This window comes from Apium graveolens, chromosome 2 (assembly GCF_009905375.1).
Source record: "Apium graveolens cultivar Ventura chromosome 2, ASM990537v1, whole genome shotgun sequence".
Taxonomy (NCBI): domain Eukaryota; kingdom Viridiplantae; phylum Streptophyta; class Magnoliopsida; order Apiales; family Apiaceae; genus Apium; species Apium graveolens.
Genome location: NC_133648.1, coordinates 18,685,090 through 18,746,037, shown reverse-complemented (window position 1 = coordinate 18,746,037; position 60,948 = coordinate 18,685,090). Strand labels below are relative to the sequence as shown.

Genomic DNA, 60,948 nt, shown 5'->3' with positions numbered 1-60,948 from the left:
AAAGGTATGAGTTTAGAATGAAGAATGGGTTTAAGGGGGTATGGGTTTGTGACATCATTCCATATTCCATGTGTTTGGTTAAATTTTAGAATGAAAATGATTCCCATACATAGTGTTTGGTTTACAAAATTTGGGAATCAAGAATCAAAATTATTTTTTTCAATCTTCCACCACTAGCTTCATTGTAGTACACATTGACTCTATCAATCTGAAGATCAGAATTTCCCACGTACACATTGTAGTTTACTTCGCAAGTGGGAAAACTAAATTAGTCATGATAACTATGGATAATGTTAATGCTGATTATACAAGTATGGATAGTCCTCCTCCTTGTGACGTGATGTTGATGATCAAAGGTTCACCAATGAGTTTCTGGGAAGGAAGTTCAGAGAGTTTTTTTATCTGAAGTAGGGTTTCCAAGTATCTCCTGGAATGATCAATATTAATCTTGATCAAAAGTGTAATCTAGAGCTAGGTGATAATTGAACTAGCTAGTTCTTGTAGTTCCAGGAGATCACCACACATGTCGGAACTCACAATAGACTATAATTTAATTTCACAATCAAGTACATAATTCTCTAACATTTGAGACTAGAACATGCCTGTGCGAGCACAGGCTCTATATAAAGCTAGTTAGAGTTCAATGGAAGACCAAATAAAAGATTAAAGAGCACTAAAACTCTTACAAACCTACACCTAACCTCTGCACAAACACATATGACCTGATTCTATACAAGTTAAAGCACCCAGTTCCTGCTGCTGTACACTCGCTCACTCCCCCAGTCACATCTCGATCATAAACTAAACATCAATGCACACACATTACGATAAAGCTCAATTAACCAGAAAAAGAAACACACCACCTCAAAATCAAATTAACTTGAACATAACAAGCAATAATTAATACTCACAAATTCAAGAAACTGGTTGTTAGCAGAAACGAAAACTCTTATATAAACAGAGCAATATAAACAGAGCAAGGCCACATGACCATCATCCTGAATTCCTGACATTACCAACTCTTATATAAACAGAACAATAGACTTAATACATAAATGCAAACAAGAAAACTCCGTGATGATATATGCAACAAAAAACAAAAACGAACATTAAAATAAACCTCCAAAATATCTTCCAAGATAGAAGTAATCAATCCTCAAATTAACATCCAGATTATTAATAAAATAAATTCAAATCTAATCCAATGTGGAAATAACGGACAAATACAGTTTATAAAACTGAAATTTAGGATACTTAATCGTCATTATCTAATGGTTTATCATTACGATGTAACAGATCAAGAACCACTTTTTTTTTCAGTCGTCATCAGGACTCGAGAAGAATACATCCATTTGACTTGGATTTGATGTAAATAAGCATGCAGCTCTGATTGCTTCAACTTTAGTCATACCTGGCAAACTAGCTATCTCGGAAAGTAACTTCTTCTTCTGTTGAGCAACCTCCGTTTCACAATTCTGTGTAGAACTCATGGCATTCGCAATGGTTTCTAAGTGATTACTCATACCCTTCATAAATCCTGTGAATTCAGTAGCCATGTTATTAGAAGTTAAATCTACAATTTGAGGAGATTTTTTCTTCTCACCGACTTTAGGACTCTTTTCCTTCTTTATTTTCTTAGCATTCGGAGGTTGTGGAACAGAATCATCTCGCTTTTATCATTATCAAGGTTCACAATCTCCTCGAGATTTTTGATAGAGTCCTCGGGCAACTCAGATGACATTCCATTAGCTCTATCAATACCAAATACATGATCTAGCTTGTCAAGATAAGGAAAGGGAGTCCTCAATAACCCTCCAGCTTTAGGATGATTCTGAAAAATTTATACACATTAGTAAAATAATTCAACTATAAATGCATAAAAAGATATTAAAAAACTTATTTACCTTGAGAAAATAATCAAAAGCTTGCTTCTCACATTGTATCATTTTTGTCTTATCATCCCACTGAAAACCTGATGTTTTATTTACCATTTCGGAAACAACAGCATACTTATCTTTGAACCATTTTACCTTTGAGTCAATATGGGGAAAAGCTTTTAGACCATAATTAGGAAATTTATTGTTTAACAATGCCTCCAAGTGATTCAAATAGCCATTTTTAAAACCGCCTTCACCCTTCCATTGACGATCAACACTCATTTCTAACAGACAATCAATTAAAGCTTCTTCTTCCTCTTTTTTCCAAAATCGTTTATTTTTTCCCCTTCCAAGAATAACAGTAGAGGTTTGACTATTTGTATCCATCCTGAAGAATAGTAATCAAGCATACATATCCAAATATCTTTTATCAAGAAACATTTTAATTAAACCAACAAAATAGCATTCACAACTAAAGTAAAGACCACGAATAAAAAAGTTTATAACATATTACAAAGATAAATCCAAAAAATTTATCTAGCTCTCCATGTATTAAATAAATTTTGTGCTAATTCATTTCTAAAAGTAGTCCATGCATTTGATGATTGAACAAAAGTTATGTATTCAACTTCATCATCATTTTGATCGTCATCACTATCGTCTTCATCTGAATTATCGTCAACCACAATATCAGTAGGCATGTATCTTCGAATGAGATTATGTAATAAAACACAAGCCGTTACTATACGTGTTTGTGTGCAGATTGGATAAAATGAAGGACTTCTCAGTATTCCCCACCTTCCCTTCAGCAAACCGAAAGTTCTCTCAATAACATTTCTTGCTTTAGAATGTTTCATATTGAAGAATTCTTCTGCACTTATGAGTTGATGATCTCCCCACTCGTTTAAGTGATAAAGATGCCCTCTAAAAGGTGCTAAAACCCCCTCACAATTAGTATAACCAGCATCTACCAAGTAGTAACAACCTATATTACAATAAAATGAATTAATAATTATTTAAATTAAGTTTATTTATTTTAAATAATTTTTAAATTACCTTGAGGCACCTTTAAACCATTCGGCCTAGAAAGTGCATCTCTCAAAACACGACCATAATGTGCAGAACCTTCCCAACCAGGCAATACAAATATAAATTCCATATTTGGGTTACATACACCTAAGACATTCATTGCAAGGTTGCCTTTTCTTGTTCGGTATCGTGCCCTCTCCTCATTTGTCACATGGACACTAACAAACATACCATCCAGAGCTCCTAAGCAATTCTAAAATATACAAATACAGATATTTATATACCTGGACGTGAACTAATAAAATAATTTAGTTACTTAGTTAAAAAAGGTGTACCTTGAAACAGTTCCATATATCGGACTCACACTCCTCTGTTATTGGAGTAGGCTTTTTCATTAAATAGGAATGTAACTTTAAAACAGCAAGAAGGCAACGATTGAATTGTCTGCTGACACTTTCTCCACTTCTAAGAAAATAAGTTCCCACCGTCCTATTCTTTTTATGATGAGCCAATGTATATAAGAACATAGTTACAATCTATTCATACGTAGTTCACTCTTACAAGCAGTATCACTTTCCATTATCAACGCATTTAAATTATCTAATCTACGATGTTTTTTATCTCTGATTTGGTGTATGTTATGCCTAGTCATAGCCATTAAACGTAACACCAGATACAATATATATATGGTATTAATAATAACCAATAAAGTTACGAGCAGTTCACTTTGATATCTTCTCTTCCTCCTTATCAATGACAACCTATTTTGCTCCATTCTGTACATGTTCATATAATAACAAATTTATAAATCAAACTTATACAAAATTTATATAAAGACAACACATTTTAAAATTAAAATAGGTTATTGTGGGTCATATAACAATGAAAAAAGACAATAAAACTTATATGGTTTGGTAACACTCTATGTGCATCTTAGACTTCTTCTACGAGTGGTTAAGTTTAATTTCATTTGGTTTAGCAACTACAATCTTCATTGAAATCCAATAAATTAACAAGCACAAAAAGAAAAAATAAATATTCCCACTTAATCATAACTGAAATAACATAAAAATAGTACCAGTTGAACTGATGCCTGAGGATGTAGTATAAAAGAGATTATCTTTAAGATACACAAGTAAGGACATAAAGCTTAAAACTTGAAAAAACAAATAATACCTGATAAACATCCATTTATGTTTTATCAATTTAGTCTAAATAGTACCAATTGAACAGATACCTGTGTATATTTTATGTATGTTTTGAAGTATGTATCATGGTTTGATAATTAAGTATATATTATATACATGGTATATGATCAGAAAGATGAAAATTAAGTAAGAATTAAGGAGCTAGGTTTGAGAAAAAAATTTACCTGTACTTTGGCGGCAGATGATCAACGACGAGGGTAGCAAGAAAGTACGCGGTTGTATTTATAATCTTATACCAGGATAAAAGAATTGGCCCATACCCACCTCCCCCTAGGGTATGAAAAACCTATATCTTGGGGGTATGGGGAATGGATATAAAATTTAAGAATACTTAACCAAACACAAAGTATGGGTTTGACCATTTTAGACCCATTCCTAATTTCAGATTTGTGTGAACCAAACGCCCCGTAACGGGTTGGAGACATACCAAACCCGCTGGGCCGTACCGGGTCATCCACTAGAACACGTATAAAACTCCAATCTTCTTGCAGGCTCTCCTTCATGTTCGAAAGCTAGGGTTTCATTCATTCAACTGTAAGTCATTTTCAATTATATTTTATCTAATTATACACATGCTTACATATCTTTGTATCTATCAATGTCAGATTACCTACCTCAAGAGCTTTTACATGAAATCCTCATTAAATTACCTGTCGAATCGCTTGTTCGTTTCACAGGTGTTAACAAATCTTGGTACTCTTTAATCACTCATCCTAAATTCATCATTAATCATCTAAATTATACTAATTTGGACCAAGATAAGAAACCCCTTTTGCTTAGATTTTATGATAGGGTTGCGAAGGAAGAGAATTATACGATTCGTTGCGATGATGTTACATTTTCGGGAAAATTTACGGGGGTTGAGTTTCCGTTTAAGAGCCCATTTGGGTATTTTAGAATAGTGGGGATTTGTAATGGGTTGGTTTGTTTGTTGGATGATTTGTTTGGGGATATGGAGAGGGTGGTTTTCTGGAACCCTGCGATTAGGAAGTCGGTTGATTTAGAAATGCCTGCTAGGCCAAAGTATCCGCATATGTTTGTTCTTGGTTTTGGATTTTGTCCCGTGATGAATGACTATAAAGTGGTGAGAGTTGTGTATGTTAAAGATTTGGTTAAAGATTCGATGTTTAAGTTTACGGTACCTCCTGAAGTTCAGATTTACTCATTAAGTGCTGGCTCTTGGAGGAATGTGAATGCTGGTGCTCCTTCGTGTTATATGGTTGAGTATACTTGGTCGCAGGTTTTTGTTTTCGGGTCTGTTCATTGGGTTGCGTTTCGTAAGCTAGGGGACAGTGGTTTTCGTAATTTGATAGTTTCGTTTCATATGGGTGATGAGGTTTTTCGTGAGGTGATGCTTCCAGATTCTTTAGCTAATGATACCGTGTATGACTTATCTGTTAGCGTCTTTGGGGATTCTCTTGCTGCACTTAAATACAGTAAGGTGATCGGACAAGAGTCCTGTTGTGTATGGGTTATGAGGGAGTATGGGGCTGCAGAGTCATGGACTAAGTTGTACACTATTAGTGTTCCAGGGTTAACAAGAACAATATGCTTTAGGAAGGATGGTGGAGTTATTTTGTCATTGAGTAATAACGAGCTAGTTTCTTATGATCCAGTAACTGGCAGGACAAAAGATCTAGGTATCCGTGGAAATATACGTTCGTTTTATGTTGGTACTTACGTGGAAAGCCTAATTATGCTGAAAAGACAAAGTAGCCTCGTAGAAGGTATCTCAAATATTTTTTCGGATTTTGCAACAGAATATGCAGTTATAGCAGAGCAGTAACATGTTAAAAGACAATGCTGAGAGGACTACATAGGAACAAGGTAGAATACTTCATGTGTTCATAATACCTGATAATGTGATGCTCTATGCTTCTGACCTACGTGTGTTTAGCCCCCACTCTGTACTTGAATCTTACAAGGCAAAAAACATTCTTTGCTGTACTGTTGTCCTGTCAAAATGAGAAGGCAATAAGCCTGAATTTGTTATTTCTGTTCTCTTTTCAAAACCACACCTTCCTCTCATACTATTGACCGTGGAAACTTTTTAAGGGTTATTGCTTTATGTGTTTAGTTATATTACTATTTTCAGAAAGCATGTATACATCAACAGAAACAGATAATGTGTGTTCTTTGGTGATTTTTTTTTATTTATATATTTCTTATTCGTCTCATTTTGTTCACTTACAGGGTTTGGTTCTTGGTACAGGATTATTGAATGGAATTTTTTTTATTCAAGTCTGATGGAGGTCGTGTGGAAGGCTACAGGCACAAATGGACGGTCTTTCTCTTTCTTTTTAAATTGTAGTACAACTATCATCTCATCTGTCATTTTTATCATGTATTGTTTTGATTTGTTGTTTCTTTAGCAGCATAACGTTTTTCTATGAAATGGAGAGATTGTACTGATATAATTTTTCAATTTGGATAATCTTTTAAGCAATTGCAAGTATGGCCAGTGGTTCATGATGAATTTTGGTAAGAGTTTGTCTAAATTATATGTACACATAGTTTGTAAACAGTTCAAGAGTTGTAGAGATGAATCATGCAATCAGAGATAATGATAACTCGCGTTTTCATAGAGACCAGTTGAGATAAAAAAAAAGTATAGGCAAATATCATAGTAAAATTAGTTTTTTGTTTTCATTTTCAAGAACTTACTTATCATGAAGTTGAGGTTATATTTGATTAGGTCAATGTTTTTCAGTTCATCGTTCTATGAGCACCATCCTCGTTCTAACAATTCCTTCAGCTGCACGGTGCTTAGAATTTTTTTTAAGGGAGCATGGTGCTTAGATCATTCATAACATAAATCAAAATTTTACAAAAACTTGACACAAATCAGAAGGCGTGGTGAAGAATTTCTGAATGTTATTTATAGTCGAAACATAATGGTTAGATTTCGGATTATATTGTCAAAATCACTACACTAATCATCGCATATCTGCAGTATAACCATAGCTTCCAGTTGCATATCTTTGTACTGCTTTTGTGCTTTTGTGAATGTTTTTCTATCATTGTTTGGCTTAAGCAAGCCGAACATCTTATATGATATTTCTTCAGTACGCACATCTAGAAAAGAATTTCGAATGGTTCCCAACTTCAAAGCTGATCCAAAAATCAAGGGGTTAACGGATATTCCAATTTCACTGTCTGTGTTAAGCACAGAGAAGTTCCAGCAATTTATTAACTTGAAGAAAAAAACAAATAACATAACCAGAAAAACTGGAGATGTTTTGAATAAGTTCTTCCCGGAATCTGCTTATTCCGAGCATCTCAAACTAAGCTTGGAGTGAAAATCAGTACTCCAAACTAGTAGTGAACAGAGTCAGAAATCGCATCCTTACAACCAGAAAGCTACAGGAGCAACTAAATGACTATTGATCATTCTCTCGAGTCACCAAGAAATGACTTGACTAAAAACAATAAGTTAACTGAATATCGAAATACAGAAGTTATCTTGCACATTGCCAGAACACAATTCATCTCAATATGCGGCATCAACTTTCATAATCTCAGTCAACATTGATGCAAAAATGTGCAACCCCCAGAATTTGAGATGTTCAGGATACACATGAACCCGGAACAGATAGTTTATACTCATCTTAAAAATAAATACCTGCTACAACTCTAGAAGTATTGATAGCTTATAAGCTTTCGAAATTTGTTGGCCTAATGTCAGAGAGTGATGTGAAATCCAAGTACAACCAAACGAGAAAATAAAAATTATTATCTCTCATTTTTCATTTCCTTTCCATTTAATGCAAGCTATGTAGTTTTCTTTTTAAAATAATTGTTACTTAGTTTCAGAAAATAATATCTTACAGCCTAATTTTTAAAAATTGAAAAACCATTAACACTCAATCAGCACCCTTACGCCGGGATTTGGACATCATTAAACTTGGTGCAAGAAAATGAGCTCCTACTCATCAAACTATCTTCGCCTACTATCACTTACAAAGCTCTTAACATCGCACGTCAACAATGCGCGTCACGAAGAAGCACTTTCACTCTTCCACAACATTCACTCCACTCTTTCTCTTGACCCATTTGTCTTTCCCCTTGCCCTTAAATCTTGCGCCGCCATTTATCGGCCTCGTCTCGGCACTTCCATTCACTCTCAACTCATCAAAACCTCCCATGTTACAAACAACCCCTATATTGCATGTGCACTTATTGATATGTATGGAAAATGTGTATCTGTTTCATATGCACGCCAAGTGTTTGATGAAATGCCTGAGAGAAATGTTGTTATGTGGAATGCGATGATTTCGATATATGCGCATTGTAGGGAGTATTTGTCAAAAGGGTTGGAGTTGTTTGAGGTTATGGATGTTTTGCCTAATCATTCTACGTTTAATTCGATTATTGCGGGGTTGAGTGAGGTGGAGGATGGGTCGTATAAGGCGATTGAGTTTTATAGACGAATGCGGGGTTTGGGGTTGAAGCCTAATTTGATTACCGTGCTTGCTTTGATGAATGCGTGTGTGGGAATGGGGGTTTTGAGTATGGTTAAGGAAGTTCATGGGTATTCGATTCGGAATGATATTGATTGGCACCCGCATTTTAGGAGTGGGTTGGTTGAGGCGTATGGGCGCTGTGGGTGTCTTGATAATGCATGTGTTGTGTTTCGGAGTTTGCAAGAGAGGGACGTGGTTGCGTGGAGTAGTTTGATTTCTGCGTACGCTTTTCATGGGGAGGCAAGAACTGCACTTAAAATCTTTGAAGAAATGGAAATGGCTAAAGTAAAGCCTGACGAGATTGCTTTTCTTGGAGTGTTAAAAGCTTGTAGTCATGCTGGATTGCCTGATGAAGCAAGAATGTATTTTTCTCGTATGCACGATGTGTATGGTGTGGAACCAAGAAGTGATCACTACGCGTGTTTAGTGGATGTTCTAGGTAGATCAGGGAGATTACATGAGGCTTATGAAGTCATTCGAGAAATGCCAGTGAAGGTGACTGCGAAAGCCTGGGGAGCTCTTTTAGCTGGTTGTCGAACTTATGGAGAAGTGGAACTGGCAGAGATTGCAGGGAGAGCATTGTTTGAATTAGAACCTGATAATGCTGCCAATTACGTAATATTGTCTAGAATATACGGAAATGTTGGGCGTCATGATGAAGCGCAGAGAATAAGAAGAATAATGGAGGAGAGGGGATTGAAGGTAGCACCTGGGAGTAGTTGGGTTTTTAATCAAGACTGATGCATAATCTACAAAAACATCCATTGCGCACATTGTACGTACTATACGATAGCTGGAAGGATCCTCCTGCTTAATGGTTCTTGAATACATGAATACCTTGCGGAACATCTAACATTTTTTTTCTTTGGTTGCTCTTCGAGTACAGAAATGCCCCGTTGACAGGAATAACTTGTCAAATTTGTGTTTTATCGAGTAAAATTATAAATCAGAACTTTGTGCAGATATAAAAATATAAATTATGATACAAACAAGTCCCAGTTCACCACATTCTTTCGTTTGGACGAAAAATTAAAATGCCCACCATTTGGGTGACAAATGTCCAAAATGTGGATTGACGGGATGTTCTGTCCAAAATATTTGCCGTTTATATTTTTTCCAGTATAATTTCTTTCATTTAACTTCTACCTGACAATAATTGGCTGGAAAAACGAGATGCACGAGATGTTAACTTGCCAACGACCCTTCGTGCCTTCTCTATAAAATAAAAAATGGATATTACGTGTTTTGTTTGTTATATCTGTAAAATATCTCAACAAACATCTTCCATCTGACAATAACACATGGATCTGTACATTCATAGATACAGAAAATTTCGTTGATAAAATTTATATTTTTTCGAAAGTAAGTTATCCATAAACAAATAAATATAATCTACTCGGCCAATAACTTTGTTTAGGTCGATGTATATATATGTAATAATGTAAGTATGCCCTTTGGTTTAATTCCAACTAGACCCGAAAGAATGGGATAGGCCATCAAATCTTGCCACTTGTTATGAAAGCAACCCATCATCATGTTTCTCACACACAAAAGCAATGAAACAAGACACACGCTGTCTGTTAAATCACACTAACCTTATACTCTGAGTTCTGTAAGGATAATGAGGGGCTTCTCTTACTTCATCAACCACTTTCATGGCTCCCCTTCCTCTTCTTCCAAGCTCTTGATCCTCCTCTCTCTCAGGTTTTCATTTCTTGCTTTCATCCTTTTTCATTTTATTCCATACCCTTTACATTTCTAGTGATTACTTGTTGAGATGATGTTATGGTTTGGACTTTTGATGTTGGAATATTACTGACATTTTGTATACATACATCAAATTAGTTTCTACTTTTTTCCCAATTTTAGTAATAAAAAGAAGTAGCATTTTATGATGTCATATTAATTGGATCATGATCTTGTGTAGTAAATTATAATGCGACCTGCTTAGGAGTTTCGGTTTCTGTTTCATTTACTGATTTGTGATTTTAACAGTTTTGCACTTGGATTAATGGATTTTTAGATGAGTTTAAGCACTATAGAACAGATTCTTTTTAAGTATAGTTGGTAATTCAAGATTGAGGACTTAATATCGCTCTACTAACTATATAGTGGAGACTAATGTCCCCGCCGGTATATATCAAATTTACTTTTAGCAGTTGCAGTTAAGAGCATCTCCAATAATCTCTTAACTTAGAATTTGAGGAAGATGATTTTTTTTCCTCCAACAGACTCTCATGGCTCGTAAGTCAAAATTTGAGGATTTTGACATGAAAATGATCTCCAACGATCTCCTAAGTTATCCTCAAAAATTTAGGATCTCTATATCCTTCCTCACTAGTGAGGAGCTCCTGACCTTTCCTCATTCAATTTATATTAATAAATAATGTGTTCATGCACTTGAATTTTGCCATGTAGCATTTTCATTCAATTAAAAGAATAAAAATATAAATAGAGAGTGAATTGAAGAGAGTTGTTGGAGAAAGAGTAAATTTCTCCCTCTTAAATAGTTAAGAGTCTATTAATTATAATATTTGTAGAGAAAAACTTAAGAGTCTCTTGGAGTTGCTCTTAACTGCTAAAGTGGCATATCATGAACTTGGAATGAGAAAGTGAGGCAGCATTTTATGTCTCTTATTTTTTGTTGCTAAATACGTTTATGTCTTTCTATGTGCTATTTTAGATCTAGTTTCCTGTTCCCCGGTGTTTGCCTGCTAAAAATGATCATCCTTGTTTATTACATGTTTCTGAAAATTTTTATGTTTTTTACTGTAGCGGTGCAGGCTTTGTAGCATATGCAGAGTCTCCAGTTAATAGTAGAAGCAACCACTCAAAATCCACAAATGTTGAACCAAAGAAAAAAAGGATTGTGGTGCTTGGGACTGGGTGGGCAGGTACCAGTTTCCTAAAGGACCTAGATATCTCATCATATGAGGTTCAGGTGGTTTCACCTCGAAATTATTTTGCATTTACTCCTTTGTTACCTAGTGTGACATGTGGGACAGTGGAGGCACGAAGCATTGTAGAGCCAGTCAGGAACATAATAAAAAAGGTTAAGCAATTGAAACTTGTACACCTTTATGATTACGCTTAAATAGAACTACATGCAAGACATGCAAGATATTAATGAAAATGCACTGTTTAATGATTATGATTATTCTGATAACTGCAATAAAGAATATATCTGCCTATTTTTAATTTCCCTAAATTTGTTATTTTCATTTTCTCTACTAACCTTGCAGAGAGTTGGAGAGATCAAATACTGGGAAGCTGAATGCCTCAAGATTGATCCGGAAAGCAAGAAAGTTTTCTGCAAAGCAAATCTAGATGAGGCCTTAGCTGGTAGCAATGATTTTTCACTGAATTATGACTATTTGGTTATAGCATTAGGAGCACGAGTAAATACTTTTAACACTCCTGGAGTTCTGGAGTACTGCCATTTTATAAAGGTAATGTCTTTAAAGTAGATAAAAATGCATAAAACAACTTGAATATCAATGTATATGTCCATTGAAAACACCGTAAAGTTCTTTAATAAAAATTCTACTGATATTGCACTTGAAATTACTCAAATTTCCCCTTTCTGAAAAAAACCATGACATGACATGCAGGAGGTTGAAGATGCCCAGAAGATTCGCATAGCTGTAATAGATAGGTTTGAGAAGGCAGTCCTGCCAGATCTGACTGAAGAAGAGCGAAGGCTTAACCTCCACTTTGTAGTAGTTGGAGGGGGTCCAACTGGTTGTGAGTTTGCAGCAGAACTACATGACTTTATCTATGAAGATTTGGTAAAACTATATCCCAGTGTTAAAGATCTGGTAAAAATAACACTGGTTCAGTCTGGAGATCATATCTTGAACACGTAAGGACACAAAGCTTGTCTTTCTTATTAATAATTTCTATAGTTTTCGTGGACAAGTGGTTTGGTCTCAGGCTGATGCAGTACTTTCTGTTGATTATGCCTTGTGGTTTGTCAGAAATTGGATCAGAAATACGTTTTTGGGACTGTATAAGATGTGCGGAGTGGTTTACGGTGATTTTACATTGTGATTACCTTAAATGCGGCGTGCCTCTGTTCTATGATAACTTAGGTTGAAACTAAGGAGTTAATGATCACATCTTTTATTGTTACATAGATTGTAGCTATGTACAATTGTAGTTATTACTGAAGAATTGAATTGGTAATTTAGAAGTCAGCCAAAGTATGATTAAGGCTGCAAGGTGAAAGCTTAAATAGAGAAGTACATGTGAAGCAACTTGGTACTTGGTAGTTCTCTTTGTCTATTAATTGTTTTTGGAATGAACAAAATAAATAGTTAAGGGATGGTGCGCTACATGAAATTCTTCGGTTAAAGGAAGATGATGGGGGGCCTAATGCTATTCAAGAAGATTCACTGTACGGGAAGGAGTACTCTTTGGTTCCATTTTTATATGAGCCTTTATTTTTCTTCAACTTTGTATTTCAAGTACTAACTAACTAGAGCTTTCCATTTCCGTCCTTTTCTTGCTCTCAATCTTTCAACAATATGTTTTTGAAAAAGAATCTGCCCTTCTATCATTGATCTCAGGTATTTTATACCTCTGACCTCTGCATATTTGCTTACAAGTTACAAGAGTGACTGTAAAGCACATACAATAAGACTACCTGGTGTGCACATTCTGCGTTATGATTGAAATTAGCAGTTACACATATTAATAATGTTCAGATGGTTTAGGTGTAGACCACTGTATGACAAGTTAAATTGTGGAGTAACATCCTTCGTCATCTAGTTAAATGTTGCATGCGCCTTAGTTAGCTTTCCGCTGCACTTACTGTTACTCAACACAGCCTTGTATGTCATTTTTCAATTGGAATTTTCTTAATAAAGGGTCTTACTAGTAGGATAAAATTATATACTAACACTTTCTTTGTTTGACATAATTTATCATAAACATGTATTAAGTTACGTTTCTGATCTGTGAGCTTTGTAGATGCAGATATGTGCTGATGTTGACCCACATTGGTATTAAGTTTAGAAGGTTTACACCCCAATTTCTAATTGTCTTGAGAATTCAACTAAAAGTTCTTCATGTTATGATGTAGGTTTGATGGCCGAATCAGCACGTTTGCTGAGCAGAAATTTTGCAGAGATGGGATTGAAGTTCTAACAGGATGCCGTGTTTTAAGTGTTACAGAAAATATAATCAACATGAGAAAAAAATCCACTGGGGAGCTAACCTCTTTATCTCACGGGATGGTTGTCTGGTCAACTGGTATTGGGACTCGACCAGTTGTAATGGACTTCATGGAAAAAATTGGCCAGGTGTGCTTAACATCCCTTTTACTTGGATTAACCAGGAACTTTTCGTTTGTCACTTGTTGCCTGGATTATAATTGTAGTTGGAATATTGCACATAGGCAGGCTTGCAATATCACATAACATGGTCTTTTTCTAGCTTACTGAAACATTTTTGAACCTGCAAGTAGTGTTGGCTCTGGCTGTAAGGTTAAGTTGTGTAATTTATGCAGACGGATAGACGGGCTTTAGCTACTGATGAATGGTTGCGGGTAAAAGGATGCGAAGATGTATACGCTATTGGTGATTGTGCCACCATTGATCAACGTAAAATTATGGTATGCAGAAAAGTAGCTTATTTAACCCATTCTTGTATTTGTAAATAAATGGTCCACTGAATATGTTACGCTTTTGCATCTCAAAAGCCGCAGGCTACTGCACTAGTCTTTTCTGTTCTGTCGGAGGCCATTTTTTTTTGCCCCAAGTAAAAGTTATTATAAACAAAACAGAATACTGAATTTGATGGCAATATAGAAGAGCAAGCACTTTGTGAAATTCGGGTCTAATCCCTAGCCTTAGTTTGAAATTCGGGTCTATCCAAAATCTGAAAACAAGATAAGCCCAGTATGCTAGCCCAACACAGGCCACCAGGAGATAATGATTTGTGCATTTGGTTGCCGTACTTAGGCAGCTAAGCTTATATTCTGAACTGATCGTCTTGATGTGAGACTGTGGTGTTACAAGCTCCATCTACTTGAAACCAAAAGTCTAACCTGAGCTAAGCTTAAGCTAATTTATTATAACTTCTAAAGCATTTTTCTCGTTCATTTGTAGTACCTTTTATCTGGAAGTCAGTTGTCTAATAAATTGACTTGTCACGTGGACAACAACAAAACTATGCTATAGGATTAGTGAATCTCTGTTGATACAATCATCTGTTCTAGAAAATTAGTTTAACACATAGAGGAATGCCCAGAGTTCTCTGGGCCACTGATATTTAATAAAATCTTTGAATATTTATTTTATTATAAATAATCCCAGTTTGAAGTTTCACACATATACATTGAAGGTATACAAGTAGCAATAGAACCCAATATGTAAAAGAAGTACCTTAATTATACCGACTGAAACTATTGTAGAAGGATATGCGTTATGTTGTTGATTTTGAAATTTAATATACATGGAGGGTAGGAGTTCGTCTTTCTTTGCCATGTAATTATAGTTCCAGACCAAGTTATGCCCAGTTGTCTACCTAGTCTCAATAGGAATGAGAATAGCTCTAACACTTGATGACAACATGTAAAGCGGAGGGGGATGCTTTGTGGAGTGCAACATTTACTGGGAAAGTGCCTCCTTAAGGATTGTTAATGCGACCCTATGAAATCATAGCTCATAGGGCTACAATTTAAGCCTGTGTTCCATCTGCTTATGCTTCACTAATTTTTATTTATTTCTTCACCGTATAATTTCAAGTAGTCAATAATACCATTCTTTGCTAAATCAGTCAATAATACCATGAGTCCAATATCGTAAGTTGTAATTTCAGGAAGATATATCTAGCATATTTAAAGCTGCAGATGCCGATAACTCTGGTACCCTATCAATTGACGAATTCAAAGAAGTGATGGAAGACATCATTATTCGTTATCCTCAAGTTGATCTATATTGCAAGAGTAAGCATCTGTTGGAGGCAACAGACATTATTAAAGATGCAAAGGGGAATGTTAGAGGGGAAGTCGACCTGAAGGGGTTTAAACGAGCACTTGCACATGTTGATTCTCAAACGAAGAGTCTTCCTGCAACTGCACAGGTGCTCATTTTTCCTCTCATTTGATCTCTTGATCAATACAATTTTCTTTCATATTTTATCAATAATTACTACCCTTTCCGTGTTTCCATATGGTAGGTTGCTGCTCAGCAAGGTGCATACCTTTCTAGATGTTTCAATCGGTGGGATCGATGCAAATCCCATCCCGAAGGCCCTCTCAACTTTGATGGATCTGGACGTCATGAATTTCGTCCTTTTCTGTATGTTATCCTTGCAAGGCTCAATTTATTTACTTTCTCGGTCCAATAACTGTAGCACTTGCCTAAATTTTTCCAAAAAATAAATAATGACGGATGAGCTTGCTTAAGAGATGGAAATAATTAAACTAGAACTTATCTTCATATCCATGTAGTTCACTTATAACTAGCTAAATTTGAGTTCTAAACTTGTACAAGGCAATATGTGTTCTGTTCCTGATTCCAGCAAGATAAATGTTTATACTTAAGCTTCTTACTTTTGGCTATATTATATAAAGATCATAGATTATGAATTTTGTTTATACGAGACCAGAAGAATGATTCATTTGGATCGACGAGCTTTTTCAGCCCAAAAACTACGAGTTTCTTAAAAGAACTTGGTATTAAATAGCAATAAACTTGTCTTCCTTAAAATTTTTTACCATTAACCTTCATCACAAGGTACAAACACTTTGGCCAATTTGCACCTTTGGGAGGTGAACAGGCAGCAGCTGAACTGCCAGGGGACTGGGTCTCTATGGGTCGTAGCACTCAATGGCTCTGGTATTCTGTATACGCAAGGTAAACTGCATATTTTCTTTCAGTACTTGCTTCTGTCATTTGTTGGGTGTTATATTGTTGCCGTTTTTCTGTTAAATGAACTTTTAGCAAGCAAGTGAGCTGGCGCACAAGGATACTAGTTGTATCTGACTGGACTAGGAGATTCGTCTTTGGGAGAGACTCAAGTCGTGTTTGAGACAGACTTATGGGGGCAATTCATCAGTCCATAAACATCAGTTATTTGCTAATTATGTGGTTTTGGTTTCTTCGACATGTTCTGCTAGGTTTTCTGCTACAAATGATGACAAGGTTTTAAGTTAATGTGTATTTTGTGTTTAGAAAACATATCCAGTTATAGTTTTCATGAACAAATGATAATCTTTTTCTCAGTGAAGATTCTTTAGATGCTGTTTAGAAGTAGCAAGGAACCACTGAACATACTTTGCTGCAATCTTAATGGAATTATTTGTGATTATTATTATGTAAATTTGTGACAAATGAATGAAATCCCATCTTTTCTTATTCATGCAAACTGCGAAACATGATGAATGGAACACGGGGTTCTGACTTAGATACATGTCATTAACTTATAGTTCCATTAATGCAAAGCCACTCGCTCACAAAGATCCTGCTGCAATTAAGATTGGGATTGATGGAACTGAAGGAGTCTAGTGTCATGTTGAGTGCATTAGCTATGCTAAAGCAAGTGTCACCACTTTCTGCTCCATGCACCCTACTGCACACCAGGCTTTTCGGAAACCCAACTGCACAGACAATCAACATACACAGAGAAGAACAGCAGAAACTATGTATCACTTAATCACATGAACAAATATGTGTGTGCAGGAGTCTGAAAAGTTACTTACTGCCGGGACTAATGCTGCCACCTTCCGCGATTGAGACGATTAAGAGAAAAATCGATAAGAATTGAACAAAGTTGACGAGTATCATCACTGTTTTTGCCATTTCTAGCTGTTTCTGCAGGATGCTTATTTTAATAGGTATATATATATGAGACAATATACGAAGAATATCTGTAAACAACGATGAGTTTGAGGGAATAATTTGAGATGTAATCTGGGAAACTCCTTTAAAGTATAACAGGATGGGAGAAAACTAAGACAAGGCATGATGGTTATATTTGTTTGCACTTGTTTGTTCAGTAAGCTCCAATGAGAATAAACAAATAACAGTGATTCAAGAGAATGAATAAATATAAGCAAAGTATAATGACCGCGTTACAAACGCGTCAACTTTGTCTGGGCTTCTTATCAACTCATTGGCATGATGGCATCAAAGCCTAAGGGCATCTCCAGTTATATAAGCTCTTAAATATATATATAAAAAATTGAAATAAATTGTAAATACTGCAGAATCTTAAGTTTCGTATTACTGAAGAAGGAACTAGCTACTTTATCAAAAATAAAAATAAAGGACTAACAGTTTTATAAAAAGAACACTTCTCAGGTAAAGCAAATTCTGGTGCTCCCATTACAAATGAAAGCGTAGGAGATGAAATCAAATGCATGCCTACATTCAGACAAATCGCGGATTTTTCCATTTAAAGAAGTTTGGTGGCTGCGTATGTTCTATAACTGACACAAATTTCTGCATACAGATTCTGCTCAGGTCTCTGAAAGAAAGAAAACCCGAACACTGCCCTCTTACACCAATTCGACACCCTCAACCTGCTGGCGAGCAAGATATCTTTCCCTCCTCTCTTTCTACAGAAGCAGATGCAAAGAATTGCATTAGTATGTAACAGAAAATGCAGGTAGTTAGCAGTTGGTAGTCGCCTTATGTGATTTAAAAATGTGGATCATATTTTAAAGTCCTCACCCATTCATCTATAATTAGTCCTTCTCCCACAATCCGTGGCCCTGAGTCTTCTGGATGATTTTTATGTGTCTCCAGCTCAGCCTCAGCTTCAACCAGTCGACGATTCACTTTCTCCAACTCCTTTAAAAGATCAGAACAACAAAATGTAGTAAGTCACCCAAAAAGAGCAAGGAAGAGAGAGGAAAATTGAGAGCAGTCCCATATGGTTACATGTGGGAGTTGCTAAAATGGTGCTACTTGAGGCTACTTACCCTAGAATGGCCTTCTGCATCGAGGAAAACAACTTGCAAAATTTGCTCAACTAACACCTGGTCCTTTTGTTCTTCAAACTGTGAATTGTAAAACAGAATTCTGTAATCCCTAAAATTAAAAGTACTCTCTCTTAAAGTGAATTTTAAATATAGAACTTCATATTTACAGATAGTCACTAATTTAGAATAGACTGGTCCCTGCATTACCATCTGATTGCTTATAGCCATAGTTACGGTACAAGATTATGGTAAATCAACAATTTAAATAATAAAACCTAAGACATGTTCAGGTCACTAAGTGCATGCATCAAATTTTAGAAAGTTGAGCATAAGATCATGGTTGCAGCTTTGGATAGGTTCATCAGATGGAAGTAAATACTAGTGACAAAGTTTTGGACACAATTTACCAACTCTGGTATGTAATCCACTTCTACTTCCACTTTCAAGCTCATGATCTTAAACTTGACCCTGCTCTTCCGACCCAATTTTCCACCTTTCTCCGGAGGCTCCACAAATTTGAACACTGCATTGAACATCAAACAAAACAAACAATGATACAAAAATCCCGATTACATGCCAATTGTAAATTTTAAATAAATCCTAGTGATCATATGTATTGAAAGTAAGTGTCGATGAACTAGAAAAACAAGAATGAAGATATTACCGGTTGCAAGAAGACTTTCACCAGGAGCAAGTATTCCTCCAGGAGGACGCATGTAACAACTTTTTGGTGCAGTTGTTTGGAACTAAATCAACCAGATTCAGCAATAAAAACCAATATAAACATAACTCTGGGTTTAACAAGAAATAGAGTTGCAGCAGAAGATGTAGTAGCAGTGCAAGCCAAGTTTGACACAAGACATCCAATTTACACTAAAAATAACTGTGCATTGCATGGTACAGCTCGAAATCTGAAATTTTGAGTACACATAGTTTTATAATTTACAGTTTATCAAGAACGAGTAAATTGTCTGCTCGATTTGTATGATCAAAATTTTACCACTTGTGCAATCTACAAGTGATATTTACCTTGTTTAACTATTATTCCTACACCCTCCTTTCCCTATTACACACACAGATTAGTTTAGGAGCAAAAGTTGTAATTCAGTGCTAAATAATCTTCATATAGTTGGAAGATTGCATACCTGTGTGTTTCACTGTTATTTCCACAATTAAAAAAAAACATAAATGCTCTATTTGACAAATGAATTTTGGATTACAACTAAACAGGAAAAAGAAAAAGAAGAGTTTCAAATCTTAGTAACAAATGATAAACTAATAAATATGTTCATATGAACACAAGGGAAAAAGAAAGAAATACATCAAGTCATGAACGGAGCATTTGGATCAGACCCTTACCTTGAAAGCTACATTGGTCTTGCTAATGTTTTCAATCCTAATAGCACTCCTCGCTTGTTTACCAGGCTCATCTAGAGTAAAACAAAGTTCATATGTGAGGCACACTAATAAGAACTTCACATAAAGATAGCATATACAAACTTTCCATCAATGTATATACCAGAAGAACATACTTAGGTCAAATTATACTTGTTAAACCTACCTGATTCAGGAAGATTATATAACTGAAGATATTAAAAAATGTTAAACATGACTTGAGCACAATAACTGCAGATATCAGACAATTTGTAGACTCTAAATTAATGAACCAAATAATCCATTCTAGTTAACTCATTTATATAGTCAGAAGTTCTAATTGGAGAACTAGGAAACCAACTTGTTCCTCATTATTGTTTATGTTGTGTTCTGCATTACTTGTTTCTAAAAGTTTCTTCAGAATACTACAACTGAATAGAGTTGTTGACGAACGCCTTTATTTTCCCGGATAAGATTGACCATGTTCACAGAAGAAAAACTTCGTTACCATTTGTTCATCTAACACGCTTCTCCACAGAAACTTAGTCATGTATTTAAGTTCCAAGCACAGACGAGCTCAATGAAGAACAATAAAATTTCAGAATTTATGAAAATATAAAATTATTAAGACAATAACCACAAATTCAAAAAGTAATAACAGAAACCAACTCAAAGAGAGAGAAACCATACAGGGGAAAAAGAGCTTGTTTGTAGGATCAAGAGAGAGCCTGCGCTTGCTGGGGAAAAGAGACATTGCTAAAGATGAAAGTGAACTGGATGAATGATGAGTAGAAGATGAATCGACACCCAACTGCGATTGGTGATGCATGTTATTATTATCAACATCAGAAGATGTAGAAGAGGATATGGTGGAAGAGTTCCAAAACGGCATTCTGCAAATGCTCCACACTTTTTCATCATCAGGTTCTAGTTTAACATTGCAAAAACCTCCAGTCATTGTTTTATGAATGCTTCAATATTCCGGCAACCAACTCTTACTCATTAAGTGGTTTGCTACTTGTAAACTAGTAACTGAACAGAGACTGACAGCTCATATACAAGATAATATAGTGTAGCTATTTTTATTAAGAACACAGTGAGGAAATAAAATGATTACATCACTCTCTCTCTCTCTCTGCTGAATGAGAATATCAAGACTCAAGAGCCTGTAGGTCAAAACGTAGCAGAAGAAATGGTAGGGTACAAACTGACATCCGACATGTAATTTTGTGCAGTCACTTTCCTATTGTTTTTTCAAGATATGACAACTTTTGTTCAGTACAGGGGTTGAATGAGTGTCATCTAGTTTGAATCCATGAGCCTTTGTCTATGGGCAAACTGCAAAACCCTTTATAAACTCCAAAACAACAAACAAGTAAATAAAAGCCATTTGAAGCCTGCTGCACATTGGACAAAATTCAATTTGGCTTCTTACTGAAGTGCCCTTGATAAAAGGTCAGGCCTTCAAGGAGTGCCAATCAACTCTTCACTCTTAACTCTAAAAGCACTGGACTATGAAGATCTAGCAATAAGCAGGCCATGAAAAGCTCTGCACTTGGCGTTGTCTTTCTCTTTCTATATTCCAGGGTTTCGCATGGTGGAAGGTTTAAGGGTCAGGTTTGGGTTTAACATAAAAGAGCTTGTTATGGAACACATACAAATGCCATGAACATGGAGAGAGTTCTGCCAACAGAAATCAAGACACTATATTAAATCTTCACCGATATTATGATAGCACATATTATATACTCTCTCCATGTCAATGACCCTAGATGACTGGTGCACTAGAAAGTAATTTCAGCCGACGAACGACATTAATACGGAGCATGACTAAAAAAGTAATGGTCCTCAAGGGGCGACCAGACAGCCACCAGAGCAAAATAAATAATACAACTGAGTAGCTATTATAGCCTAAAATTACAGAACACAATAACCACCAAATGTTGTCTAACAATTGCAAGTACAAAATCTTGTTAACACAATTTAAACCCCAAGCACTCTCAAGTACAAGTTGATTTGTCACAGAAATACATAAAAGTTAACTTCTAGTCACGATCTGCATCTTCTAGGTCCTCATCCTCCGGCACCCCGCGCATATACAGAACATTATTGCACCTACAAAATGAAGATGAATAATTCAATATTAAATTAAATTATATAGAAAACGGAGAGTCCAGTTTAACAAATTAAACAAACCCTTCCTTCTTCACGCTTCGACAAGCTTCTTTATTATCAAGTAACAAAAAAAGATATTATTAAACTATACTATAGAGCAAAAGACTAATCCGGTACCTGATCAGTATCTCTCCGAGGTTTCCTGTAAACTGCCCATCGATGTATTCTTCAGAGTTTGCAAGCTGCAACATATTAAAATGGCATCAGTAATATCAAAGCAAGTCTCCTAAACAGAGAGCTAAAAACAACCTTAATGTAGAGAAAACAAGTCCAAAAATAAAATCGGGTGTGAACTTAATGTGTTGAAGCATATTTTTACCTGCAAGTTCATGTATGAATCCACAGAGACGAGAAATCCTGCAAAAAAAAAAATTACAAATATTTAGTCTTCAGGTCTATTTTGGAAGGGGAAGAACTTAGTTGTCTGTAAGAAGATCTGTAATGGAATTAAAATAAACCGATGCTAATTACTAAGCCAGTACCTTTGTATTCCATTCCCCACTTGAGTTTGACTATGACATGCTTTCCAGTCAAATTGTTCAAGAATGGTTTCGGATTAACTGGTACAGTCTGCAAAAAGTTCTATTAAAAACTATTGTTTGTGAAATAGAATATACTGCATATCCATAATCAGGCACACACAACCGATTTAACTCAATTATGCTCTTGGGCATGAAATGACTACAAGGTTCAGGTCTGGATGATCAAAAATACAATGGTGATTACAAGTAATGATGCAGTTCAGCATAGGACTATATGAGTTCGGAAGTAACGAACCTATAAAGCATAGAACTACACGAAAACCGGTTACAGGTATGTGTTTGATGATGCCACACAAATGCAATGCATAGCAACGCTATTTATTTTGTAAAAGTCATTAGACTGTTCATGTATTCAACGCGGTATACATATTTGTTAAAAGTAACATTATTCCTCGAGTCAATTGTTATGCCAAAGTGGTCATCAGTTTAAGTTTATAAAAAAAAACTTTATTTCGCTCATTCCTGCAGAACGCAGCCAGTTGGGCCAAAAAGAGATATTATGATCACCATGTCCCTGGTCCGGCAAGTCAAACGAATCTGTTTACATATAATACTTGCTCCCTGTTGAGGACATCCAACTCAACACCCCATAACGCTGGCATAATTTAGATATACAATTGAGCAAAAGGCACATTTCTAAAAGGTATATATAAACAGTTTTGAGTTACATATAATAAAAATCTCTTTATTATAAATATGAAAAGGCAAGGTCATACTCCGCTCCGGTACCGTAAATCGTAAAACAACACTAACAAGAAGGTACATTATCTTAAAAGGCACGTCTTGCAACATTTTTCAAGCTCCTAAATTTTGTAAGGAAGGATACTGCACTATCCAAATAACTAACATTCCCCTACACATAATGTCTTCTGTCAGCTTGTAGTAGTATAATTCTCCAGATACATAAGCAATTCAAGCTCCGCAATCATTATTTAAAAAAAAAAACTGAAATCCATCTAAAATCTAATACTTACGAACTTGAACTTGTAACTAGGCAGAATAAAATTAAAACTATGTACATGTATTTCAAGATTCAATTACATTTAATATAAATAAACACAATTATTAAACCATGGGTACAAAATCTGGATAAGAGCGCCATAAAAAACCAAATAACAGATGCGCAACACAAGAATTGAATTACAATCAATTATTAGTTTAGAACTGTAGAATGCAAAATCAAAAAAGAAAAATCAATATATATATGTATGTATACTTACAGCCATCGGAGATGTTGAGAATGTGGTCTCGAGCTTTTTGGGGTTTAGGGTTTTGCAAATCAAGCGCTCTTGTGACTTTTAATTTGGGGGTCAAGTACAAAAGGGAGCGCGTACGTATTCTCTCTCTATATATTATAACTACTAACTTTAAAATCGGGAATCGTGGAAGATCAAACTATGTGTAAAAATCGGGAATCGTGTTACTGATTTAAAATTAATTGAAAATCGGGAAATAATTGGAATAAAAATCGGATATATTATAATATTAAATTATATTTAATATATTATTATGATTATATTAGTTATTTATTAACAAATATATATTTATTATATCATCATTTCTATAATTATTCATTTTTAAATTAATATAATATTTTAATTTTAATAAATAATTATATATACAGCAATAAAGAAAAATTCATAAAAATAAATCGGATTTCAAAAATCGAATCAGTAATGGGGATTTTTTTAAAAATTGGGGATTTTTAGAACACTAACTATATTTTATAAAAACTTGGAAATCAATAATTATTCTTTACTTTACTAAATTTTAATATAAAAATTTTATTCCTTAAATTTTTATATTTCTTAAGTATTTTGTACTTATATATTTTGTTATTATTATAATTTTATATTTCATAAGGATAACCTTTGTATAATATATTAATAATTTTAAAATAATATTATGGCTTTTAAAGTGTTACTAATATGTATAAATGTATTTCATAATTATACATAATTATTCTTAAATATTTTAACATTCTAATAACTGGAGTATATCATTTTCAAAAAAAACATGTAGTATATGTTTGTACATATTTATTTTTCAAACTTATTCATTTAGTTGTTATTACATTTTATATTTGATTGTGACACATAAAAAGGAGTTTGATCACGAATTGAAATGTTGGTTGTAGTTTGTACCTTACTACTTTTTTCAAGTGTGTTTTTAATAATATTTTATAAATTCTCAGTTTTCGTAATAACATTTAAAAAAAAATACTTTGCAATATGTTTTTCATTTTGTTAAAATTGTATTTTATTTTAAGTTGTATTAATTTTTATAATTATTATATTTTTTTCAAAATTTATTATTTATAGAATTTATAACATTCATAACCAAATATATAGTAAATGCTTTCATTATTTAATAGTATAAATTTACACCTGTACCATGCACATGAAAATTTATAAATAATTTTTTGAATGATAATTATTTTTTGACAAAATGAGCTGGATTATTTATTTTTTGATAGTACTATTATTTTTTTATTCTAATAACTTGTGATCATGCTTACATAGGGGTGATGTGTGACTTTCGATAATAATATTATATTTTAATGATTAATTACTAATTATAATATTAGTCCCGATCACTAAATCCTAATTACAATATTATAGTAATGAGGATCAAACTATAACCATTTTTTATCTAAGATTTTTTTTGACAAAATGAGTTGCCTTATTTACTTCTTAATATTAATATCTTTTATCAAAATTACTATTATTTTTGTTATTCAAATAACTTTATTTATATGATGAACATATTATTGTATTTTTATATTTGACATTAATAACGTAAAGTATAACATATTTATTATAATTTATTTTATTTCGTTCATTATTTGATTTTTTTTCATATTATAAATTTGTAAAGAGAATATTTTAATCATATCACATAATATGGTTATGTAATCATTTTTATCTTATTTTTATTTTTTCCCTTAATCTTATGAAGTTTAATCATGAATTGTAAAGTTGTTTGGGATTTGCATTTTAACGCGTTTGTAATAATATTTTATAATTTTTCGGTTCTACTAATAATTTTGAAAAAAAATATTTTACACCTACTTTTCATAGTACTTTCAAATATATTTTATAAGATTTGTATTTCAATTTTGAATTTTAATAATTTATTATTATTATTATTACTACTATTATTATTATTATATTTCTTCCTCATTTTTATTTTTTATAGAATTCTTGTGCGCTAAAATTTTTAAAAGTCCGTAATTTTTCATTTTATTAAATTAAGCAAAACACATATAATATTTATCCTTAAATACAATATAAATGTATAAAATTATCTATTCAAAAATATTTTTAATCAAACTTACCTATTTCAATTTTTTAAGAAAATGATAATACATTAACAAATAATTTGTTGATTGTTACTTATATTTATTTTATTAAGATAATTGTTACTTGTATTAAATATATAACACTTTTGTTATTATTTATAGTATTTAAGTATATATAATTATAATTCAATTTTTTAATTAATTACTTATTATGTAATACAATAATAATAAATAAATAAATAAAATATTATTCATAATGTATTTTATTAGATTTATATTTAAATTTTGAATTGTAATATATTTTTATTATTATATATCTTCCTTATTTTTAAGTTTTATAAGATTTATGTGTTCTAAATGTTTTCAAAGACAAACTATAATTTTCTATTTTTACAAAATAAAACAAAACACTGTATTACTTATACCTAAATATAGTTTAAATGTGCACTTTATTTAATAAAAAAATAAAATAATCTATTTATAATATTTTAAATCAAATTATTGCTTTTATTATATATATAATATAATACTTTTAATATTATATTAAATCAATTAAGAATGTATAATTATAGTTCACATAATATGTTTACGTGTTATATATATATATATATATATATATATTCTTAATCTTGTGGGGTTCGATCAAAAATTGAAAAATTGTTTGGGATTTTCAACTTGTTGGTACGTTACAATATTTTATAATTTTTCTGTTGTGGTAATGATTTTGAAAAAAAAAGTACTTTACATTTTTTATGATAGTAATTTCAAATTTATTTTATTAGTTTGTTTTTTCAATTATGAATTGTAACAGTTTTATATGATTATTATTATATTTTTTTTCTAGTTTTTATGTTTTATAAAATTCATATACTCTAAAATTTTTAGAAGACAATCCTTAAATGAAACAAAACGCTTGTAATTTATACCTAAATATAATCTAAATGTGTTTCTTATTTTATAAAATAAAAATTATCTATTTATAGATATTTTTAATTAAACTTACACATTCTATTTTAAAAAAAAAAATGATATACTTTAACCCGATTAACCAATGATTTGTTAAATCTTACTTAGTTTTATTTTTATGAAGATAAATGTTACTTGTATTACATATTTAATACTTTTAATATTATTTTATATCATTTAAGAATGTGTAATTATATTTTAATTTATTAATTAATTACCTATTGTATTTGTTATACAGATTATTAAGTATAAAATATTAAAATAAATGAAATAAATATAATATATAGTATTTTATTAAATTTGTATTTCAATTTTTAATTGTAATAGTTCTATTATTAAGAATATTAATGATTTTGCAAAGTTATTCTCAAATTATGAGTAATAACTCGTCATACATTTAAAAAGACTTAAAATTATTATTATTATTATTATTATTTTCATATTAGGTTTAGGTTTATCAACATATATATCATGATAAGTGGCTTTGTATTTTTTAGTAATCACCAATCTCTTGTTACAATATTAGCCCTGATCAAATATTTAAAAAGACTTAAAATTATTAAAATTATTATTATTATTATTATTATTATTATTATTATTATTATTATTATGATCATCATCATCATATCAGTATTAGGTTTATAACTCATACTAGGCACATCACCTTTTTCTTGGCTTTGTATTTTTTCAAAGTAATCACCAATCTCTAATTACAATATTAGCACTCATTACCAAATCATACCATTTTATCTCATTTACTACAATTATATATAGGATATAATAATAAAGATTAAAGACGATTAATGAATATTATTTAATGAAAATTGTGCAAATCTTTACCTAAAGAGTTAATTATCAAATGATGTTCATATTTTTAAAAAATTAAAATTATTAATTACTTCCCGTTCCTATTTACGGTAAAACCTTGATAAATTAATATCTTTGGGACCATGAAAAATTATTAATTAATCAAAATATTAATATATCGAGATATATTATTTAAAATTTTATAACATATACAATTCTCAGAATAATAATTTATTTTCATCTATTGAATACTTAAAATAATATTAAGAAATATTTATGAATTTAAGTAAATTAAAAGGATTAACTTATTTAATTAGATTACTTAATGTCCTAAAGTTCTCAAATGGTTATCTTTTCTAAACCAGTCTTGGTCATAGTTGGAGTCAGTCTCACGAGAAGATGTCTTAAAGTAACAATTACATTACGTAATTTACTCTTGTAACATGAACATAGCACACTAGAGCTCCATAATGCATTAAGAAAGATAGTATACGACATCAATTTTAAAAAGAAAAGTTACAATTGAGCCTTATTATAAAAGTGCATCATATAAATCTATAATTTTGATGTAATATGTAATTATTAATTTATATATTATATGGGACTTATATGTAATAATAAAAAAATACTATCTTATATATTTAGCGAATTATTAATTTAGCATAAAGGGTCCGGCTCGGGGTTACAAGAAATTATTAATTTAATGAAGTTATTAATTTATCGAGTATTAATTTATCAAGGTTTATCTGTAGTTGTTTTTTTAAAAAAGAATATATGTTCCAATTTATATTCATTTTTAAATTCATTACAAATTTATTTATTCTACTTACTATCATTCGCTAATATTTTCATTTATTTGTCATTTTCAAATGATGATTTTTTACTCTATCTTTAAATTAGTGCTTTGATCATGGGTAAGACGAAAAATAAACATAACATTAAAATTTCTTAACATGCATAAAATTATTAGAAGGGACAGAGGAAGTATTGTTTACAAGAGATGCCCCTAATTATTAACTAACAGTATATCATTAGGCAAGCATCGTTTAATTTAAAAATTGTTAAGATTTTTCATAAAAATTAGTCAGTATATTAATATCTCTATAATACTGGTTGGTAGGCATTTTTGCGCTATTTTAGTAATCGATAATAATGCTATGTTAATTTGATCTTTCAACCGAACTAGAAAACGTGATGACGTGTATGTGATCATTATAACCAACTTATTTGGTTCACTAAGAGCAACTTCAATGATAGGAACTTGGTGCCAACTTCTCCACATAATTAAAAATTAAATTTTCTCTCTTCCATATCAGTTTTAGCACCCTTTTTTTAAAAACCACTATAATGGTTGACACCCCAACATGTCAACTTCATTAATTCAATAAAAAATGTTTAATACAAATATATTTAAAAAATGATATGTTGGATATATTTGAGATGTCATGTCTAATATGTTTCATGTTTAGTTTTCAGATCTTAACAAACAGAAAATATCAGTTCTTACTGGAATCAGTACTTACTGGAAGTCAGGACTTAATGTCATATCAGGACTTAAGGTCATATCAGAACTTAAGTAAGGGAGGACATACAGTTAAGGAAGGAAGCTGATTAACAGTAGAAGATCGAGACTAATACAAGAAGAAAATATGCAAAGAAAGAGTTAGAGGACTTGAAAAATTATATAAGATGTCTGATTGATATATTTTAGGAGACAGAATTATATTCCATATCAATTAGAAGTTATCTTGTAACTGTGTACCATATAAACACAGCATAGGTTTACATTATATGTGTTATCATTATCGAGAAGATCATACATTGTAATCTAGCAACTCTCGTGATATTTGTTCATCACTGAGAGAGGACAGTTCCATTGTAACAGAATTTATTATATCGAATACATCTGTTTACTGTTACTTGTAATCTAAATCAATTTGATTGTATTCTACAATGTATTCAACCCCCTTATACAGTGTTGTGTGACCTAACAAGTGGTATCAGAGCCTATCTGTTAACACACATACAGTAAAGATCCAAAACAATCATGTCTGAAGAAGCAGAAAATCCAACCAAGCCCGCCAAAACTAAAGAAACTCTAAAGACTCAAATCCACAGTCGATATGAGACTATTAGGGTTCCCATGTTGAGACCTTCTGAGTATCCCATATGGAAAGTGAAGATGGCTATGTTTCTGGAAGTTACAGATCCAGAATACCCTGACAGAATTAATGAAGAACCACATAAGCCAACCAAGCTCTCTGTTGTAGTTGCAGACCAGCCAGCAAAGACCGTACCAAAGGAGAAAAGTGAGTATACAGCTGAAGATATCTCATCTATTGCCAAGGATGCAAAGGTAAGGCATTTGATGCATAGTGCCATTAATAATGTCATGTCAAATAGGGTAATTCACTGCAAGACTGCAAAGGAGATATGTGATACTTTGGAGACAAGATGCCAGGGAACTGATGCAATCAAGAAGAACAGGAGGACTATACTCACTCAAGAGAATGAGCACTTTGACTCAAAAAGTGATGAGTCATTAAATGACTTATATGACAGGTTTGTCAAACTCTTGAATGATCAGTCACTGGTGGACAAGGAATATGATCTTGAAGATTCAAATCTAAAATTCCTTTTAGCTCTTCCTGAAAGTTGGGATTTGAAGGCTACTATTATAAGAGAAAATTATGCTCTTGATGAAACTACTCTTGATGAAATTTATGGTATGCTCAAGACTTATGAACTTGAGATGGATCAAAGAAGCAAGAGACAAGGGAGAAAGTCAAGAACATCCGCTCTTAAGGCTGAGGAGGAATTCCCCAAAGTAGTTGTCTCAAAGAAAGGCAAAGGAAAAGCTCTCATCACAAAGTCTGATTCATAATTATCAAGTTCTGATGATGATGATTCAGAAACTGAAAGTTTACCTGAAGTAGATGTTGATGAAGAGATGATGAAATTGTGTGCTCTTATGGTGAAGGGTATCACAAAGATAGCCTACAGGAAATTCAGAAGGGGAAAGAAGTTTTTCAAGAAAGGTTGAATTTCTGATAAGAAGGGATTCAGAAAATCTGAAGGCAGAGGAGGAAAGTATGACAGAGAAGATTACTCAAATGTCAAATGCTACAATTGTGGTGAAAGAGGCCACATATCTCCTGACTGCAAGAAAGGAAAGAGTGACAAAGGCAAGGCACTTGTCACAAAGAAGAAAATCTGGACAGACACTTCAGATTCTGAAGATGAGGTGAACTATGCCTTGATCGCAAATGCTGATGGCAGCCCTGAAACTGCTGAGTTAAAGGTACCTCAAACAACTTATGTCTTTCATACTTATGATATTACTGAGTTGAGATTATATCTTAAAACCATGTTTATTATCTACAGAGATCAAACTTTAACATGTGAAAGATTAACTTCAGAAAATCTTGCTTTTAAGAAAATGATTGATTATTTAGAAAAGGAGTTAGTTATGTTCCATCAAACTCAGAAAGAGAGAGAGATGATACTTTTTATGTTAGAGATGAATTGCTGAAATTGAATAAATCTCTAAAAACTGAGTTAGAAAAAGAAAAAGAGATTATCAGAACTTGGACTAACTCTGGCAGAACAACTCAGAATTTATTAAGTAGTGGAAACTGAAAAGAGGGCTTAGGTTATGGAGATGACAAAAGTGAAAAGGGAACTGAACAAATTGAGCCAATTGTTGTTAAACAAACTGTTAAGCCAAAGGTAAATCCTGTTAAGTTCATAGCTAAAACTGTAAAGTCTGATTCTGAAAAGATGAAAGAGTATGTGGCAAAAGTTATGGAGAAGTCAACTTCTGACAAATTAGAACAGGATAAACCAGATGAAGTCAACATATACTTAATGACAAAGAAGTAGCTTAAGTATAAGCTGAAAGAAATAAGGAATGTCAACAAGGTTAGGGCAGCTAGGAAAAATAGGAATGGAAAGGAAGGTGTGAATAAAAGCAATAATTATATGCCTGTTTCTAATGCTCCTAGAAAGAAATGTTATAACTGTGGAAACTCTAACCATCTTGCTTCTTTTTGCAGGAAAAATAAGAATATAAACTCTTGATCTTCTAAGTCAGGAGTTAAGAGTCAGTCTGTTAGGTTTAAGCTACAAAATCCTTGTTTTCATTGTGGTAGTTTATGGCATTCCATGTATACTTGTAAGGAATATCATAGTTTGTACTATGATTATTATGAAATAAAACCTTCTTAAAAAAAGTTAGTGTAATTCCTTCTGGTGTAAATTATGATGCAAAGTCTGATATAAAATCTGATATGAAGTCTGATAAAAAGCATGTTAGCATAAACTCTGAAACTAAATCCGCTGTAAATGCTAATAAACTTATTAAGGCCAAAGGATCCAAGCAAGTCTGGGTCCTTAAAACTAACCATTAGTGGTCTTTGTGATAGCAGGGCAATAAGAGAAACATTCTAGTACTGGATAGTGGATGTTCAGGATATATGACTGGAAATAAAGCCTTGCTCTCAGATTTTGAGGAGAAAGCTGGCCCAGAAGTTTCTTATGAAGATGGCAACATGGGAAAAACTCTGGGATATGGCAATATTAATCTTGGGAATGTCATCATTGAAATAGTAGCTCTGGTCTCAGGACTTAAACACAATCTGTTGAGTATAAGTCAAATTTGTGACATAGGTTATCATGTAGATTTCTTTGAAGAACACTGTGAAGTTATAAGCAATTCTACAGGCAAAGTGGTTCTGAAAGGTTACAGGCATGGTAACATTTATGAAGCCAGACTTTCAACAAGTACTGATGGTTCTGCAATCTGTCTGTTGAGTAGAGCATCAATTGAAGAAAGCTGGAATTGGCACAAAAGACTCTCTCATTTAAACTTCAACAACATAAATGAGCTTGTAAAGAAAGATCTTGTGAGGGGACTTCCAAAATCAGTATTTGGTCCTGATGGCCTTTGTGATTCATGTCAAAAGGCAAAACGAAGAAAATCTTCTTTCAAGAGCAAAACTGAGTCATCAATTCTTGAGCCTTATCACCTACTACATGTTGATCTATTTGGTCCAGTCAATGCCATGTCTATTACAAAGAAGAAATATGCTATGGTTATAGTGGATGAGTTCATAAGGTACACTTGGGTGTACTTCTTACACAAGAAGAATGAAACTGCATTTACTCTAACTGATCATGTCAGACAGCTGGATAAGTTGGTCAAAGATTCTGTTAAAATAATGAGTGATAATGACACTGAGTTCAAGAATTCGATTATGGAAGAGTTCTGCAAAGAGCATGGAATCAAACAAGAATTTTATGCACCTGGAACTCCACAGCAAAATGGAGTTGTAGAAAGAAAGAACAGGACTCTCATTGAAGTTGCACGAACTATGCTTGATGAAGCAAAGCTGCCAACCTATTTTTGGGCTGAAGCTGTGCAGACTACTTGTTTTACACAGAATGCTACACTCATAAACAAGTATGGAAAAACACCATATGAGATGGTGAAGAAAAAAAAGCCAAATCTGAAATACTTTCATGTATTTGGTTGCAAGTGTTTTGTTCTTAAGACTCATCCTGAGCAGCTGTCAAAATTCGATCTAAAAGCTGATGAAGGAATTTTTGTTGGATATCCACTTTCTACAAAAGTCTTCAGAGTCTACAATTTAAGAACAAGGGTTGTCATGGAATCTATCAATGTCTCTTTTAATGATAAGAAGATTACTGGATTTGAAGATTTCAATGATCATGATCAGCTGAGATTTGAGAATAAAGACTTACATTCTGATTCTGTAAATTCTGATGACTTAAACTCTGAACCTGTAAGTACTGATATCATTGAATCTGTGGTAACCACTCCAAAGGAAAATGCACCTTTCCAGGGGGAGCAAACTGAAGATCCTACCACATCTCAAGACTCTAAAGAAGCATCAGAACCTGTCACTGGCTCTTCAAGTACTGATTTATCTAGTTCTGATGAGCTAAATTCTGATAATTCTGGAAGCTCTGATTCTTCAACTCCTGAAAAATCAAACTCAAATTATGAAGTCTCAGAGAGCATAACTATAGGGGGAGCATCAGAAAATGCTGATGGAGACAGCATGGATCATGGGGGAGGATCCAGTTCTAGAGATCAACTTCCATCTGCAAGGAAGTGGACTAAATCACACACACCTGATTTAATCATTGGAGATCCTGAAGCAGGTGTCAGAACTAGAACTGCAACTTCAAATGAATGTATCTATCATTCCTTTCTATTTCAGACCGAACCAAAGAAAATGGAAGAAGTTCTTCAAGATGCTGATTGGGTGTAAGCAATGCAGGAAGAGTTAAATGAATTTGAAAGAAATAAAGTCTAAACCCTAGTGCCAAGACCAAAGAATAGATATGTTGTGGGCACAAAATGGGTGTTCGGAAACAAAACCGATAGTGATGACATAATTACAAGGAATAAAGCAAGGTTGGTTGCTAAAGGCTACTCTCAACATGAGGGTATTGATTATGATGAAACATTTGCACCTGTTGCTAGATTAGAAGCCATAAGGATCTTTTGGCTTATGCTGCTCACAAAAAGTTTAAAGTCTTTCAAATGGATGTGAAAAGTGCTTTTCTTAATGGAGAATTGGAAGAAGAGATATATGTTGAACAACCTCCAGGCTTTGTAGATCCTAAATTTCCCAATCATGTCTACAGGCTTGATAAAGCACTTTATGGCCTTAAGCAAGCTCCAAGAGCATGGTATGGGACTTTAGCTTAATTTCTTCTAGAAAGTGGATTTCACAGAGGCATAATTGACAAGACTTTATTCTACCTCAACCATGGAAATGACTTACTTTTGGTACAGATATATGTTGATGATGTCATATTTGGTTCTACAAATGCCAAACTCTGTGAGAAGTTTGCAAAGCTAATGCAGTCAAGATATCAAATGAGTATGATGAGAGAACTCAGCTATTTTCTGGGCCTTCAAGTCAAGCAAAATGAAGAAGGCACTTTTATCTATCAATCCAAGTACACCAGAAATTTACTGAAGAAATTTGGAATACAAGATTGTTCAACTACATCCACTTCCATGGCCACTACAACCAAGTTAGATAAGGATACTGGTAAATCAGTAGATATTACTAACTACAGAGGTATGATTGGCTCTTTACTCTATTTAACTGCAAGTATACCTGATATCATGTATGCTACATATCTTTGTGCAAGATTTCAGGCTGTTCCAAGAGAACCTCACTTAATAGCTGTGAAAAGAATTTTTAAGTACCTTAAGGGTACAGCTGATCTGGGATTGTGGTATCCTAGAGAATCAGATTTTAAGCTAATTGGTTTCTCAGATGCAGATTTTGCAGGATACAAAATAGACAGGAAAATCACTAGTGGAAGCTGCCAATTTCTTGGAGGCAGATTGGTTTCTTGGTTTAGCAAAAAATAGAAGTCAATTTCCACATCAACTGCAGAAGCAAAATATATTGCTGCAGGAAGTTGTTGTGCACTTATTCTCTGGATGAAGAATCAGTTACTGGATTATGGGTTAGAATTTTCTAAAGTCCCTATTTACTGTGATAATCAAAGTGCTATTGCTATGATAGGTAATCCAATTCAACACTCAATGACAAAGCCCATCAGCATTAGGTACCATTTCATAAGGGAACATGTGGATGAAGGTACAGTGGAATTGCATTTTGTTCCAACAGATCAATAGCTAGCAGATATCTTCACAAAACCACTATGTGAAGCTACTTTTATAAGATTGGTAAATGAACTTGGAATGGTTTCAGGTTTTTTCTCTAAATCTGCTTAGTTTTTGTTCTCATGCATCAGACTTTATGATCAGTATTTACAGATTGTATTATCTCTATGTAATCTGTGCTTAATATTTGAAAATTCATTAAATGCTGATTGTTATGTGATGTGGATCTTTATACTCTGATAAGTGTTTTGAATGTTCCGTGACTATTCAATCCAATGAGGATAACTGTGCTAGATGCTAACCTATTAGTCTTTAACATACTAGAAATCCCATGTTTGAATTAGTTGTTCATGTGGAAACTCATTAACACAAGCAAATTCTGATATTGAGCTTAGTCAAGTTTACTTTGTGTATCTTATTACTAAGTCACAAACTAGAATATTGTTTCTTATCTGTTAGATTCTGATGTCAGTAAATCTTAAGGATGAACTACATGCTGATAAGCCTCACTTATCAAAAGAAAAAAAAAAGAAAAGAAAAGTCAGGTACTCCTTTGAGATCTAGAGTAAATATGTGGAAGGGAAGACCCAAGTGCATTGCTGGTATTAAGTAATATGCATTAGAAAAGCAAATAAATTTTCTTGGTGACTTTTCACATTCTCTGATTACTGGAGAAATACTCTGAAAATAGCATAAATTCTGATAATCAGTCGTGACTCACTTACACTGAGAAGCCGCTGTAAAAAGGAATTTTAAAAGATGCATAAAATGAGCACAAACAGTTGAGGTGGACTCATGCATAAATTTGTTCTATAGTAGACTTCATGATTGATGACATATTTTAAGCACTTTTCAGAGTTATGCCTTATTTCTAAGATGTACTGAAGTTTATTAGACTTTAATCTTTATCTGATATTTTGCTAAATGCACACACTTTCACTTCATATGAATGATGAAAATTATTGTGGTGATTAAGTTGTTTTTGACAAACAGTTAAGTGTTATTTGCATAAATTCTGAGGACAAGTTCTGATGGAAATTCTAATGATAAAACTCTGAAGAAAACAAGTCAGTCTTTGTACGAAGAATTACAGAAACAAACATTCACTTTTTGAGTACATAAGCCAAATTTTGATGACTGGTAAAATCTGATATAAGTTAAGTTCTGATATTAAATCCTGATAAAATCCTTGATGCTTATGTGGCATTATTCTTTACTTGACTTATTTGTGGTAAAATCTGAAATAGTCATATTTAAATCAAAATATATTTGGGTAAAATAAAAACAGTCATAATCATTATGGGTTAGTGGTAAACGTGTTAGTCTTGAAAAATTGCATGTGCACAATAACTGTTAATTATTTCCCGTGCCCATTAACTCCTGCTTTAATTTTTTTTTACTGACTGTTATTATTACACATCGGTCTAGGGAGTCGAGGCATCATTATTTTTACTTGTAATTGTTAAACAGTCCTCGCGTCCCTTGGTATTCTATTGGCTATTTAAACCGACTATTTCATCCCAGCCAAACCATCTTCCATTTTCTCACAAACTCACTCTATCTTTTAATTCTCATCATTTTTCTTTTCCATAAACAAAAAATGGATCGTTTCAACTTGTTCATGAACTATGAAACTTTCAATATCGAGTTGAGTTGTGATGATTGGCAACAGGAATGACATGTCACCGCCATTCCTGAAAAACTCTGGAACTCTGTTCCACAAGAGGTTCACACATTCCTCTTGTTCTTTTCGATGGACTACCATCTCCATCTTGATCAATTGGAAGAAGAAAGGAGAGAAGCTCCCCGTCAGCAAGAACGGATCATCCGTCTTGCAGTGCTCTTCGTCAGCAGTAGAAGGAACTAGTCGATAGCTCTTCTTAGACTAGGACTAAGATTGTTGATGTTAAGAATCTTAGAATAGGACTATCTTGTAATTTTTGCATGTAATTGATAAATTTTATGAAATGTACTCATCTGATATATTAATGAAATTTCCTTTAATTGCAAGATTTAGTCTCTGTTTCTCAAATTATGTGACTGTGCATGTTTTAATTGCAATTTGCTAATCTTTACTTCATCTATTTTTAACTTTATCCTGTGATGAATGTTTTGATTATAATTTTGGTCAATAATAAATTTTGTTGATTTGAGGAGGAAACAATTGAAGCACAGGTTCCTACATCAGAACCTGTGATAAATGAAGCTGAGAATGTTACTTCTCAGAAAGAAACAGCAGCTCAAAGTTCTCATACTTTGAAAATGAAATCTGTAAATTATGATGCTGCAAGTAGGGCTCTCAAAAAAATTCAAAAAATCCGATATTCGTCCGAAAAATCCGCATCTGTATCCGAGAAAAAGCGGATATTATCCGTATTTGAGAAAAAGCGGATATTATCTGTATCCGAATTCGGGATATTCGAATCCGAAACTAAATACATATATGATATTTAAATTATATAAATATATAATTATATATAATTTAAAATTTAATTTTTTAGTTTATAGTGTGTGTAAATGTATTAAATAATACGTTTATACAGATTTTATATAATTGTACATATACTTTATACATATATAAATATATTATTTGTATTTAATCGTAGAAAATGTTCTATAATCATCGTCAAAACGGTAAGGGCAACAAAAAAATTCAAAAAATCCGATATTTGTCCGAAATATCCGCATTCGTATCCGAAAAAAGCGGATATTATCTGTATCCGAAATAAAGCGGATATTATCCGTATTTGAATCTGATGATTGCGGATGCGGAGACAGATATAGGCATATCCGTATCCGAATTATCCGTTTGATGGCCCTAGCTGCAACAACAACTCCTTCTTTGGCCAGGAGATTGAAGAAAATGAAGGCTAGGTGGTATTTGGCTAAATCTTCATCAGAAGATAATGAAGAAGCAGAGGAAGGGGATCAGGAATCTCTGATCTCAGAAGACCCAATCATTATTGAAGCTCTGATTTCTTCAGCTCAAGCCACAAACACTGCTACTGATACAGTGGTTACCACTCATAACTCTCCAATAAAAGTTTCAGATGATGCTAAAGAAAAAACTGACAACTTTGAGATAGATATTCACAATTTAAATATACCTCAAGTTCTTTATCTGGAAGCTCCAACTACTGAAGCTCAACCATCTACAGTCAAATCTCCAATCTTAGATGCTGAGATACCATCTCCATCAAAGAGACCAGCTCTGAAGATAAATTCTGATGATCAGAATTTAGATGATGTTATTCTTGAATCTCTAGTTGCATCACACACTCTTGTATTGTCAGAAAATGATGAAACTTCCTCAAGTTCTGGAGACATTATTTCTGTTGAAACTCCAGTTCCTATTATGGGAAAGAAAGCTTTGGTGAAGAAATTTGTTAGACAGGATGCACCTGTACCTTGGGAAGAAACTCACAGGGGAGTTGAGTGGACCAAGAAGTGGAATGAATCAGATTTTATTCCATGCACCAAAATTCTGACAGAGCATGTATCAAAAGCTGATGAGTTATTATCAAATTCTGATTTCAAGACTCAACTCAAGGTTATAGCTATGAGTACAAGAAGTCTTCATGGTCTACATTTTATTACTCATGCTAAAGTTGATATACTCAGGGAACAAGCTGATAAGCTCGATCTACATCTCAAGCTTGACAAGAATAGGTATGTAAGACCTACTCTTAAGAAAATTGAAGCCATTGAGAAGGTTCAAGAGGAGCAACAGGCCTAAATTGCTGAGGTTCTGGTTAATCAAGCTTCTCAGAAAGCTCAATTGGATGAAATCCAATCTTCAGTTGAACTTCTTCTCTCTCTCTCTCTCTCTTACATCCTGATGATGCCAAAAAGGGGGAGAAGGTAGTTAAGTCCAAATGCTCACCTACTCAAGTACTGAAGAAGAAGGATGATGAATGTGATGACCAGGGAAACTCTGAAAAGAGCAGAGGTCAAAGAAAAGTTCAAGGAAAATTATCTATATAGAACAAGTTAAGTTCTGCTGCTGTGAATGTTCAAAGTCTGAAGTCAAGTGCTGATAAACAAAGTCTGATATCAAGTTCTGATATTCTGATTCAGTCAGGATCAAAAGACTCTCAGAAGTTTATGCAAACTCTGAAGCTAAAAGGGAAGCAGACTACTGTTTATTACAAAGATCCTAAAATCCAGACACTTGATGAGGAGATAACAAGAAGATTATTTCTAAAACACAATCCATGAATGGATTTAGAAGCTCTCAAGGAGGAAGAAGCTAGATTTGCAACTGAGAAGACAAATCTTAAGTCTAAAGCTTCTGATGCAAAGAAACCTCCAAGGCCTAAGGAAAAAGGCATTTTGATCAAGGAAAAGTCAAATTCTGAAATTTCAAAGTTTAAGACTAGATCACAGACTGAGAGTAATCCTAAAAAGAAAGGGAAAGGAAAAGTTGTTGAACCAATCAAGTCACTGGAGATGAAAATTTCTCAAGTTCTGATGAAACCAGTATGTAAAATGGTTCAAGTAACTGATGATAATCTTATTGAAGATGAAATTGTTCAAATTCTGAAAAGAAGAAAGATTATTGAAGAATCTAAAACAACCTCTGACATTGCTCAAGTTGTTCAGATGAAGGACAACAAGTTACAGAAGAAATAGCAAATTCTGATCAAGTTAATTTGAATAAAATGACAATTACTGATAAGAAGAAGCTGTTATGGAAGAAAGCTACTCCAGTTGAACCAAAATCCAATCTCATGATTAATCAACTCGCTACATTTGGGTTGAGAGCCAAGCAACCTAGAGATAGAGCTGGATTAGGTTCTAACGAAGAGAAAATTCAAACAGGAGTAGAAGTTACTCTAAGAGATCCTTTCATGTTGACAGACAAACCATATGAACAAATCAAATAAAAGCACCTTGACAAGGTGTTGTCTGCTCAAGTTGTGATAGATGCTCATGATAAGGAGAATCTAAAAGAGAAATTGATCTTATTTTTTAATGATGGAAGGACTTATAGACTAGCTGTTACTGATGTACTAAAAAAGTCTGTAAGAGAACTTCAACATATTCACTATCTTCTTGAAGTAAAATCTGATGTTACAAGAAGATGGTCAGAATATATTTTGAAAGCTATAAAAGATCTACTCAGAATCTCTGGTACAAAGACTTCTCATTACAGTCCAATAATTACTGAAGATGATGGAAGAGAAATTCCTATGCTGAAGAATTCAACGAAGGTGGAAGTAATTCTGAAAGGAAAATGCTTATGTTATAATGAAAACTTTTCACATTCTAAAGTTATCAAACTTGGTGATGGACTTGAAAGAACATCCATTCAAGCTCTTGAAAGGAATATTTCCTAAGTCCAATCATGTATTAGGATTTAGGAATAACTTTTATGTAATATGTTTTGATTTCATTGATATTAATAAAGACTTGTTTTGTTTTTATTACGGGCTTTATCTATTTAAGTGTTTAAATAAGATATACCATAGTTTAGAGTAAAGCTTTTTATGGATTATGATGAGATCATAATAGTGAGACCTAAAAAGATGATAACTCTAAACTTAAATAGTTCCTGGTCATAGGATTACTAACTGGTAATTAATAATCCATAAAGATCGGTACATACTATGCTTGCTTCATTATGAAGGATGTCTGTTCTCATAGACATTTATGTGGTGACACTATAACTAGTATGTAGGTGCTTATTATAGAATAAGTTCACTGAACATGACTCGCACAGCTGAACAACTGATGGAGTCCACTCACGTGTCAGCAGTTGTTCACATAGTGATAGTTGTACAAGTATCCTTAGACTTGAGGTCATCATAGTCATCTTGTGTACACTGAACTATGCTTTGGTTTAGTTCTTAGTCTCCAGGGACAATTATTAGGGCTCTTCTGGGTATAGGAATTTGTACACGAAGATAGTGTATGATCAATAAAGGATCTACCCCTTCCAGTGAAGGAAGCGAATGTTCAAGGCTGATCCACTTATGCTAGTTCAGGAATCTCTGGCCAGAGTAAATGAAATTAGAAAGGAGTTTCTAATTTGCATAGAACTACGCATAGTAAATGGTAAGCAAGTGATTGAATTAGATAGGCTTGACACGAGATCCATGCCTTGTATTTAATCGGGACATTGTAAGGTCGAAGGAGTTTATTGTACGGTAACTATTCACTGAATAGGTTCTTGGTATTCTAAGCAGTGAATTCATATTATCCGGATAGTCGCGATATGCTGAGAAGTATCCCTCACGATGTAGAATAAATGTGATTAATTAATTAATCATATTTAATAAATTAGAGAATTTATATAAATAATAATAAAATAGTTTTATTATTATTTATTTCTACTACCGGCTTAATATTGAACCTACAGGGTCACACCATAAAAAGAGAATGATTTAATGGTGGAGGAATTAATTAATAATGGCTTATAATTATTTATTTATGAAATAAATAATTAATTGGCAAATTTAATAATTGATTAAATGAGATTTAATTGATTATAAATTAATTAAGAAAAGTTCTTAATATTATTAATTAAGGATTTAATTTTTGGAAATTAAATCAAGAGAGAGAATTATTTCTAAATTATTTAGAAAAATGATTAATAATTAAAAGGTGTTTTAATTATTAATGAGAATAATAAATGGGAAAATAATAATAATATTTATAGGAAAATTTCAGCTGAAAATTTTGCCTATAAATACACTATTATAGACCCTATTTTTATTCTAACCCGAAAACCCAAAAAGTTTGGAAAACCCAATTCTCTCCACCTCCTTCCTCCTCCTTAACATCGTTTTCTTGGTGGATACTGGTGGAGTGCTTCACACTTGAGGAACAACTGCTAAGGATCTCTGATCGCTGTCTCCGAATTATTTTAAAGGTTAGATTCGATCCCTCGAATTTTTATTCACGATTTATATACTTTTATTTGGATTTTGTATGTGTAAAAATGTTTTGCCATGACCCCGCTGTGTTAAAATCCAACAATGGTATCAGAGCATAGGTTGTATGCATATAGATCTGTGGTAAAAATTTCAGAATTTTATGTGCTTGTATGAATTAATTATGATTTTTACAAGTTATATCATAGATTAATTTTGTCTGATGAGAAATCGTTTCTCAGAATAATTTTGAATGTTGATCTGGATTCTACAAGTGTTGTAGATCGTCTGGGTATTTTTTTCATAATTTTATGATGTATAGATTTTTTATTATGAATTTTTGAAGTTGTTTCAATTAAAATTCGTAATTAAATAATCATATATATATATAAATTGTAAGTTTGTATATGTATATGGCTGCAAATATATCTGTATAGTCTGCTATGTTTGTGTTGAATGCACGGGTAAAGTACAGTAACAGTCAGGCACGCTGATCGAGAAAGAAAGACGGCGGCTGGTGCAGAATAAAAAAAATAAAAAATATAGGGGTGTAACGTATTCCGGGAATGCGTTACACACCTGTGGCGCATTCGCGGAATGCGTTACACCCTTTAATGGCTTAAAAGGGGTGTAACGCATCACCGGAATGCGTTACAGGGCCTGTAACGCGTTCCTGTAAGGCGTTACAGCCCGTCTGTTGATATTAAAATTGATTTTCTGGGAGTTTCGTAACTCCGTTTTGGGCGTGCAATATACCGTTGGATTCGTTTTTTCGAGACGGATCTAATGGTGTGATCAATTTTAGTTTATATAAAAGTTTTGAACTGTTTATATTCCATGAAGTGTTTTAAAGCTGTTTTTGATCGTTTGAATTGATTTTAAATGCTTCTTGTGATACATAGAGATGTATATTGCTTGTTCTAATGTGCTAGATGATGTAACATGCCTACCTTGATATTTATTCATGTTGATATATGTGATATATGCTTAGTTTATCATGCGATGATAGATTTGGGTGAACTTAAATAAACATAAGGCGTTTGTTAGACAACCTAGTATAGTGAAATTGTTTCATAACCTTAATAATAATATTATGAATACAATCATGAGATTCTTGTGTTTATGAAACACGTAATTGAATATGAATTTTCGATATGAGAGAAAGGATGATTCTGTCAATAACAGATTTCTATCTGTAAGAAAGGGTTATTAAGTGACGCCTCTTGACAATGCTCCACCCGATCTGGGAATCATCTGATTATTGATTATTGATTTGAAATATTTAATTTAAAAGGAAGAATCTCTTTATAATATGATTATGATTGTAACGTAATATAATCCCTCTAAAATTAAATAATATCAAGTAGTAATTGGCCAATGACACAACGGGCTTGTGTCGGTCATAGCCTTCCAACATGGTAGAAAGTAGTTCTTATTTTTGAATCATTGTCGTTTCGTGCCACAGCCGAGGGCTTTGATTTCGAAATAAGAAATACTTTTCTATTACATAGAGATGTGTACATTGAATAAGAATCTAAAGGTCGTTACGTGCCACAGCCGTGGGCCTTTGGGGACTGATTCAATTGTACGGAATGTTGGGTTAGACTTGACTTAGAATATTGAGTTTGTCATGCCACAGCCGTGACTCAATTATTTAAGAGGCTAAAGTTTGATTAGGGAATAACATTAGATGTAATTGACAAGAGTTGTCTGCCTATTGAACATTACATGGCGTTTCGTGCCACAGCCGGGGTTGTGTAATGAAATGTAGGATCCCTATTCCCACTAGCATTATGAATGCTTAATTTTTCATGTAGGGGGTTGAATAAATTAGGAAAACTAGTGGGAGCCACTTATGAATAAAGACCCGATTCATATAGTGTTTTGAAATGAAATCGAATATTTGCTAAGTGTTGTTATTTGTTTATCATTTACAGATTTACTTTGTACGTTATGTCTTCTGCACTATCACTCAAGAGCATACTGGATGCTCACAAATTGACTGGTCCTAATTATGCTGACTGGCTTCGAAACTTGAGAATTGTTCTCAGGATTGAGAAGCTGGAATACGTGATTGACTCACCTAAGCCTACTGAACCTGCTAGTGATGTACATAATGATGAACATGTTGTGTATCGTAAGTGGATAGATGATGTAAATGTTGCTCAATGCATCATGCTAGCTTTCATGAACATTGAGCTACAAAAGCAACATGAGCATATGGATGCTCACACTATCCTCATGCATCTACAAGAGTTGTATGATGTGGCGGGGAGGACAGCTCGATATGAGATATCGAAGGAGTTGTTCGGTTGTAGGATGTCTGAGGGATCATCTGTGAATGACCATGTACTTAAGATGATCAATTTGATTGAACGTCTTGGACAACTTGGTTTTGTCATGGATGGGGAGCTGAGCCAAGACCTGGTCTTGCAATCGCTTCCGAGTTCGTTCTCGCAGTTTGTTGTGAACTTTCACATGAATAAGTTGGATGTCAGCCTGCCTGAACTCCACAACATGTTGAAGACTGCGGAATCGAATTTTCCCCCTAAGAAGAGTTATGTTCTTCTAATTGGTGAAGGTTCCAATCCTAAGAAAAGGAAGAGGAACTCTTCCAAGAAGAAGAAAGTAGGTGAAGAAAAGCCGGTTCCACCAAAAGCTGAAGACCCCAAGAGCAAAGTTGTTTGCTTTCACTGTAACAAGGTGGGGCACTGGAAGAGGAACTGCAAGGTTTACCTTGCAGAATTGAAGAAGAAGAAGGTAGTGAGACTACCGCTTCTGATTCAGGTATGTTCATGATAGAAATGAATATGTCATTAAATCAAATTTCTACTTGGGTATTAGATACCGCCTGTGGTTCTCAAATCTGCAATTTGTTGCAGGGACCAAGGAGAAGTAGGACTCTTGAGGAAGAGGAGGTGATTCTACTGATGGAAATGGAGCAAGAGTTGCTGCTGAAGATGTAGAATCATTTCATTTACATAGGCCTACGGGCAAGACTATTATTTGAAATAATTGTTATTTTGTTCCCTCGATTGTGAGAAATATTATTCCTATGTTAGACTTGCTGGATTTTCATTTATTATTGAGAATAATGAATGTTCTATTCTTAGAAATAATATTCTTTATGGACGTGGTGCTTTAAATAATGGTCTGTATAAATGTGACATAATTTACTTCAGATTGAACAAACTAATAAAAGAAAAGGGATGATGAAAATCTCACTTCATAGTGGCACTGCAGTCTCCATTTAGTGGACATGGAGAGAGGGCTGCAGATTTGCTAGGAATGGTACACACAGTTGTATGTGGACCAATGTCTACGCAAGCCATGGGTGGATTTACATACTTCATTACTTTCATAGATGATAGATCTGGATTCGGATATGTGTTTGATGAAACACAAGTCTGAGGCCTTTGAAAAGTTCAAAGAATATAAGTATGAAGTGAAGAAATAACCAAACATAGTATTATAACTCTTTGATCAGATCGAGGTGGTGAATACTTTAATGGAGTGTTTCTCGATTATCTCTAAGTAAATGGTATAGTCTCCTACTGGACTCCTCCAGATTGGTATCTGAAAGGAGAAATCGAACTTTGTTAGACATAGTTCGGTCCATGATGAGCTATGCAAATCTTCCAGTACTCCTATGGGGTTATGCATTGGAAACCTCATCATATTAACTGAATAAGGTGCTTTCCAAAATCTGTTTCTCAAACTTCGTATGAGATATGGAAAGTAAGGAAACCGAGTCTTAAACACGTTAAGATTTGGGGATGTCCAGCTTATGTCAAGAAAGTTGACCCAGATAAGCTGGAATATCGATCCGGAAAATGTAGTTTTGTGGGATATCCTAAAGAGACTTTAGGGTATTACTTTTGCACCGATCATCGGGTGTTTATCTCCAGACATGCTACCTTCTTGGAAAGGAGTTTATCCTTGAAGGAAACAGTGGGAGCAAAATTGAACTTGATGAAGTTCAAGAAGCACAAACTACTGCGGATCAAGTGGAAACACCTGTTCTGACTGAACAAACTTTTGTGGAATAGCCCATTCGTAGGTCAGGGAGAGTGTCTCGCCAACCTGAGAGGTAATATGGCCTTGTCATTGAGAATGACAATGAGTTGTCGATCATTGATGATGACGACCCTGCAACCTATAATGAGGCTTTGAGTAGTGTTGACTCAGAGAAATGGCATAGTGCCATGAAATCCGGAATGGAATCTATATATACGGTATACAAAAGATAGATTATAGCAGATGGCCAGGTGGAGACCTATAAAGCCAGGCTTGTGGTAAAAGGATTCAAACAAAGGCAATGGATTGACTTTGATGAAACCTTTTACATGTAGCCCTGTTAAAATCAGTTCGGATTTTGCTTGCGATTGCTGCTTATTACGACTATGAGATCTGGCAATTAGCCAGATGGTTTTCTTTCCAAGAGAAATGAAAACCTAGTGTGTAAGCTGCTGCGAACCATATATGGTTTAAAACAAGCTTCTCGTAGATGGAATATCCGTTTTGATGAGACAATCAAAGAGTTTGATTTTATCAAAAACGTAGATGAACCATGCGTCTACAAAAGGGTTAGTGGGAGCGCGGTAACATTTCTTATATTGTATTGAATTAGAGTTGACACACATAATAACATAGCAGGCCCACTCACAAAGCTAATTTATGAAAGTCACTTTGATCGTCATAAAGACAAGATGGGTATTAGATACTAGAGTGATTGGCTTTAGTACAAATGGGAGATTGAAAGGAATATGTCCTAAGTCCAATCATGTATTAGGATTTAGGAATAACTTTTATGTAATCTGTTTTGATTTCATTGATATTAATAAAGACTTGTTTTGTTTTTATTACGGGCTTTATCTATTTACGTGTTTAAATAAGATATACCATAGTTTAGAGTAAAGCTTTTTATGGATTATGATGAGATCATAATAGTGAGACCTAAAAAGATGATAACTCTAAACTTAAATAGTTCCTGGTCATAGGATTACTAACTGGTAATTAATAATCCGCAAAGATCGGTACATACTATGCTTGCTTCATTATGAAGGATGTCTGTTATCATAGACATTTGTGTGGTGACACTATAGCTAGTATGTAGGTGCTTATTATAGAATAAGTTCACTGAACATGACTCGCACAGCTGAACAACTGATGGAGTTCACTCACGTGTCAGCAGTTGTTCACATAGTGATAGTTGTACAAGTATCCTTAGACTTGAGGTCATCATAGTCATCTTGTGTACACTGAACTATGCTTTGGTTTAGTTCTTAGTCTCCAGGGACAATTATTAGGGCTCTTCTGGGTATAGGAATTTGTACACGAAGATAGTGTATGATCAATAAAGGATCTACCCCTTCCAGTGAAGGAAGCGAATGTTCAAGGCTGATCCACTTATGCTAGTTCAGGAATCTCTGGCCAGAGTAAATGAAATTAGAAAGGAGTTTCTAATTTGCATAGAACTACGCATAGTAAATGGTAAGCAAGTGATTGAATTAGATAGGCTTGACACGAGATCCATGCCTTGTATTTAATCGGGACATTGTAGGGTCGAAGGAGTTTATTGTACGGTAACTATTCACTGAATAGGTTCTTGGTATTCTAAGCAGTGAATTCATATTATCCGGATAGTCGCGATATGCTGAGAAGTATCCCTCACGATGTAGAATAAATGTGATTAATTAATTAATCATATTTAATAAATTAGAGAATTTATATAAATAATGATAAAATAGTTTTATTATTATTTATTTCTACTACCGGCTTAATATTGAACCTACAGGGTCACACCATAAAAAGAGAATGATTTAATGGTGGAGGAATTAATTAATAATGGCTGATAATTATTTATTTATGAAATAAATAATTAATTGGAAAATTTAATAATTGATTAAATGAAATTTAATTAATTATAAATTAATTAAGAAAAGTTCTTAATATTATTAATTAAGGATTTAATTTTTGGAAATTAAATCAAGAGAGAGAATTATTTCTAAAGTGTTTAGAAAAAGGATTAATAATTAAAAGGTGTTTTAATTATTAATGAGAATAATAAATGGGAAAATAATAATAATATTTATAGGAAAATTTCAGCTGAAAATTTTGCCTATAAATACACTATTATAGACCCTATTTTTATTCTAACCCGAAAACCCAAAAAGTTTGGAAAACCCAATTCTCTCCACCTCCTTCCTCCTCCTTAACATCATTTTCTTGGTGGATACCGGTGGAGTGCTTCACACTTGAGGAGCAACTGCTAAGGATCTCTGATCGCTGTCTCCGAATTATTTTAAAGGTTAGATTCGATCCCTCGAATTTTTATTCACGATTTATATACTTTTATTTGGATTTTGTATGTGTAAAAATGTTTTGCCATGACCCCGCTGCATTAAAAATCCAACAATGGTATCAGAGCATAGGTTGTATGCATATAGATCTGTGGTAAAAATTTCAGAATTTTATGTGCTTGTATGAATTAATTATGATTTTTACAAGTTATATCATGGATTAATTTTGTCTGATGAGAAATCGTTTCTCAGAATAATTTTGAATGTTGATCTGGATTCTACAAGTGTTGTAGATCGTCTGGGTATTTTTTTCATAATTTTATGATGTATAGATTTTTTATTATGAATTTTTGAAGTTATTTCAATTAAAATTCGTAATTAAATAATCATATATATATATATATATAAATTGTAAGTTTGTATATGTATATGGCTGCAAATATATCTGTATAGTCTGCTATGTTTGTGTTGAATGCACGGGTAAAGTACAGTAACAGTCAGGCACGCTGATCGAGAAAGAAAGACGGCGGCTGGTGCAGAATAAAAAAAATAAAAAATATAGGGGTGTAACGTATTCCGGGAATGCGTTACACACCTGTGGCGCATTCGCGGAATGCGTTACACCCTTTAATGGCTTAAAAGGGGTGTAACGCATCACCGGAATGCGTTACAGGGCCTGTAACGCGTTCCTGTAAGGCGTTACAGCCCGTCTGTTGATATTAAAATTGATTTTCTGGGAGTTTCGTAACTCCGTTTTGGGCGTGCAATATACCGTTGGATTCGTTTTTTCGAGACGGATCTAATGGTGTGATCAATTTTAGTTTATATAAAAGTTTTGAACTGTTTATATTCCATGAAGTGTTTTAAAGCTGTTTTTGATCGTTTGAATTGATTTTAAATGCTTCTTGTGATACATAGAGATGTATATTGCTTGTTCTAATGTGCTAGATGATGTAACATGCCTACCTTGATGTTTATTCATGTTGATATATGTGATATATGCTTAGTTTATCATGCGATGATAGATTTGGGTGAACTTAAATAAACATAAGGCGTTTGTTAGACAACCTAGTATAGTGAAATTGTTTCATAACCTTAATAATAATATTATGAATACAATCATGAGATTCTTGTGTTTATGAAACACGTAATTGAATATGAATTTTCGATATGAGAGAAAGGATGATTCTGTCAATAACAGATTTCTATCTGTAAGAAAGGGTTATTAAGTGACGCCTCTTGACAATGCTCCACCCGATCTGGGAATCATCTGATTATTGATTATTGATTTGAAATATTTAATTTAAAAGGAAGAATCTCTTTATAATATGATTATGATTGTAACGTAATATAATCCCTCTAAAATTAAATAATATCAAGTAGTAATTGGCCAATGACACAACGGGCTTGTGTCGGTCATAGCCTTCCAACATGGTAGAAAGTAGTTCTTATTTTTGAATCATTGTCGTTTCGTGCCACAGCCGAGGGCTTTGATTTCGAAATAAGAAATACTTGTCTATTACATAGAGATGTGTACATTGAATAAGAATCTAAAGGTCGTTACGTGCCACAGCCGTGGGCCTTTGGGGACTGATTCAATTGTACGGAATGTTGGGTTAGACTTGACTTAGAATATTGAGTTTGTCATGCCACAGCCGTGACTCAATTATTTAAGAGGCTAAAGTTTGATTAGGGAATAACATTAGATGTAATTGACAAGAGTTGTCTGCCTATTGAACATTACATGGCGTTTCGTGCCACAGCCGGGGTTGTGTAATGAAATGTAGGATCCCTATTCCCACTAGCATTATGAATGCTTAATTTTTCATGTAGGGGGTTGAATAAATTAGGAAAACTAGTGGGAGCCACTTATGAATAAAGACCCGATTCATATAGTGTTTTGAAATGAAATCGAATATTTGCTAAGTGTTGTTATTTGTTTATCATTTACAGATTTACTTTGTACGTTATGTCTTCTGCACTATCACTCAGGAGCATACTGGATGCTCACAAATTGACTGGTCCTAATTATGCTGACTGGCTTCGAAACTTGAGAATTGTTCTCAGGATTGAGAAGCTGGAATACGTGATTGACTCACCTAAGCCTACTGAACCTGCTAGTGATGTACATAATGATGAACATGTTGTGTATCGTAAGTGGATAGATGATGTAAATGTTGCTCAATGCATTATGCTAGCTTTCATGAACATTGAGCTACAAAAGCAACATGAGCATATGGATGCTCACACTATCCTCATGCATCTACAAGAGTTGTATGATGTGGCGGGGAGGACAGCTCGATATGAGATATCGAAGGAGTTGTTCGGTTGTAGGATGTCTGAGGGATCATCTGTGAATGACCATGTACTTAAGATGATCAATTTGATTGAACGTCTTGGACAACTTGGTTTTGTCATGGATGGGGAGCTGAGCCAAGACCTGGTCTTGCAATCACTTCCGAGTTCGTTCTCGCAGTTTGTTGTGAACTTTCACATGAATAAGTTGGATGTCAGCCTACCTGAACTCCACAACATGTTGAAGACTGCGGAATCGAATTTTCCCCCTAAGAAGAGTTATGTTCTTCTAATTGGTGAAGGTTCCAATCCTAAGAAAAGGAAGAGGAACTCTTCCAAGAAGAAGAAAGTAGGTGAAGAAAAGCCGGTTCCACCAAAAGCTGAAGACCCCAAGAGCAAAGTTGTTTGCTTTCACTGTAACAAGGTGGGGCACTGGAAGAGGAACTGCAAGGTTTACCTTGCAGAATTGAAGAAGAAGAAGGTAGTGAGACTACCCCTTCTGATTCAGGTATGTTCATGATAGAAATGAATATGTCATTAAATCAAATTTCTACTTGGGTATTAGATACCACCTGTGGTTCTCAAATCTGCAATTTGTTGCAGGGACCAAGGAGAAGTAGGACTCTTGAGGAAGAGGAGGTGATTCTACTGATGGAAATGGAGCAAGAGTTGCTGCTGAAGATGTAGAATCATTTCATTTACATAGGCCTACGGGCAAGACTATTATTTGAAATAATTGTTATTTTGTTCCCTCGATTGTGAGAAATATTATTCCTATGTTAGACTTGCTGGATTTTCATTTATTATTGAGAATAATGAATGTTCTATTCTTAGAAATAATATTCTTTATGGACGTGGTGCTTTAAATAATGGTCTGTATAAATGTGACATAATTTACTTCAGATTGAACAAACTAATAAAAGAAAAGGGATGATGAAAATCTCACTTCATAGTGGCACTGCAGTCTCCATTTAGTGGACATGGAGAGAGGGCTGCAGATTTGCTAGGAATGGTACACACAGTTGTATGTGGACCAATGTCTACGCAAGCCATGGGTGGATTTACATACTTCATTACTTTCATAGATGATAGATCTGGATTCGGATATGTGTTTGATGAAACACAAGTCTGAGGCCTTTGAAAAGTTCAAAGAATATAAGTATGAAGTGAAGAAATAACCAAATATAGTATTATAACTCTTTGATCAGATCGAAGTGGTGAATACTTTAATGGAGTGTTTCTCGATTATCTCTAAGTAAATGGTATAGTCTCCTACTGGACTCCTCCAGATTGGTATCTGAAAGGAGAAATCGAACTTTGTTAGACATAGTTCGGTCCATGATGAGCTATGCAAATCTTCCAGTACTCCTATGGGGTTATGCATTGGAAACCTCATCATATTAACTGAATAAGGTGCTTTCCAAAATCTGTTTCTCAAACTTCGTATGAGATATGGAAAGTAAGGAAACCGAGTCTTAAACACGTTAAGATTTGGGGATGTCCAGCTTATGTCAAGAAAGTTGACCCAGATAAGCTGGAATATCGATCCGGAAAATGTAGTTTTGTGGGATATCCTAAAGAGACTTTAGGGTATTACTTTTGCACCGATCATCGGGTGTTTGTCTCCAGACATGCTACCTTCTTGGAAAGGAGTTTATCCTTGAAGGAAACAGTGGGAGCAAAATTGAACTTGATGAAGTTCAAGAAGCACAAACTACTGCGGATCAAGTGGAAACACCTGTTCTGACTGAACAAACTTTTGTGGAATAGCCCATTCGTAGGTCAGGGAGAGTGTCTCGCCAACCTGAGAGGTAATATGGCCTTGTCATTGAGAATGACAATGAGTTGTCGATCATTGATGATGACGACCCTGTAACCTATAATGAGGCTTTGAGTAGTGTTGACTCAGAGAAATGGCATAGTGCCATGAAATCCGGAATGGAATCTATATATACGGTATACAAAAGATAGATTATAGCAGATGGCCAGGTGGAGACCTATAAAGCCAGGCTTGTGGTAAAAGGATTCAAACAAAGGCAATGGATTGACTTTGATGAAACCTTTTACATGTAGCCCTGTTAAAATCAGTTCGGATTTTGCTTGCGATTGCTGCTTATTACGACTATGAGATCTGGCAATTAGCCAGATGGTTTTCTTTCCAAGAGAAATGAAAACCTAGTGTGTAAGCTGCTGCGAACCATATATGGTTTAAAACAAGCTTCTCGTAGATGGAATATCCGTTTTGATGAGACAATCAAAGAGTTTGATTTTATCAAAAACGTAGATGAACCATGCGTCTACAAAAGGGTTAGTGGGAGCGCGGTAACATTTCTTATATTGTATTGAATTAGAGTTGACACACATAATAACATAGCAGGCCCACTCACAAAGCTAATTTATGAAAGTCACTTTGATCGTCATAAAGACAAGATGGGTATTAGATACTAGAGTGATTGGCTTTAGTACAAATGGGAGATTGAAAGGAATATGTCCTAAGTCCAATCATGTATTAGGATTTAGGAATAACTTTTATGTAATCTGTTTTGATTTCATTGATATTAATAAAGACTTGTTTTGTTTTTATTACGGGCTTTATCTATTTACGTGTTTAAATAAGATATACCATAGTTTAGAGTAAAGCTTTTTATGGATTATGATGAGATCATAATAGTGAGACCTAAAAAGATGATAACTCTAAACTTAAATAGTTCCTGGTCATAGGATTACTAACTGGTAATTAATAATCCGCAAAGATCGGTACATACTATGCTTGCTTCATTATGAAGGATGTCTGTTATCATAGACATTTGTGTGGTGACACTATAGCTAGTATGTAGGTGCTTATTATAGAATAAGTTCACTGAACATGACTCGCACAGCTGAACAACTGATGGAGTTCACTCACGTGTCAGCAGTTGTTCACATAGTGATAGTTGTACAAGTATCCTTAGACTTGAGGTCATCATAGTCATCTTGTGTACACTGAACTATGCTTTGGTTTAGTTCTTAGTCTCCAGGGACAATTATTAGGGCTCTTCTGGGTATAGGAATTTGTACACGAAGATAGTGTATGATCAATAAAGGATCTACCCCTTCCAGTGAAGGAAGCGAATGTTCAAGGCTGATCCACTTATGCTAGTTCAGGAATCTCTGGCCAGAGTAAATGAAATTAGAAAGGAGTTTCTAATTTGCATAGAACTACGCATAGTAAATGGTAAGCAAGTGATTGAATTAGATAGGCTTGACACGAGATCCATGCCTTGTATTTAATCGGGACATTGTAGGGTCGAAGGAGTTTATTGTACGGTAACTATTCACTGAATAGGTTCTTGGTATTCTAAGCAGTGAATTCATATTATCCGGATAGTCGCGATATGCTGAGAAGTATCCCTCACGATGTAGAATAAATGTGATTAATTAATTAATCATATTTAATAAATTAGAGAATTTATATAAATAATGATAAAATAGTTTTATTATTATTTATTTCTACTACCGGCTTAATATTGAACCTACAGGGTCACACCATAAAAAGAGAATGATTTAATGGTGGAGGAATTAATTAATAATGGCTGATAATTATTTATTTATGAAATAAATAATTAATTGGAAAATTTAATAATTGATTAAATGAAATTTAATTAATTATAAATTAATTAAGAAAAGTTCTTAATATTATTAATTAAGGATTTAATTTTTGGAAATTAAATCAAGAGAGAGAATTATTTCTAAAGTGTTTAGAAAAAGGATTAATAATTAAAAGGTGTTTTAATTATTAATGAGAATAATAAATGGGAAAATAATAATAATATTTATAGGAAAATTTCAGCTGAAAATTTTGCCTATAAATACACTATTATAGACCCTATTTTTATTCTAACCCGAAAACCCAAAAAGTTTGGAAAACCCAATTCTCTCCACCTCCTTCCTCCTCCTTAACATCATTTTCTTGGTGGATACCGGTGGAGTGCTTCACACTTGAGGAGCAACTGCTAAGGATCTCTGATCGCTGTCTCCGAATTATTTTAAAGGTTAGATTCGATCCCTCGAATTTTTATTCACGATTTATATACTTTTATTTGGATTTTGTATGTGTAAAAATGTTTTGCCATGACCCCGCTGCATTAAAAATCCAACAATGGTATCAGAGCATAGGTTGTATGCATATAGATCTGTGGTAAAAATTTCAGAATTTTATGTGCTTGTATGAATTAATTATGATTTTTACAAGTTATATCATGGATTAATTTTGTCTGATGAGAAATCGTTTCTCAGAATAATTTTGAATGTTGATCTGGATTCTACAAGTGTTGTAGATCGTCTGGGTATTTTTTTCATAATTTTATGATGTATAGATTTTTTATTATGAATTTTTGAAGTTATTTCAATTAAAATTCGTAATTAAATAATCATATATATATATATATATAAATTGTAAGTTTGTATATGTATATGGCTGCAAATATATCTGTATAGTCTGCTATGTTTGTGTTGAATGCACGGGTAAAGTACAGTAACAGTCAGGCACGCTGATCGAGAAAGAAAGACGGCGGCTGGTGCAGAATAAAAAAAATAAAAAATATAGGGGTGTAACGTATTCCGGGAATGCGTTACACACCTGTGGCGCATTCGCGGAATGCGTTACACCCTTTAATGGCTTAAAAGGGGTGTAACGCATCACCGGAATGCGTTACAGGGCCTGTAACGCGTTCCTGTAAGGCGTTACAGCCCGTCTGTTGATATTAAAATTGATTTTCTGGGAGTTTCGTAACTCCGTTTTGGGCGTGCAATATACCGTTGGATTCGTTTTTTCGAGACGGATCTAATGGTGTGATCAATTTTAGTTTATATAAAAGTTTTGAACTGTTTATATTCCATGAAGTGTTTTAAAGCTGTTTTTGATCGTTTGAATTGATTTTAAATGCTTCTTGTGATACATAGAGATGTATATTGCTTGTTCTAATGTGCTAGATGATGTAACATGCCTACCTTGATGTTTATTCATGTTGATATATGTGATATATGCTTAGTTTATCATGCGATGATAGATTTGGGTGAACTTAAATAAACATAAGGCGTTTGTTAGACAACCTAGTATAGTGAAATTGTTTCATAACCTTAATAATAATATTATGAATACAATCATGAGATTCTTGTGTTTATGAAACACGTAATTGAATATGAATTTTCGATATGAGAGAAAGGATGATTCTGTCAATAACAGATTTCTATCTGTAAGAAAGGGTTATTAAGTGACGCCTCTTGACAATGCTCCACCCGATCTGGGAATCATCTGATTATTGATTATTGATTTGAAATATTTAATTTAAAAGGAAGAATCTCTTTATAATATGATTATGATTGTAACGTAATATAATCCCTCTAAAATTAAATAATATCAAGTAGTAATTGGCCAATGACACAACGGGCTTGTGTCGGTCATAGCCTTCCAACATGGTAGAAAGTAGTTCTTATTTTTGAATCATTGTCGTTTCGTGCCACAGCCGAGGGCTTTGATTTCGAAATAAGAAATACTTGTCTATTACATAGAGATGTGTACATTGAATAAGAATCTAAAGGTCGTTACGTGCCACAGCCGTGGGCCTTTGGGGACTGATTCAATTGTACGGAATGTTGGGTTAGACTTGACTTAGAATATTGAGTTTGTCATGCCACAGCCGTGACTCAATTATTTAAGAGGCTAAAGTTTGATTAGGGAATAACATTAGATGTAATTGACAAGAGTTGTCTGCCTATTGAACATTACATGGCGTTTCGTGCCACAGCCGGGGTTGTGTAATGAAATGTAGGATCCCTATTCCCACTAGCATTATGAATGCTTAATTTTTCATGTAGGGGGTTGAATAAATTAGGAAAACTAGTGGGAGCCACTTATGAATAAAGACCCGATTCATATAGTGTTTTGAAATGAAATCGAATATTTGCTAAGTGTTGTTATTTGTTTATCATTTACAGATTTACTTTGTACGTTATGTCTTCTGCACTATCACTCAGGAGCATACTGGATGCTCACAAATTGACTGGTCCTAATTATGCTGACTGGCTTCGAAACTTGAGAATTGTTCTCAGGATTGAGAAGCTGGAATACGTGATTGACTCACCTAAGCCTACTGAACCTGCTAGTGATGTACATAATGATGAACATGTTGTGTATCGTAAGTGGATAGATGATGTAAATGTTGCTCAATGCATTATGCTAGCTTTCATGAACATTGAGCTACAAAAGCAACATGAGCATATGGATGCTCACACTATCCTCATGCATCTACAAGAGTTGTATGATGTGGCGGGGAGGACAGCTCGATATGAGATATCGAAGGAGTTGTTCGGTTGTAGGATGTCTGAGGGATCATCTGTGAATGACCATGTACTTAAGATGATCAATTTGATTGAACGTCTTGGACAACTTGGTTTTGTCATGGATGGGGAGCTGAGCCAAGACCTGGTCTTGCAATCACTTCCGAGTTCGTTCTCGCAGTTTGTTGTGAACTTTCACATGAATAAGTTGGATGTCAGCCTACCTGAACTCCACAACATGTTGAAGACTGCGGAATCGAATTTTCCCCCTAAGAAGAGTTATGTTCTTCTAATTGGTGAAGGTTCCAATCCTAAGAAAAGGAAGAGGAACTCTTCCAAGAAGAAGAAAGTAGGTGAAGAAAAGTCGGTTCCACCAAAAGCTGAAGACCCCAAGAGCAAAGTTGTTTGCTTTCACTGTAACAAGGTGGGGCACTGGAAGAGGAACTGCAAGGTTTACCTTGCAGAATTGAAGAAGAAGAAGGTAGTGAGACTACCCCTTCTGATTCAGGTATGTTCATGATAGAAATGAATATGTCATTAAATCAAATTTCTACTTGGGTATTAGATACCACCTGTGGTTCTCAAATCTGCAATTTGTTGCAGGGACCAAGGAGAAGTAGGACTCTTAAGGAAGAGGAGGTGATTCTACTGATGGAAATGGAGCAAGAGTTGCTGCTGAAGATGTAGAATCATTTCATTTACATAGGCCTACGGGCAAGACTATTATTTGAAATAATTGTTATTTTGTTCCCTCGATTGTGAGAAATATTATTCCTATGTTAGACTTGCTGGATTTTCATTTATTATTGAGAATAATGAATGTTCTATTCTTAGAAATAATATTCTTTATGGACGTGGTGCTTTAAATAATGGTCTGTATAAATGTGACATAATTTACTTCAGATTGAACAAACTAATAAAAGAAAAGGGATGATGAAAATCTCACTTCATAGTGGCACTGCAGTCTCCATTTAGTGGACATGGAGAGAGGGCTGCAGATTTGCTAGGAATGGTACACACAGTTGTATGTGGACCAATGTCTACGCAAGCCATGGGTGGATTTACATACTTCATTACTTTCATAGATGATAGATCTGGATTCGGATATGTGTTTGATGAAACACAAGTCTGAGGCCTTTGAAAAGTTCAAAGAATATAAGTATGAAGTGAAGAAATAACCAAATATAGTATTATAACTCTTTGATCAGATCGAAGTGGTGAATACTTTAATGGAGTGTTTCTCGATTATCTCTAAGTAAATGGTATAGTCTCCTACTGGACTCCTCCAGATTGGTATCTGAAAGGAGAAATCGAACTTTGTTAGACATAGTTCGGTCCATGATGAGCTATGCAAATCTTCCAGTACTCCTATGGGGTTATGCATTGGAAACCTCATCATATTAACTGAATAAGGTGCTTTCCAAAATCTGTTTCTCAAACTTCGTATGAGATATGGAAAGTAAGGAAACCGAGTCTTAAACACGTTAAGATTTGGGGATGTCCAGCTTATGTCAAGAAAGTTGACCCAGATAAGCTGGAATATCGATCCGGAAAATGTAGTTTTGTGGGATATCCTAAAGAGACTTTAGGGTATTACTTTTGCACCGATCATCGGGTGTTTGTCTCCAGACATGCTACCTTCTTGGAAAGGAGTTTATCCTTGAAGGAAACAGTGGGAGCAAAATTGAACTTGATGAAGTTCAAGAAGCACAAACTACTGCGGATCAAGTGGAAACACCTGTTCTGACTGAACAAACTTTTGTGGAATAGCCCATTCGTAGGTCAGGGAGAGTGTCTCGCCAACCTGAGAGGTAATATGGCCTTGTCATTGAGAATGACAATGAGTTGTCGATCATTGATGATGACGACCCTGTAACCTATAATGAGGCTTTGAGTAGTGTTGACTCAGAGAAATGGCATAGTGCCATGAAATCCGGAATGGAATCTATATGTACGGTATACAAAAGATAGATTATAGCAGATGGCCAGGTGGAGACCTATAAAGCCAGGCTTGTGGTAAAAGGATTCAAACAAAGGCAATGGATTGACTTTGATGAAACCTTTTACATGTAGCCCTGTTAAAATCAGTTCGGATTTTGCTTGCGATTGCTGCTTATTACGACTATGAGATCTGGCAATTAGCCAGATGGTTTTCTTTCCAAGAGAAATGAAAACCTAGTGTGTAAGCTGCTGCGAACCATATATGGTTTAAAACAAGCTTCTCGTAGATGGAATATCCGTTTTGATGAGACAATCAAAGAGTTTGATTTTATCAAAAACGTAGATGAACCATGCGTCTACAAAAGGGTTAGTGGGAGCGCGGTAACATTTCTTATATTGTATTGAATTAGAGTTGACACACATAATAACATAGCAGGCCCACTCACAAAGCTAATTTATGAAAGTCACTTTGATCGTCATAAAGACAAGATGGGTATTAGATACTAGAGTGATTGGCTTTAGTACAAATGGGAGATTGAAAGGAATATGTCCTAAGTCCAATCATGTATTAGGATTTAGGAATAACTTTTATGTAATCTGTTTTGATTTCATTGATATTAATAAAGACTTGTTTTGTTTTTATTACGGGCTTTATCTATTTACGTGTTTAAATAAGATATACCATAGTTTAGAGTAAAGCTTTTTATGGATTATGATGAGATCATAATAGTGAGACCTAAAAAGATGATAACTCTAAACTTAAATAGTTCCTGGTCATAGGATTACTAACTGGTAATTAATAATCCGCAAAGATCGGTACATACTATGCTTGCTTCATTATGAAGGATGTCTGTTCTCATAGACATTTGTGTGGTGACACTATAGCTAGTATGTAGGTGCTTATTATAGAATAAGTTCACTGAACATGACTCGCACAGCTGAACAACTGATGGAGTTCACTCACGTGTCAGCAGTTGTTCACATAGTGATAGTTGTACAAGTATCCTTAGACTTGAGGTCATCATAGTCATCTTGTGTACACTGAACTATGCTTTGGTTTAGTTCTTAGTCTCCAGGGACAATTATTAGGGCTCTTCTGGGTATAGGAATTTGTACACGAAGATAGTGTATGATCAATAAAGGATCTACCCCTTCCAGTGAAGGAAGCGAATGTTCAAGGCTGATCCACTTATGCTAGTTCAGGAATCTCTGGCCAGAGTAAATGAAATTAGAAAAGAGTTTCTAATTTGCATAGAACTACGCATAGTAAATGGTAAGCAAGTGATTGAATTAGATAGGCTTGACACGAGATCCATGCCTTGTATTTAATCGGGATATTGTAGGGTCGAAGGAGTTTATTGTACGGTAACTATTCACTGAATAGGTTCTTGGTATTCTAAGCAGTGAATTCATATTATCCGGATAGTCGCGATATGCTGAGAAGTATCCCTCACGATGTAGAATAAATGTGATTAATTAATTAATCATATTTAATAAATTAGAGAATTATATAAATAATGATAAAATAGTTTTATTATTATTTATTTCTACTACCGGCTTAATATTGAACCTACAGGGTCACACCATAAAAAGAGAATGATTTAATGGTGGAGGAATTAATTAATAATGGCTGATAATTATTTATTTATGAAATAAATAATTAATTGGCAAATTTAATAATTGATTAAATGAGATTTAATTAATTATAAATTAATTAAGAAAAGTTCTTAATATTATTAATTAAGGATTTAATTTTTGGAAATTAAATCAAGAGAGAGAATGATTTCTAAAGTGTTTAGAAAAAGGATTAATAATTAAAAGGTGTTTTAATTATTAATGAGAATAATAAATGGGAAAATAATAATAATA

At 33.9% G+C, this 60,948-nt stretch overlaps 6 protein-coding genes across 6 annotated transcripts; 3 read left to right on the top strand and 3 right to left on the bottom strand.

Annotated features, from left to right (window-relative positions):
* Positions 1-1,115: 1,115 nt before the first annotated feature.
* On the bottom strand, positions 1,116-4,269 carry LOC141707061 (uncharacterized). Its single transcript, XM_074510030.1, has 3 exons — positions 4,083-4,269; positions 1,905-2,265; positions 1,116-1,831 (listed from the first exon to the last, which is right to left on the bottom strand). The coding sequence occupies exons 1-3, from the start codon at positions 4,091-4,093 to the stop codon at positions 1,628-1,630; spliced, it is 576 nt and encodes a 191-aa protein (XP_074366131.1). The 5' UTR covers positions 4,094-4,269; the 3' UTR covers positions 1,116-1,627.
* A 26-nt stretch (positions 4,270-4,295) lies between these two features.
* LOC141686083 (F-box protein CPR1-like) lies at positions 4,296-6,599 on the top strand. Its single transcript, XM_074491144.1, has 4 exons — positions 4,296-4,322; positions 4,576-4,648; positions 4,720-5,941; positions 6,308-6,599. Exons 1-3 carry the CDS (start codon positions 4,296-4,298, stop codon positions 5,898-5,900), a joined length of 1,281 nt encoding a protein of 426 aa, XP_074347245.1. The 3' UTR covers positions 5,901-5,941; positions 6,308-6,599.
* A 1,152-nt stretch (positions 6,600-7,751) lies between these two features.
* LOC141707060 (putative pentatricopeptide repeat-containing protein At1g03510) lies at positions 7,752-9,667 on the top strand. Its single transcript, XM_074510029.1, has one exon. It carries the CDS (start codon positions 8,032-8,034, stop codon positions 9,316-9,318), a length of 1,287 nt encoding a protein of 428 aa, XP_074366130.1. The 5' UTR covers positions 7,752-8,031; the 3' UTR covers positions 9,319-9,667.
* A 335-nt stretch (positions 9,668-10,002) lies between these two features.
* On the top strand, positions 10,003-16,944 carry LOC141707057 (external alternative NAD(P)H-ubiquinone oxidoreductase B1, mitochondrial-like). Its single transcript, XM_074510026.1, has 10 exons — positions 10,003-10,281; positions 11,353-11,629; positions 11,820-12,026; positions 12,189-12,439; positions 13,661-13,880; positions 14,087-14,191; positions 15,400-15,663; positions 15,760-15,881; positions 16,320-16,439; positions 16,527-16,944. Exons 1-10 carry the CDS (start codon positions 10,199-10,201, stop codon positions 16,612-16,614), a joined length of 1,737 nt encoding a protein of 578 aa, XP_074366127.1. The 5' UTR covers positions 10,003-10,198; the 3' UTR covers positions 16,615-16,944.
* An 848-nt stretch (positions 16,945-17,792) lies between these two features.
* On the bottom strand, positions 17,793-21,045 carry LOC141707058 (vesicle-associated protein 4-1-like). Its single transcript, XM_074510027.1, has 7 exons — positions 20,573-21,045; positions 19,868-19,938; positions 19,173-19,254; positions 18,916-19,031; positions 18,509-18,586; positions 18,258-18,377; positions 17,793-18,142 (listed from the first exon to the last, which is right to left on the bottom strand). The coding sequence occupies exons 1-7, from the start codon at positions 20,838-20,840 to the stop codon at positions 18,083-18,085; spliced, it is 795 nt and encodes a 264-aa protein (XP_074366128.1). The 5' UTR covers positions 20,841-21,045; the 3' UTR covers positions 17,793-18,082.
* A 647-nt stretch (positions 21,046-21,692) lies between these two features.
* On the bottom strand, positions 21,693-23,965 carry LOC141707059 (putative small nuclear ribonucleoprotein F). Its single transcript, XM_074510028.1, has 5 exons — positions 23,820-23,965; positions 22,540-22,627; positions 22,377-22,414; positions 22,175-22,239; positions 21,693-21,997 (listed from the first exon to the last, which is right to left on the bottom strand). Exons 1-5 carry the CDS (start codon positions 23,823-23,825, stop codon positions 21,928-21,930), a joined length of 267 nt encoding a protein of 88 aa, XP_074366129.1. The 5' UTR covers positions 23,826-23,965; the 3' UTR covers positions 21,693-21,927.
* Positions 23,966-60,948: the final 36,983 nt, after the last annotated feature.

What these genes read in the sequence shown, in the direction of transcription:
- LOC141707061 (XM_074510030.1), bottom strand. An exon ending in CTTTTGATTATTTTCTCAAG is followed by an intron (nt 1,832 to 1,904) that starts GTAAATAAGTTT and finishes TAAATTTTTCAG; the next exon opens with AATCATCCTAAAGCTGGAGG.
- LOC141686083 (XM_074491144.1), top strand. Translation starts at nt 4,296, where the DNA reads ATGATCAACGACGAGGGTAGCAAGAAA. An exon ending in ACGACGAGGGTAGCAAGAAA is followed by an intron (nt 4,323 to 4,575) that starts GTACGCGGTTGT and finishes GTCATCCACTAG; the next exon opens with AACACGTATAAAACTCCAAT. An exon ending in AGGGTTTCATTCATTCAACT is followed by an intron (nt 4,649 to 4,719) that starts GTAAGTCATTTT and finishes TATCAATGTCAG; the next exon opens with ATTACCTACCTCAAGAGCTT.
- LOC141707060 (XM_074510029.1), top strand. Translation starts at nt 8,032, where the DNA reads ATGAGCTCCTACTCATCAAACTATCTTCGCCTACTATCACTTACAAAG.
- LOC141707057 (XM_074510026.1), top strand. Translation starts at nt 10,199, where the DNA reads ATGAGGGGCTTCTCTTACTTCATCAACCACTTTCATGGCTCCCCTTCC. An exon ending in GGAGATCATATCTTGAACAC is followed by an intron (nt 12,440 to 13,660) that starts GTAAGGACACAA and finishes GTTATGATGTAG; the next exon opens with GTTTGATGGCCGAATCAGCA. An exon ending in TGGTATTCTGTATACGCAAG is followed by an intron (nt 16,440 to 16,526) that starts GTAAACTGCATA and finishes ATGAACTTTTAG; the next exon opens with CAAGCAAGTGAGCTGGCGCA.
- LOC141707058 (XM_074510027.1), bottom strand. Translation starts at nt 20,840, where the DNA reads ATGACTGGAGGTTTTTGCAATGTTAAACTAGAACCTGATGATGAAAAA. An exon ending in TGAAAGTCTTCTTGCAACCG is followed by an intron (nt 19,032 to 19,172) that starts GTAATATCTTCA and finishes TGTTCAATGCAG; the next exon opens with TGTTCAAATTTGTGGAGCCT. An exon ending in GACTAATTATAGATGAATGG is followed by an intron (nt 18,143 to 18,257) that starts GTGAGGACTTTA and finishes CTGCTTCTGTAG; the next exon opens with AAAGAGAGGAGGGAAAGATA.
- LOC141707059 (XM_074510028.1), bottom strand. An exon ending in GTGGGGAATGGAATACAAAG is followed by an intron (nt 22,415 to 22,539) that starts GTACTGGCTTAG and finishes TTTTTTTTGCAG; the next exon opens with GATTTCTCGTCTCTGTGGAT. An exon ending in ATTCATACATGAACTTGCAG is followed by an intron (nt 22,240 to 22,376) that starts GTAAAAATATGC and finishes AATATGTTGCAG; the next exon opens with CTTGCAAACTCTGAAGAATA.